Genomic DNA, 69,736 nt, shown 5'->3' with positions numbered 1-69,736 from the left:
GTATATAGCCCTCTAGACTTCTTGAGACAAGAATTGTCTCTGCGTGCTCTGCCCAACTTGCATAGGTTTCAGACCCATCTAACTTCACCAGGGGCATCTGCAATGGATGAACCTCCTCCTTGACCTCTGCTTCTGGTTTTGAACTCCCTCCTTGCTTGCTCATAGCCTCGAACAACAATCTGTATTTCTCATCCATGGCTTGCAACACCGCTGCAAGCTCCCCTGCCGTGACTCCCGATGGAGCGGCATCCTTGTCACCCATCGTTGCAAACCTCTCCTTGATGTGCTACTCTGACCTGGTCTTCAGCAGCCCAGAAATCCTCTTGCTTCAGGACCAAGCACACTTGTGACCTTTGGTGCTTCTTTCTCTGTTGCAACACAACAGCAGCTCCTGCCTCCTTCTGGACACAAATCTTGCCCAGCAACACCACGCAACCACCTCCAGGGAACACTCTCCTACACCTCTGCTTGGCACCTCCAGCCTGCTTCCACACCTACAGTTCTGCTCGCCTCCAAATCAGTGGCTCTCCACCAACTGCTGCCCCAACCGTATACAATCCGTGCGCTGGCTCTCTCTGCCGGCGACACCCTTGCCGAGGCTTCCGATTTCGAGCAGCCTGCACAAGGCTACAAGCAGGAGCACCACTCCCAGGTCGCACAGCCACCAGCTTCAACTCCAACCCGCTGAACCGCCTCACACCCTGGCCGCAGCTCCTTCTTCTATTCGCTCCAGTCCACCACCAGAAGCACTCCTATTCTCTCTTCGACAACATCAAGGAGCGCCACCATTCCCTTGGTCGCCGGCGGCGGCTACAGCACCTGCTCTGACACCATGTTGTTGGATTTTGTGGATTTCTCTTCTCTAGCCAGGAAGCTAAGGGGGGAAGCTAGGGATTTCTGGAAGAACCTTATCTCCCGATTCATTCCTCTTTGTCTCAGTATATACAAACTACATTTACATTTTAACCCTTCTCACTTTACTATTTGCAACTAACTCCTCACAACACAGACACATAGCAATAACCAACCGTTGTCACAGTAAATTTCTTCCCTTTTCTAAATGGTAATTCTGTTATCAGTTCAGGCTCAGTGCCTCTGTTTAAGAGTATATCGGATCTTGCTTCTCCGGTCCCTATGGGAGGAATGGATACACTGTCTGAAAAGAATTATGAACCTTAGCATGGCAAATGCCAATAAAGCTGGTGCGTGTATGTCTTAATTTGACGCAAAATTTTCCATGCCGTGAGTTTTGGTGTATGTCTAACAGTAAAGTAAGTATGGATCTAAACGCTCTTATATTTCTTTACAGAGGGAGTAGAAGCTATCTTCTCATAATTAATCGACCAAGTTTTGGCGTACTGCCACACTTCTCTTTCAGACTTTCACTGACAGACAGTGTACCCACCAATTTGTTAAAATGCGGGGAAGTAAAGCTGAAGTGAAGACCGTTTACAGTTGACAGGAATGCACCGTTCACACAACAATCGAAATGTTCCTTCCTGCCACGAAAACCTGGCCGTTGATTCAGAACACTGCCGGTTCCTGTGATTTCCCACGATTCTCCATCGCTGGGAAAAGCAGAGACGGTGGAGCACTGGATGATTGGTGTGGTCAATCCATCGTCGGCTGCGGCCCGTGCCTGCACGCTCATATCTGCCACTTCTATTCTTGCTGTGGATCTCACAACTGGTTCTACTCAGGATCTAAGACATAAGTTAAGGCATGGTTCTGTTGATGGAGCAAAAACCTGATGAACACACGATTGTGAGCCACGCCACTGATATCTCTGGAGGTATGATAAACAGCTTGAAGAGCGTAGTGTTCTGATTTCTGAATGAAGGTGGCTCTGATTTCTCAGTTTGTGCAGCCAGTAAGCCCTGACAAAAAAATAGGAAGAGAACAAAAGACAAAAAAGGAAAACGTCGACAGCAGGGATCGAACCTGCACTTTCGGAAGTACTTCTCTGTATCTGTTAGTAGTGTTTTCTTCGGAGCTCAGGCGGGCATGAGCTGCTGCACCTTGATCACTCTTGCCGCTCAGAAAAGGCCAGCCGACATATTGCGAAAATTTCGTTCCTTTGTCACATCACAAACCGTGAATAATCCTGTGCACAAAATAGGGAATGTATTGTCCTGGTCTTGTCAGAGACACATCGTCGCAATTCTTGTCCACGGCTCATGTTTGTTTCGGGAGTTCTCGGTCGACACCATGGACCGTCGATATCCGACGGTGAGATATGCGTGGGATTCCGTATTTGTCTAAGCTGTAAGAATAAATACGTACTCCCTTCATTCCACAATGTAGTGTTTTCTCTATCCTCGTGCTTCAATTTTGACCGTAAATTTGACTATCAAGACCGATTGCGGCGGGAGCAAAAGTTATATCAGTGAATTCGTATTTGAAAAAAGTTTTCGATTATACAATTTTTTCTCCCGCCGCAATCGGTCTCGTTGGTTAAATTTATGGTTAAAGTTAAACCTCGAGAAGCACGGGCGCACTATATTTTGGAATAGAGGAAGTACTCTCCCCGTTCATCACAAATGCAAGTTGTTCTAGCTTCTGCGTGAAGTTCTCATTTGCACCAACAGCTTGAAGAGCGTAGTGTTCTGATTTCTGAATGAAGGTGGCTCTGATTTCTCAGTTTGTGCAGCCAGTAAGCCTTGACAAAAAAATAGGAAGAGAACAAAAGACAAAAAAGGAAAACGTCGACAGCAGGGATCGAACCTGCGCGGGCGTAGCCCAACAGATTTCAAGTCTGTCTCCTTAACCACTCGGACATATCGACCTAGCTTGGTGCTAATTTCTTCCTGCAGGTCCCTATACAAACTAGTACCGGTCATTTTCTTTTTGAGAGGAAACAGATGCCTTGTTATTACTTAAGTTCATGGCAATATCCGCCAGTACAACATCTTGAATACAATCTGGAGAAACACTAAACCAAGTTTTGCATAAATTTAAAAGGCAACCCCTCCCTAGCTAAGATGTGAGAGCAGCTTTGTTCGCTGTTCTCCTGGCCCAAACCACTCGGAATTCGTCGACGCCTGGTAGCATCTCTCCTTTATCTCATGGGCAAGAGGAGAAAATCTGGATCGATCAATAACATATGAGTTAATAACCTGCGCCACAAGTTGGTTGCCAGTTTCGAGAACAAGCTTCTTCGCACCAATTTCAATTGCAAGCTGCACTCTTCGACGACAAGCGAGCAACTCCGCGTGTTCAGGAACAGTGACGTTTGCGGAAGAATGACATGGATGCTCCAGCTCTGAAGATCCCATGGTGATCACGCACAAGGCACAACAACCCCGCCACCGCTCCTTGTTTCCAGTTTCTTCAGAGACCCATCGACATTAACTTTGAACCAGTTTTCCATCGGTGGTGTCCAACGATCCTCTCTGTGCACTATCGGGGCCGTCCCCTTCAGTGCACGCACCTCCATCTACTCGTCAATCAGGCGCCAAACCCGATCAAGAACATCGTCACGAGCTCTTCCAAATACTCTTGTATCTCCAGCATTGTTCCGCACCAGCCACATGTGATAAAGACTCATGATTATCATAATAGCTCTTTCCGGCTCCTTGTTTGAATGCATCCAGTCAAGCAACCATCCAGCTAACTTTTTCTGCGTATCAATAAATTCCGGAGGCATGAAATCATCAGCAACACCCCGGTCCTTGCACACGAACTTGCTCCCAGTAGAACTTGGCATAAGGGCATCTCCAAAATCTGTGAAGCACTGATTCTTCTCGACCACACGCCAAACAAGAAATCCCAGGTTTTATACAACGACGATGGAGCTCAGCGCCACTGCCAAGCCATTCTTCAGCAACCTCCACATGTGAATTTTTGCCTTCCCATGAACCTCTGTGCTCCATAGTTCGTTCCAGCCAGCGTGCATAGCAACCAAAGAAGAACTCTCAAGCGAACCTGCTTGCGTGTACTTGATCTTCATTCCAAATGATAGGCCGATTGTACTGTTAGCTTTTTTTAATATTGATTCACATGTATCTGCATATTAGTTTGCTTGTTCATGCATATAGGTAGTTGTAGCAGGTAGAGCCTCGGAGAATATGCAGGAGGTGAGATGCGAGGCGCCGTGGGATGTGGCGCATGGCGAGATGCCGAACGGTGGCGAGAGGCTGCCGTGCCGTGTATGCATGTCCGAGGTTGTTTGCTGCTGCTGCATGAGTGGCCGGGTACGTGTGGTTCCTAGAGTGATTCTAGGAGTAGATCAGGTCATTAGTCAATCCAACACTTAGTGGGCGAGTGTGTGGCCCGGCTGCGTGGGCGTGAGTCGACTTAAGCACTTGTACACATGTTTGCTTCGAAGGGAGAATATAGAGAAGGAAAAGAGCTCGGCTATGTGAAACAGCAGCTCACCAAACTCCTGTGTCTTCCTGTTCTTGCGTGAGCTGTGAGAGGCAGCCGTCCAGGAGAGAAGAAGAGCGGCGCTGCGAGGAGGCGGTGTTAGATAATCCAAACAAAACCTAGTTTAGTTTTGATGGTTTTACTAGGAAGTGGTCACGTATGTGGTGCTAGTTGTGTTCGAGTCAGTTTAGGATTAGTAAAAGATGATCAACGTTGCCGTGTAATTAGGATTAGGTAAGTCCAAGTTTGGTGCTAGTCCTATACGTGTGCCTGAGTAGTAGTACGTCTATAGGTCTTCGTGTTGTGTTCGGCTGCGAGTTGCCTTGCAAACCGAGTTAGGTTTGTAATTGGAGTCTGGGTCGGTGGCGTGAGTCATGTCCTGCACCTATATATACAGGGACAAAGCGTGTGAGTTTTGTACCAGAGAGAAAATCAGAAAATCAATAAAGAGAAAAGAGGACACGACAAGAGCCCTTGGCTATCAGATTTCTTGTATGCGCGTGTTCGTGATTTGATATGATCGATCCTGTGGACGAATTTCCAACAATTGGTATCAGAGCAAGGTTCGAGTGAAGTTGCGCTTGCCCCGGGGTGGCGGCCCGACTAGCGCCTCGGGGCGGGCCATATAGTCGTTGGGTGGTACAACGACGAGGAGGAGCGAGCGATATAGTCGCTGGGTGGTGCAGCGACGTGGGTGGTCGAGCGGTTGTCGTTCAGCGGAGAGGCGACGAGAAGGCGGTGAGGTTCTGTCGCGAGCGTGGCAACGGGTGGAACGACCTGCAGGAGGGCGACAGGTTGTCATCGACAAGGCGGTGGAAGGAGATCGTTGACGGGAGCGGTTGTGCCGAGGTGCGGTGCTTGAAGATCTCGTCAAGATCGTCGTTCGGGGGAGCGAGGAAGAGGCGGCAAAGTTGCGAGCTGTCGTCAAGGTGTTCGCATGAGTTCTTGTAAGGTGCGTCCAAGAGATCAGGTGTGTGAATCTTCTGCTGCAGTTGAGATGCGTCACTGGCGGAGGAGAATTGTAAGCGAGAGCGGGTGGAAAAAGGAATGTGTGCCTTGCGTTTCCGTTCGTGGTCGCGGAGTTCCGGTGAGTTCATATACGGTGGAGATGAGTTGCACGTATATGGCGAGTTGTGTTGCCGCTGGACAGGAGGTGTCGTTTGATAAGATGTGGCATCGGTGACACTGAGAAGATGCGAAGATTTGACGGGTGAAGAGATGTGTTGTAACACCCCAGATGTAACTTTCCCTATTTGTACTCCAACTCTTGCCGTTTCTGGCGTTAAGTTATATTTATTTCCTCGGGTTCGGGTTTTTGTCTCCGTGTGTTGTTATCGTTGTCACGCATCTCATATCATATCATCATGTGCATTGCATCTGCATACGTGTTCGTCTCATGCATTCGAACACTTTCCCCGTTGTCCGTTTTGCATTCCGGCGCTTCGTTCTCCTCCGGTGGTCATTTCTAGCTTTCTTTCGTGTGTGGGATTAAACATTTCCGGATTGGACCGAGACTTGCCAAGCGGCCTTGGTTTACTACCGGTAGACCGCCTGTCAAGTTTCGTACCATTTGGACTTCGTTTGATACTCCAACGGTTAACCGAGGTACCGAAAATGCCTCGTGTGTGTTGCAGCCCAACACCCCTCCAATTTGGCACAAAACCCACCAAACTCTGCTCCATCATCTAGAGTGTTCGATCACGAACGCGTGGCCGAAAATCGCACCTCATTTGGACTCTCCTAGCTCCCTCTATGCCTATAAATAGATCCTCCTCGAAAATCCCGGATCCCCTCCTCCTCAAACCCTAGATCCAACCCACCGCGCTGCGCCGGACAAAACAGCGCCGACGGACACGTCCGGATCCTCCCGCCGCGCCACGTGGCGCGCTGCCATTCGCCGCGCCGCCCGCCCCACTTCGCCACCGCCGCCGGCCCGGGAGGCCCAGGAGGGGCCCCCGAGGCCCAGTCCTCCGCCGCCGCCGCCCGGGGCATCGCCTCCGCCCCGCCGCCTTGCTCCTTCTCGCCGGCGAGCCGGAGCCCGCGCCGGCCACCGCCTCCTCGCCGTGGGTAACGCGCCGCCGTCGTTGCTCCGCCTCGCCGCCCCACCGCTCGACGCCGGCCGCCGCCGCCTTCCCCTCACCGCGGCAAGCTCCGGCCGGCCTCTCCTTCAACTCCGGCGAGCTCTCTCCCCCGCCGGTGAACAGTACCTCGCCGGCCGTCCTCGATCCGCGTGCAGATCTCAGATCTGGAATTTTCGGTTGACTTTTTCCCTCCAAACCCTAGCTCAAGTGCTCATGTTCTCGGCTCCGTAACTTTGCATCCGTAGCTCCGATTCATGCATATAGCATATCAAAATGTTCATCTCGGAGAGTACATCATTTCATTCCATTGCATCATTTTCATTTGAGTTCATCTTGATGCCCGAAATGCTGTTAGAAGAGGGCTACTTGAGTTAATTGTCAGATCTGCTACTCCGTTTAGCATTTTTGTCATTTTTGCCATGATTAATGTGTGCATGATATGCCCGTGAGTTCTACATGTGTTTTGTCAAGGGTTTTGTCATCTCTCCAGAGGTGAAACCCATGTATTTTTAGGATGTGTGTAGTGACTTGTGCAAGCTTGCAAAGTGGTGCACTTGCTAAGTCTGTTTTCAGGGACTTAGTAATTTCACCAAGTCCTGGAGCTGTTTATCTCATGATGCCATATGTTCTTGTTGTTTCCTAGTGATCCGTGCCTCTTTTGAGGATGATCAGTAAGGGAGTTTTGTTAATCTTGTAGTGCTCTATCCATCCATGTCTTTGTTTGCAATTATGGAGCACCCTAGCTTGAGTCAATCGAGCTCTACTTTTGCTACTTTGTGAATCTGGGCAGATTGTCAACTTGTTTGCAATTTTGCCGGTGATGTTGTAGTTGATCCGTGCATGCTATGCTATTGTTATTACCATGTCTAGCTTGCATTTTGTGCCTTCTAGATGGATGTATGCTTGTCTTGCCATGACTTGCACTGTAGTGAGTGCATCGAGCTCGTAAACATGCCTACTTGAGTTATATTTCAGCATGTGTCAGTTTTCACTAAGTATGAAAACTGATTATGTTTTTTTGCTATGTTCACATGCTTGCAATTGTATTTTCTGATCCATTTTGGCTCAAGGTCACTAAGGGACTTTTGTTAACCTCTTTGAGTAGCTCCATGCCATGCTTTACTTTGCCATGTTCAGGTCCTGTAGCATGTAGTTTTGGTGCTCCGAAGAGGGCTACCTGATCTGAAATTCCAGACAAGTGTTAATTTCACTAAGTGTGAGATCTGTTTGTCATATGCATTTTTGTCATGCTTGTTTGAACCTGTTAATGGATGAATTGGCCGTAGCTCAGTGCTAGACTTTTGTTAAGCATCTTGTGTGCATCCCTGCCATATATTTTGTTGTCATGTTTAAGTGTTGTAGCATGTTCATTTCATTGCATTTAGAGGCCTACTTGCTGTAAATCGCAGACCGGTGTCATTTTTGAATCGCTTGCCATTTCCAAACCGTAACTCCGATTCCGGCGTTCTTTATATCGTTTTCAAGCGATTTCATCTCATCTTTCCAGTGGCACACTTGGTTTTCCAAGGTGAGGCCAGGTTCATGCATTTCCTGTCATATCTTGCATTTTGCATCCCGCATCGCATCCCGCATAGCATATCATCGTTGCATCATCTTGTTTGATCCTTGCACGTGGTTGATAGTATCCTTGTTGCTTGTTTTTCTTGTTTGGGTAGAGCCGGGAGACGAGTTCGCTAACGAGGAGCCCGTTGAGTTTGCTCTTGAGGATCCAGTCAACTCTGACAACTATGCAGGCAAGATGATCATACCCTCGAAATCACTACTATCTTTGCTATGCTAGTTTGCTCGCTCTTTTTCTATGCCATTGCTACGATGCCTGCCACTTGCTTGCAAGCCTCCAAAATTGCCATGTCAAACCTCTAACCCACCATTGTCCTAGCAAACCGTTGATTGGCTATGTTACCACTTTGCTCTGCCCCTCTTATAGCGTTGCTAGTTGCAGGTGAAGACTGGAGGCCGTTACTTGTTGGAACATCTTTTATTCATTTATTGGGATATCATTATCTTGCTATGTTATCTTAAAGCATCTATATACTTGGTAAAGGGTGGAAGGCTCGGCCTCTCGCCTAGTGTTTTGTTCCACTCTTGCCGTCCTAGTTTCCGTCATATCGGTGTTATGTTCCCGGATTTTGCGTTCCTTACGTGGTTGGGTTATAATGGGAACCCCTTGACAGTCCGCCTTGAATAAAACTCCTCCAGCAATGCCCAACCTTGGTTTTACCATTTGCCACCTAGCCTTTTCCCTTGGGTTTCGCGGACTCAAGGGTCATCTTATTTTAACCCCCCCGGGCCAGTGCTCCTCTGAGTGTTGGTCCAACCTAGAGCACCGTGCGGGGCCGTCCCTTGGCAACTTGGGTTTACGTTGGCTCTCGTACGCTTAGCTTATCCGGTGTGCCCTGAGAACGAGATAAGTGCAGCTCCTATCGGGATTTGTCGGCACAGCGGGCGGTGTTGCTGGACTTGTTTTACCATTGTCGGAGTTGTCTTGAATTACCGAGATACCGAGTCTGATCGGAACGTCTTGGGAGGAGGTCTATTCCTTCGTTGACCGTGAGAGCTTGTCATGGGCTAAGTTGGGACTCCCCTGCAGGGATTGAACTTTCGAAAGCCGTGCCCGCTGTTATGGGCAGATGGGAATTTGTTAATGTCCAGTTGTAGATAACTTGAACCTTAATTAATTAAAATGAATCAACTGAGTGTGTTATCGTGATGGCCTCTTCTCGGCGGAGTCCGGGAAGTGGACACGGTGTTGGAGTAATGTTTGCGCAGGTTGTTCTCTAGTTTCTCGCTCGTGCTTTGCCTCCTCTTCTCGCTCTCTTTTGCGAATAAGTTAGCCACCATATTTGCTAGTCGCTTGCTGCAGCTCCACCTATATTTACCTTGCCTTACCTATAAGCTTAAATAGTCTTGATCGCGAGGGTGCGAGATTGCTGAGTCCCTGTGGCTCACAGATTACTATTACACCAGATGCAGGGCCTGATGATTCCGCTCCAGGAGACGCATATGAGCTCAAGTGGGAGTTCGACGAGGACTCTCAACGTTACTATGTTTCTTTTCCCGATGATCAGTAGTGGTGCCCAGTTGGGGATGAACGGGACCGGTGTCGCATGTTGGGTTCTCTTTTATTTTGGCGCCGTAGTCGGGCCATGAGTGTTTGGATGATTAATGTTATTTATGTACTTGATTGACGTGGCGAGTGTAAGCCAACTATGTTATCTCCCCTTTATTATTTATATTACATGGGATGTTGTGAAGATTGCCTAACTTGCGACATATGCCTTCAATGCGATTATGTCTCTAAGTCGTGCCTCGACACGTGGGAGCTATAGTCGCATTGAGGGTGTTACATGTGTCTCCCCGTGTACAAGCAACCGATAAAAAGATGAAGATCAATGTGTAGATGGACGTGCACCAGTTAAGTTGAGTTCCTACATGAGGCTATGCGTTTAGTCTATATGTAGCAGGCTAAGATGTGGCAGCGTGGCTGGTAGTTCGGATAATCGTTGGTTCAGTCTACAACTCGGCATGAAAAAAAGATGATGAAGTGATGGTCATCGTTGCAAAAAGAGAGAAGTTGCGGTCTGGTAAGTCGCATCATTAGAGACAACTAGCGAGACAACATGAACAGGAGGTAGAATTGATTGTTTGAATTAAGAGGTGATTGTTAGATAATTAAAACAAAACCTAGTTTAGTTTTGATGGTTTTACTATGAAGTGGTCACGTATGTGGTGCTAGTTATGTTCGAGTCAGTTTAGGATTAGTAAAAAATGATCAGTGTTGCCATGTAATTAGGATTAGGTAAGTCCAAGTTTTGTACTAGTCCTATACGTGTGCCTGAGTAGTAGTACGTCTATAGGTCTTCGTGTTGTGTCCGGCTGCGAGTTGTCTTGCAAACCGAGTCAGGTTTGTAATTGGAGTCTGGGTCGGTGGTGCGAGCCAAGTCCTGCACCTATATATACAGGGACATGGCGTGTGAGTTTTGCACCAAAAAGAAAATCAGAAAATCAATAGAGGAAAGAGGGCACGACAAGAGCCCTTGGCTATCAAATTTCTTGTATGCGCGTGTTCGTGATTAGATGTGATCGATCCTGTGGGCAAATTTCCAACAGGTGGCGCCAACATGTACAGTGAATATTTCATTCTTCAATCTTCATAAAATACCATGCCAACATATCATCTCTACCTAGCCCACCAACTATTATCTGATGAATATCTGCAACATCACTCTCGTGGAACACCCTCTGCAAAGTTGGCATATCCCAATCCTTCCCTGAGTAGTCTAGAAGATCATGCACCGTAGCAACATTGTTCATACCCGGTGCCCCAACTGGTTTCATACTTCCATCTCTAGGGATCCAGTTGTCAGACCAAACCTTAATCTTTGAGCCATCATCAACCCTCCAGATTAATCCTTCCTTCAACAAATGACGCCCATGGATAATACTCGTCCATGTGGTAGAAGCAGATTTTGGTGATGTAGCCACCATAAACTCACACTGAGAGAAGTATCTAACCTTTAAAACTTTTGCGCAAATAGAGTCCGGACAGTCAGAATTTGATGTAGGGTAGAACCCTATGGCCCGATCTTTCATGAAAGGAGCGGAATCCCGCGAAGAACACGAAGAACACAAAGGGGAAAATGAGAGAAAACACTCAAACCAACATGAATAGATCACACATGTGCTAGATCCTCGGATACATGGAACGATACACGATACACGATCAACTAGGGACGATACATAGGTAGCCGGTCTTCTCCGTGAGGAGGTCTTGAGGGGGGCCGCCCAAGAGGGGGTCTTGAATCCACGAGGGGATCTTCCCTTAGAAGGGGCCTTGAATCCAAAGGGATCTTCTCCGAAGAGGCCGCGGTCTCTCACGAGGAGTAGATCCGATGTGGATGAGCGAATCTCTATCTCTAAGTATGAGCTAAACCAACGCTACCCTAGAAAGGAGGAGGTGGAGGAGTATATATAGTCTAGTTCCACGAAGGGGTAAGTGAGGGGCGAAAGGGTACATGGGCTTCGGCTCGAGTGTCTGCGCGCAGGCAGGGCCGGAAGGTCCGGGAGCCGGAGGTTCCGGGCGAAGGTCCGGGCAGGGTCCGGGCTATCCAGAGAGTTGGCACACTCTTGGATGGCTTCGGTGCAGCAGGGCCGGAAGCTCCGGGGTGGCCGGAAGTTCTGGGCAGCGGCCGGAAGTTCCAGGCTTTCCAGAAGCTTGTCCAGGCTTCTTCTTCCTTCTCTTCCACGCTTCCCTCACGGATGGTGTAGGTGATCCTTGGCGCTTGCACTCCTCCTCGTCATCCGTGAAGCTCCGACAATACCTATGCATGCACGATGGAGGGTCAAGTAGTATACCATCCTCGAAGGGGTCAAGTGAGCGCGTGTAAAGGAGAGGATTCACCTTTATGTATGTGAAGTAGATGTCGCACGTGTCACTTGCCGAATGAACTCTTGACATGGTGATGTCCATAGGATGCTCCGCATCATCCCCTCCCCCCTGGGAAAGATCCGACCTCGGATCGAAACCCAAATCACCATGGAAAAGAGATGGCGTCGCCGTGTAGTAGTGGTCGATCACCAAGTTCTCGTCATCTTGAATCTTGAAATGGGCACTCTCCAATGTCGCACCGTCTCGTGATTCCTTCAAAAGGAGCAAAGACAACAAACACTTGGAAAAACAAATGTGGTTAGCGTTAGTGCAAAACCAAGCATTCAAGAGGTGATTCACCAAACAAGTGTCATCATCATGCAAAGCATATGGTTTGACAAAGGATTGTGACATGGCATATAAGCACATAAATTGAGCACAAGCAAAGATATCATGGGGACTAGCATGTGAATGTGAGGTAGTGATGCAAATATGTGTGACAAGAGAAGAAGCATCTACCTCAAATTCATAGCAAACATGGGCAAAGCGCTCAATGAAAGGTCTATTCTAGGCATAGGAATCATTCACAACACCAAAAGAAATGCAGTGTCTAAACACATGGGTCAAGTGCAAGACAATCCAAGCATAACGTGCATAGGGTGTAGTGAAGATAGTGTGGCACTCAACAAAATAGAAAGAGAAATTGTTCATCATGTGTGAGGCAATCAAGTCAAGCATGGTAATCAAGTCGTGCAAGCTAGTAGTGCGAAGATGCAACATACTAGAGTAAATCATGGCAATCATGTCATGAGAGCAAATAATAGGCATAGGCAATGCACATGACATATCGCAAGCACGAACACAAAGCAAGATGAAATTATCATCATAGGCATGGGGTACAAAGAAAACATAGCAATAGCAAGCAATATCTCCACCAAGCTTGCAAATACACATACAAGTATGAGAATCAATCATCATGTGTAATGCAAAGCATGGGTCATGAATGTATGGCAAAAGCATAGTAATAAGCATATCATGCAAAGTGAACATGGCAAGATGGGCATAGAGTATGTAGTGGACAATAACCCATAGCCAAGTGAGGGTCATGTAGAAGAATTGCGCGAAGTCTTTGCGCGAAGAGAGCGGTGGGAAAGACAATCATGGGATCCCAAGTCATCGTTGCTCTTTAGAGCTCGTTTGGTCAACTCGTGGGATTGCGAGGTTGACAAGTATTCATTGGTACCTACACAAAAGAAACACAAACGAAAGAGATTGTGTGTGTGGTAAATGTACACATCATCCATCATGATGTGTATGTGCACGTGTGAGTTAGCACAAGATAAGCATCCGTCAAAGAAATTTGATGCATGGTATAAGAACATGTCATCCATCATGAAAGAATAGTTATTGTGTATAACATGATGGGGATGCAAATTGAGCATACAAGTATATGGCACAGCAATAGCATGTTTATTCATGGGAAGCATATTGTGCACATAAGTATTGGGATCATGCAATGGATGGGAGTGATCAAAATCTCCTAAAATGTATGAGGAAACTATGGGGGTCTCCTCATGAGCAATAATGGAAACATCATATGGAGAAAATGGACAATATCCAAAACAATGCATATCCGAAGCTAGGTGGTCATGGCATGGCATATGAGATAAATGATGCAAAGGGAGCATATCAATATCATCACAAGAGAAACAAATGCCAATAACCATGGGCTTGTCATCTATGCCATAAGTGCAAATTGGGTTAATTTGAATGGCATATGCATAGTCACTATGAAGAGATTGCAAATATGACATATGATTGATCTCATGCATAGCATATGACAAGTCAAGCGGATTGGCAACCATGATGTGACCGAGAGAATTAGCACAAGAAATCCTATGTAATATGGCATCACAACTAATAGACTCCACATGGCAATCATCATACTCATCATAAATGGGTAAATCATCGCATGGGGAAATCATACTAGCGTGAAGCATGTCAATAGGGGGATCAACATCATGCAAGCAATCAATGTCATGAATGTCCACTAGTGGGACTAGAGCATCATCTTCACCTATGTTACCTTGTTCATTCCACTCAAGTGGTGTAGGTGAGGTGGGAAAGACCAAATGGTGGTCAAGATCATCATTGTGACGGAACCATGTGGGGGTGCATCATATTCCACCATGGCCATCGTCTTGTCCAAAGGTAGGACGAAGTCGTCGAGAAGCGGCGCATCATCATATATGGGACCTAGCACCAAATGAGAAGACACAATAGAGGGAGAGGTCAAGTCGTTAGTGTTGAAAGTGGCCTCACATGACCTATCAATTATCTCACTCTCTCTATGTGGTGTTTCACTCACTCCCTCATGGTAGGTGCACTCAATGTCACATAAGGTGGAGTCACTCATCTCACTCAAGTGGTGGGGGTTGTGGCTCTCCTCACATGGGAATTGTGGCAACACATCACATATGGGGCTAGTGGTGAAGTCACTCTCACTCTCAATATGGTGGCTAAAGTCACTCAAATCATCACATGTCGCCGTGGTCGAAGGGAAAATCCCATGCTCAACTATCTCGTTGTCGTCGCCGTGGATGAAGGCCGAAGATGGCACGTCATCACTCTCGCCTCCTAAGATGGAAGCATCATCCTTGCTCGCCACCTTGTCGCTCGCCTTCAAAGCTTGGTCCTTGAGAGTCTACGTAGTCGTACTCGTCGCCGCACCGTCTTGAAAAAGAGTCACGGAGGACTCGGCATCGTCAATGCCACAAAGAGGGATGGCGTCGAACTTGGGAGTAGCATCTTGGAGCTCGTCGGGTTTGGACATCGTGGTGGTACTAGCCTCATGCTCGTGCTCATGGAGCTTGGTCGTCGCGAAGTGAGCTTGGGCTAGAGAAACTTTGGCCTTCATGAGTTCTTGTTCCGCCTTGAGAGCACCAATGTAGTTGTCGTCGAGGGACTTGTAGTTCTCGAGGAAGATCGTCTTAGAGATGTCGTTGTGCAATCCCATCATGAAGTGGAACTTCATCAAAATGGGGTCGTCCACGCCGGCTCGTCGCAAGGCAATCTTCATCTCCTTGAAGTACTCGTCGATAGACTTGGATCCTTGGATGGTGTTCTCCAATTGGCGTTGAAGTTGTTCCGTGTAGGTTGGAGGCACAAACTCTCGCCGCAAATCTCTCTTCGTCTTGGGCCAACTCATGTCGTAGCTCTCCGAAGGTGTGTGAAGCCACCATGTGGACGCGTAGTCGTGGAAGTTCCTTGTGGCGCACTTCACTTGATCTTCGGGAGGGACTTGATGTAGCTTGAGGTAGTCGTCCATCAAACGCTCCCACTCGAGATACTCCTCGGGTTCTTGAGTCCCATAGAAAGGAATCGTGTGGTCGATGTCGAGGTCGTAGTAGCTCATGGAAGTCGCGGACTTGAGCTTGGGGAGCTTATCTTGAGCGTAGTCTTGAGGTGCTTGTTGGCGAAGATGCCATATATCCGAAGGCGAAGATGCCTTGATAGCACTTGGCGAAGATGCCAAAGAGGTGGGTGTAGCCGTAGCTCCGTCTTGGTGGTGCTTGTCTTGCGGTCTTCTCTTGTGGTCATGAAGTTTGGACTTGGCGTGAAGTAGGGCTTGTTGCGACTTGTAGGTAGGCGCATCTCGAGCATCTTCATGATGATGTTGTCGTTGTCGTGCTTTAGCTCGATGTAGATGTCGTTCGTCGTTGTCGTGCACATGTTGCTTGGAGGTGACTTGCCCTTCATGGCGAGGTGGATCACAACCGTGATGGTGGTCGCCATGGAGATGTGGACGAGGACGACTTGCGCTTGCATCATTTTTGCGCTCCGAAGACTTGTGACTTGAACGTCGCCGCCTTGAGGATGATGAAGGGGAAGAACGGGTTGATCAACAAGGTCCGAATCTCCTCCATCCTTGCATCTTGCTCCTCCTTTTGTGCGGAAAGCTTGTTGTTGATGTAGTTGTACACGCCGTCGTTGTTGTGGAAGACCGGAGATGAAATGCCTTGCATATCCATCACAAGATTCGAGCCAATATGAGTGGAGAAAGAGAAGAACGACTACCAAATGTACCTTGACCGAAGTTGAAAGTGGATCAATGATCACTCCAATGTGGACAAGGAAATAGCACAATTGGTATCAATTCTTGTCGGTTTCTCACACCTACACAAATAAGGCTTATGGTGGAGCTCGGTGAGGATAGTGGCACAAAAATTTTTATGCAAAATGTTAGCAAGAGCCAATAATGTTGAAAGAGATTCACAAATTCGCAAGTGAAACAAGTAGACCAATAGAATTATGTGGCACACGGAAACACACACACAGATAGATAAATGGGGTCGTGCAACCAAGGAATGAGCTCAAAATGTGGAATCCACGGAAAATGCTCTTGTTGCACAACTCTAGAGAGACGCTAGCACGATTGCTCAATAGGCGGATACGACACTTGTGCACAACCTATAGGAGACAAAAATGCAACAACTTCTATCCCAAGTATGCTATGTATATATGGTTCCCGGTGTTATGATCCAAGATGATCTTATATGACACTGTGGTATGATGCTATGGCACTTGCTTACAAGCTCTTTGTTCACTCTTTTTCTTTGCTTAAAAGCTTTATTCTCTTTTTTTTGTATGGCCACTTTTGCACAATGCACAAACCAAGATAGCTATTGTGTATATGTGGGAACAAACTTGAGGCACACGAGATGATATGATAACAAGATGATACCTATGGTATGGTATGTATGCAATGGGAGGTGTAGCTCGATGATAACTAATGTGCACAAGTAACGTTGCCGGCAATACTCAAATGGCTAGTCTCGATAGGCAAGTGACGCAAAATGGGCTAGGGGTTATCAATGCAATGGCAAGGGAATATACAATGGAGGGATATCACGGTACCAAGATGATATGGAGGTTACCGTCCTTGTTGATGATGAGTGGCGGTGATCTTGATGGAGATACCAAGATGATGGAGACTCGTCCCTAAGTAGCCGAAACACCTTAGGAAACGGAAAAACCGCGAACTCAAAATCTCAAATGTCAAAATGGTGGTAGCGGGATGCGGTGGTGGTGTTGGGGAAGCTCAATGGGATTGCGGCAATGCAATGATGGGTTATGCGAGTAGGCAATGCGGAAATGGATGGTAAGGTGGTGGACTATACACGGTGTCGGAGTTGGAAGCACTGTCCCAAGTAGCCGAAACACCTTAGGAGACACAACTCACAACACAAACAAAATTGGGTTAAGTTGGGGTGGCGGAACTGTATGGTGGGTAAGCCTATGCGAAAGTGGTGGTGGTGGTTGATGAGGAAGCAACCGTCCCTAAGTAGCCGAAACACCTTAGGAGACTCAAAGTCACAACTTAAACAACCGATAATGCTATGGGGAACAAAATTGGTTACGTTGCGGAAGTCGGTGGTGGTGTAGCGGATGATGTGGTGGAAGCCCTAGGCAAAGATGCCAAAATTCGCAAAATTTGATGGTGTCAAAAGGTGGTGAAACCAAGGTGAGGTCCTCGGGCACATCGATAACTTCAAAACGAGCCAAAGAACACTCAAATCGGAGTTCGGAGTGAAAAGTTGTGATGAAAATGGTGAAGAAGGCTGATGCTGAAATTCTATGTAATGTTTCGGGTTAGGCCCGAAGTTCCGGGCCTAGGGCCGGAAGTTCCAGGCTCCGGAAGTTCCGGGGGGTGGCCGGAAGTTTCGGGGGTCGCGGAAAAACTGCGGGGAGTCTGGGGATTTTTGGGGTAAACTTTCTGCTTAGCCCGGAAGTTCCGGGGCTAGGACGGAAGTTCCGGGGGCCGGAAGCTCCGGGGGAGTCCGGAAGTTCCGAGGGTCGTGGAATTTCTTCCGGGACGAACCCTAAATTCCAGATCTAAGAACGGGGGCGGAAAAACTTTATTTCCAAGGTCAAAATTGGGACGGTTTCATGGATGGAAAGTGGGGAAACTTGGGGAGATGCAAGATCCATTTGAAACCAAGCAAATCCATGGATCAAAATCAACAAAACATCGTCAAACCAACAAATCACAAAAAAAAATAGGGGCTATTTTTGGCGGGGATTTTCAAAATTAGAGAAGAACGCAACAAAATTAGGCTAGAAAACGAAGAGGGGAGGCTCCGAAATCGTGATCAACGTGGCTCTAGATACCAAGATGATGTAGGATAGAACCCTATGGCCCGATCTTTCACGAAAGGAGCGGAATCCCGCGAAGAACACGAAGAACACAAAGGGGAAAACGAGAGAAACCACTCAAACCAACATGAATAGATCACACATGTGCTAGATCCTCGGATACATGGAACGATACACGGTACACGATCAACTAGGGACGATACATAGGTAGCCGGTCTTCTTCGTGAGGAGGTCTTGAGGGGGGGGCGCCCAAGAGGGGGTCTTGAATCCACGAGGGGATCTTCCCTTAGAAGGGGCCTTGAATCCAAAGGGATCTTCTCCGAAGAGGCCGCGGTCTCTCACGAGGAGTAAATCCGATGTGGATGAGCGAAGCTCTATCTCTAAGTATGAGCTAAACCAACGCTACCCTAGAAAGGAGGAGGTGGAGGAGTATATATAGTCTAGGTCCACGGAGGGGTGAGTTAGGGGCGAAAGGGTACATGGGCTTCGGCCCGAGTGTCTGCGCGCAGGCAGGGCCGGAAGTTTCAGGGACGGCCGGAAGGTCCGGGCGCCGGAGGTTCCGGGCGAAGGTCCGGGCAGGGTCCGGGCTATCCAGAGAGTTGGCACACTCTTGGACGGCTTCGGTGCAGCAAGGCCGGAAGCTCCGGGATGGCCGGAAGTTCCGGGCAACGGCCGGAAGTTCCGGGCTTTCCAGAAGCTTGTCCAGACTTCTTCTTCCTTCTCTTCCATGCTTCCCTAGCGGATGGTGTAGGTGATCCTTGGCGCTTGCACTTCTTCTCGTCATCCGTGAAGCTCTGAAAATACCTATGCATGCACGATGGAGGGTCAAGTAGTATACCATCCTCGAAAGGGTCAAGTGAGCACGTGTAAAGGAGAGGATTCACCTTTATGTATGTGAAGTGGATGTCGCACGTGTCACTTGCCGAATAAACTCTTGACATGGTGATGTCCATAGGATGCTCTACATCAGAATTCGTCAGGCTTGTTTTGCGATGAGTGCTTTATTAAATGCTTCATAGTCCCTGAATCCTAGACCTCCCACACTATTGCCTCTACCCATCTTATCCCACGCAACCCAATACACTTTGCGTTTGCCATTTTCTGCTCCCCACCAAAAATTTGAAGAGATGGATTTTAGACTCCCGCATAATTTCTTGGTGAATTGGAAGCAACGCATGGCATATGTCGGTGTGGCTTGGAGTACATATTTAACATAAACTTCTCTTCCCTTCCTAGACATACCTTGTCCCTTATAGCCCGACATTTTGCACTAGATCTCTCTCTAATACCGGTCGGTGACCAGATTTCTGTGGATCAGTTTTCAACTTGTCATGGAAGGAGTACGTGTCGTTCATCTAAAGTCATCAGTTTTATTTACTAGTCATGATCCCGTGCGTTCACATGGGCTAGAAAATGTTGCATGTCTCTTGACCTAAGCCATTTGCTTTCTTCACATAATTACATTAAGAATACAAAAATATTCTGTGTAGTGTTCGGAAAAAGAATGTGCATAGCAACATATGCTAATATGCTCTTTCCTCCCAGGAGATCCCAAGAATGCATTCCTCCAAGCAAATAGTCATGGTAGTCCCTTTACTGTTCGTAGCGTGATGGTAAAATTGACCTACTTACGTGCAAGTGAATACATTATTAATGTTTCCTAAAATGAGAGAATATATTAATGTTGCAGCAACAAATCCTTAGCTCATTGCAACAGAGGGTGCGTAAATACGAATGTTTAACGTCAACATATATTTGTTCCATCACTTCATTAGAAGAACTGGGTAGGCAGTTTTATATGATTTCTAGCTCCAAAATGCAGTTCATATGATTTCTCGGGCTGATGAGCTACCGAGGACTCTTCCAAGAACCGGTATATATACCAAGTAAAAGTTGAGAAATTATATAACTTGACTAAATGTAGTTTAGCCATGATATATAATTTGTGGAATATACATTTACAAAAGGTGCGCATGAAGATTCATTCCCCTAATTAAATAGCTCCATTATTCACTGGATGATCCAACGGCAGAAGCACTGGCATTGAAGCATGGGCTGGAGATGGCCGGACGTTTTTGGCTGCTCACTGGCCTGGGCATTTGGTTACCGAACTGAAGAACCGAACCGGAACCGAATAAACGGTTAATATCATTAGTGGTTAACGGTACGGTCGCTGCGTGTGCAAATGTACTGTCGCTGCATGACAGCCGTACTGGGCGTACTGCCTACTTGTTTTTTTTTTCATATACACGAGGAAGATGACATACTCACTTACAAACATTTTTCCAACTAAACACACTACAGTCTACACGTCACATAATTAAAAACACAGCGTAACCTGTGTTGGTTCAGCTATTGCTAACTTGCTATGCTACTGTCTAACTTGATGTAAATTACAAAAAAAAAATATGTGTTGACTTGCCATGTGGCGTGTAGTTGTCTGGTCAATTCAAAAACTCGCGTCAACTTTGGTTTGTGTGGTATTTAATGAAACCGTACCAAAATATTATAGTAAATACCAAAACTGAACCGTATAATTTCATACCATATTTACCAAATAACCATACTTATCAAACCATATTAACCGAACGCCCAGGGCTACTCACAGGTGATACTGGAGTCCTGACTGCCTAGAGATTGTTCAAACATGTAGGACGTGTTTGATTGCCTACATTATGCCCAACCAGACCCGTGCGGGGAAAAACTGGGCTGTTTGGTTCTCTGTGTTCATCTTTGGATCTGTCTCGCTGGAAACGTTCAGATCAACAGTTTTCAATGAGCTAGGCTGAGCTGAGCCACAGCAAGCGCACATGTGTGGGCCCGTTGCACGAGAGGAGGCTGAGGGATGCAAGTAGTATACAGTCTGTACCTCCACTAAAGCTCCTTTCTTCCTTATCCCTTCTAATCTACACAACGGTACTTCGATTCGAGATAAGCTCTACACATAAAAGATGCACATCAATGTTATGGTTTCATTTTTGCGATTGGTTCGTAGTTTCGTCGACCGTAAATGCTCAATTTTCTGTTCACGTTTGGAGCTTTTTTGGACGAATTTTATCAAATTCGTCACGTGCGATCAACCGTTGCAAATTTTCTTTGACCAGCAGCCTAATCTCGTAGTTTCACACGACATTCGTGTTGCAAATTTTCTGTTCGACGATCGTAAACGAAATGATCTACATCTTCCTCCTGATTCTACATATGCATATGTATGGTGTGATAAGACACTGCTTAAGCATTCCTTGGGGCCGGCTTGGTTTCTCTCGATCTCCTCTCTCGCTTCTTGATGCAGTGGCGTCATCGTTCATCTTGGCCTTCTCTCCATGATCCTACTTCACTGACGCCGCCATGGCGCGCACATTGTATTTCTTCTACTCTGTCCTCTGTCTCAGAGCCCTCCTATTCGTCCCTATCGACATTGGCGCCGTTTCTCTTGACTTCCTTTCTCACGTTCTACTACATTTGAGTCGTTTACGGCGTCGGTCTTTTCGGTCTCCTCGCTCTCGTCCTACTGCACTGACGCTGCCATGGCGGGAGCACTGCAATTATCCTCCTATGTCCTCTGTCTCCGTGCGGACATTCTCTGCAGCGATGAGGCTAGCAACTAGTTCGCCATGCCACCGAAGGGGTCACTCGTGCATGACTCCATGCTTGTCTCATGTTGGACACGAAGCCACGGTCACCGTCCACCGCAGTCGTCATAGTCCGACACGCACTACATTTCTCCTCCCCTGTCCTCTTCCTCAGCGCTCCTTCACACGGACTTTCTCTGCGGCGACGGCACTAGCAACTAGTTCACCATGGCGCCGCGGTCACCGTCCACCGTAGTCGCGAGTCACAGTGTGTGTTAAGTGTAAGTGTTAGTTCTTAATCATATCCCGTGTATACAACCAAACACCGTAGAGTTGCATGATCTGAGCCAATGCAGGCAATCAAACACTATGCCAAAATTGTTTCCCTAATGCAAGAGGACTAGATACGAGCAATCAAGCAATATGCAGATGTTAGTTTTTCGCCTGTATTTCCTCAACCAGCCTCCGTCGAGCCAGACCGAGCTAGCTAGGTTGCAGCGAGAAAGCAACCAAACACGCCCGTAATGGTGGTACGGAGATCTGGAACCCATATTCAGTGATCCTCGCTGATTGCTGAAAGGCCCAAGGCAACCAGGGGCAGGACCATTGTTAACTGTAGACGTAGTAACGCTATTCATCACTGGTAAACACTGTAACACCACAGTTGGCCCGGGGCAGGACCATTGGCTGGCTACGCAGCTGCATTCAGCTAGCTGCCGGATTTGCATCAGTATCCTTCTCACGTTGTCGAAGGTAAGTAAGTGGTGTGCCACACGCGCCTTTGCTAGAAGTTCTTGTGATTCTAAATAAATCGTGCAGCTGCATGGCCATGGAGAAAAATAGAGGATACACGAGAGAATGTTTTGACGTGATGACATGGCCATGCATACGCGCACGCGACACTACACCGAGCAATCCCTCATCAGCTGGAAGGGTCACACGCGCGCGGGAAGGGTCACGGCGTCCATGAACTCGTGGTCGGCGACCAGCCTCTCGAGCGCGGCCGGCGCCAGGCACACCTCCAGCGACATGCTCCCTCCCCGCTCCGGCCCCTCGAACACCGTCGCCTTCCCGTCCGTCTTGTCGCCGAGGCCGCTCCGCACGCCCACCGGCCTTCCCCACCCGAAGTCGTTCCCGAACACGTCGAACCGCGGCGAGCTCCCGGTCTCCAGCCCCGCGCCCCCCGCCGCCGCCGCCGACAGGTCCCCGGTGAACGCGAACGTCGGCTCCCGGACCCAGCGCTCCAGGAACGCCCTCAGCGCCGCCTCGTCGAACGACGCCACGGCGCGGTTCAGCTGCCACGCCGTCCACCCCAGCCCCTTCTCCTGGACCTCCCCGGCCGCGCACACCGCCCTGCCGGGCACCACCGCGTTGCCCACGTACCCCGGCGGGATGCCGCGCACGCGCCCCCGGCACCCGATGATGACGGCGTAGAACGTCTCCTGCCCCGCTGCGAGGCGCCGCGCTCGGCACACTGCCCGCCAGAGGTGCGCGAGCAGGGCCTGCAGCGACGAGATGGGCGCGGTGGCGACGCCCGCCATCTCGCCGTTCGCCCTCGCCTTGAGCTTCTTCACGCTCGCGGCGGAGAAGGTGAAGAAGCCTTCGCGCACTGGCGGGAGCTCGAACCGCCGGAGGACGTGCTGCAGCTTGCTGAACGGCAATGGGATCGGCACCGGGCTCGTCTCGACGAACCACCTCGCAAGCACCGGCGCCGGCGTCGAGACCATCTTCATCTTGTTTAGGCCGTTGACATTGACGTCGGCTCGGTGTCGGTGGATCTCCGACCATGCGTTGAAGAACTCCCAGAAGGAGGTGCCGTCGCCGACGGAGTGGTTCATGGACACGGCAACGAACACGCCGTCGGCGAGCTCAGTCACCTGCGCAGACAGCACGGGGAGAGACTCGATGGCCGCGTCCGCGTCAAGCACACCGTTCAGCGAGAACAAGTCCCAGACCACCGGCGACGGGGTGTACATCGAGCCCACGAGGTCCGCGACGGCCAGGCCGGGCGCCGACGCGTGGACGAGCTCGGCGCCTTCCCCTGTGCAGCGCAGAGCGACGGTGACAGTCCCGTCGCCGAGCTCCTCGACGGCGAGACGGCCGGCAAAGTGGCAGTACCGGTCCAGGGCGCGCTCCAAGGAGGACGCGAGGGCGCCGACGAGGCGCTTGCCGCCGACGGGGGGCTTGGGCAGGAGGATGCCCTTCTGGATGTGGTCTATGGTGAGGAGGCGGAGGTCCCAGGGCGTTAGGTGGATGACCTCCGACGGCGGCGTGCCGCCTCCGCTGGACGGCCGGACCATGCGCCGGCATACGATCCGTACAGTGCCGGCAGCTTCCATGTGCTCGATGCTGCCCATTGGCTCACTCGCGATCAAGATTTCTTGGGACTCGTATGAGGCTAAGAGCTGTTGCTTGCATATATAGTAGCATCCATCCTACCACGATGGTGTTCAATCCTTGTCACACACTAGCATTAGATTTAGACCTGGGCATGGAAAGCCCGGCCCAAAAAACCTGGGTCAGGCTTGGGCCTTGTTTTGCAGCCAAGAAGGTAGTTTGGGCCGGGCTTGGGCTTCTCATTTTCTGTATTTTGGGCCAGGCTTCCGGGCTTCAGGTCAGGCTCGAATGTGTATACACTAGAAAACAATGTTTGAATCGGCCTTTCGGGCTTCCGGCTTGATTTTGAGCCGGGCTCGGGCTTGAAAACAGAATGTATTTTGGGCTTCGGGCCGGGCTCGGGCTTGAGAAAGGAAGGTAAGGCTTTTACAAGCCCGTCCTGAAACCTGGCCGGACCCAGCGTTTGCATGGGTTTAACTAGCACCTTTCCACTTCTGGATTTTTTCTATTTTCTAACTTTCAGAAATTGTATTTAGGCTTTCAAAAAAGGATGTGAATACTATGTGATTGTACGCGCCATAGGAATCTAGTGCGATGGACTGCTGCCTTGGAGAGTCCGAGTGACGACATCCATGAGTGGTGCCGAGTCGCCAGTTTCTCGTAGAAACACAAGTCTAGCGCGCTAGCTTGGGGCGGACATGCTCAAAAACATGTTGTAGCTGAGGTTGCAGTCGAACGAGGCGCTGCCTCTTCTGTTGAACAGGATCTGCGTGGAACAAATCTGAGCCAAGATCATCTTAGCCTCCGGGCAGCCAATCAATGAACCTCCGATTGAAGAGGTCATACCCTCAAAGCATATGCCTACAAAATTTGAGGCGACTTCGAGGGATCTACCTGACCGCTCTAAGGGTTCTCCGCTTCGCACCTGAGGGTTCTACCTCGCTGCTCTGAGGCTTCTGCATCCCATCCGAGGGCTCTACATGGTCGATGGGTATTGGTTTTAAGATTGTCCACTTCGGATGTCCTCAGAGTTCGATTTAAAATAAGTGGTGATTCTTTTTTTGATATGGTCCATTCTCTACACTTTGGCTCAAATGATTTGTTGTCCCAGTCCAAAGTAATTTGCGAAGTTGTGAGAGTAATTTTCCTGGGGCTCTTTTCCGATCTTTGCTTTGCAGGAAAACACTATTGTTGACCCACTTTTTAAACTAATATTAAGAGCTGCTATATAATCTTTCAAGCACTCCCAGAAAAATTTCAACCGCAAAACTTTGAAGTGTGGAGTTTGATGGTAATCCCATGGTGGTGGTAGTACCTTATGTGGCAAGCTATGCCACCAGTTTGTCAAAGATGATGTTGTAGTGGCGCTACCAACACTTGGTTTCTAGGAGAACTAGAAGAACGCCCGTGCGTTGCAACGGGTAACATTTCCGTAACTTTAAGAGTTTAATATTAATCATGTTAATATTACATTTAATATTCTCATACATATCAAGTGACATTGGCGACCTTTTTTACCATCAAATCCTCACACACACACTCTTTCCGTCCCTCTTCTTCACTGTCTCTCCCCCTCTCCCCCTCTCTCTCTCTAACACACGCACATATCCATCTTATTGGATATGAGACTATAATCCATCTATCTCACACACACGCGCTAGTGCACAACAATATGGATTAGGTGTATTATATTTGCCACCACAACTAAGGGAATTAATTTCATGTAAATTGGCCAGTCACAGCTCCGTGACAAACAATGCATCTAAATTCTCAACGTTATTTTTATGTAATATGCTCTCTCTCTCTCTCTGATATTATAGGACCAAAAACTTTTACCAATTACCATACTGTAGAACACCACACTCCTCACTGCATCAATGGGTGGTGGGTGGTGTCTCTCCTCTACCGCCATGGACCTGTGCTGGCTTGAGTCCATGTCCGCCGTTGGTCGCTGCTCGCATTCGTCCCACCCATCGCCCAAGCCGGCGTTAGGAGCAAACTCAATAGCCTTGCTCACCGTCATGGCTCCATTCCACGAGATCGAATCAAGCATCATAGAGTTCGGGGAGGAGTAGCATTTCCACCGTCAGCTCCTCGCTGATGTATCAGCGTAGAGTGCGGGGAGGACACGGAACGTAAATACCTGGGGTTTAGCGCTGGTGGCGGGAACGACCGACACGGCCTCCTTGCGCCGCTCCTTGCTGCCCGCCCTGCTTTGGGGATCCTAGCGCCCTGCCCTAGGGTTCCGCGCTGGCGGCGGCGGTGGCGGCGTTTCCCTCAAGAAAAAAAGCACGTCTCATGTCCGGCTTGTGCAGGAATCCATCACCAAGTAGGATCAGTAGTTCCGTCCCGAATTGGTTATGTTGCAAGTCCTAGCTATAGCTATATATACGTATTACCCTGCACCCCTATAAACAGTACACCCAGAGACCAATAGAAAGATCAGCGGGCACGAGGCATGCCCGTGTGTATCAATTGCTTGCGCGTACCCGTGTTGCTTCTAGTAGATCGATACTACATCAACCGTGGTTAGCCAGCTACGTCCAATCTATTCGAGTGTTTTCGTCTGCGTACGTGTTTTTCTGGTATATACTTCAGAATTCAGTCAGGGGGGGGGGGGGGGCGGGATGTCTAAGCAAAGAAGGCAGGGCGAGGAGGATGAGCCCAACTACTACCACGACCGCAGCGGCAACAAGGAGAAGAGCCTCTATCTGGTTCTAGACGACTGGCACAAGGGCTTCACCATCCGCAAGATCGATGCCGACAGTCCCGACCTCAGCGCCCCCCCTGTCCTCCGGCTAGTGTCACCTGAGCGTGGTCGTGCCATGTAGTTCGCAGCCCTGGGCAGCAACATCATCGCCACGAGCAACATACACGCCGGAACCCTCTTCTACGACACTGACACCGCCGGACTGCCCGTCGGCCCTCCCATTCGAGATGCACTGCTTTGTGGCTCCAACACCTTCCTAACCTCCAGCGCCGGCGACGCGCTGTACGCGTTCGCCTTCCACTTCATGGAGCGGCATGTGTCCTTTGAGGCGATGGCGAAGCCACCAACGACGGAAGACGACGACCTGCTGCCCACCTATTGGTCCTGGAAAAGCATGCCGACGCCCTTCACCAAGGACGAGATGATCTTCTCCTACGCGCTGCACCCGGACGGGCGCACCATATTCGTGTCCTCGTGGAGCAGGGCGGTCTGCGGCACGTACTCCGTCGACACCAGGAGCTGCAAGTGGAGGCGCCATGGGGAGTGGATGCTGCCTTTCAGAGGCCGAGGCTACTTCGCCGCCGAGCTAGACGCATGGGTCGGGCTGCACGAGGACGGCTACGTCTGCCCCTGCCAGGTTGCCTCCCGCAGCGGCGGCACCACGCAGCAGCCGGAGTGGAAGATGGCCGACGAGCGTAGGATGTGGATCCCGTGGCATCGGCTGGAGTTTCGCCTGCGTCGGATGTGATGGCGCGGGTGGAGTACCGAGGAGTGGCCGGCGTCGGCCAGGGCCTGGGGCACAGAGGAGTCCTCCTAGTCAAGAAGATCGGAGAGAAGAAGATGATGGCGGCGAGAGGACACATGAGGGTAGACGTCGAGAGGATCGGCCGTCCAGGCTCGTGAGGAGGGCAGCGGTGGGAGGATCGAGTTAATGGTACCGTGTAAAAAAATCCCATCAAAACAAGTAAAATATACCAGCAATGCTTGATTGATTCTGATTTAATTTTTATAGGCATTTTCGGATTTGTAGGGCATGTGCCCACGATACTCGCATGCTGTACCTTTTTTTGACGTGTATGATTCATGATAAGAAATGAAAATCACATCAATGTAAGGAAATATCCCATCAATGCTTGATTGATTGTGATTAATTCTTTTATATGGTAACTAATCCAATGGGTTTATGTGGGCGGTGAAGCGAAAAGGTATGTGGGAGGGAAGACGAAAAATAACCGGTCAGAAAAAATGAATTAATTGTTGCCTTGTATGTTTGGTTTTGATATTTGAAGATTGATTACCATCCGTTAGTTGGGTTACCAAAGAAGAAATCAATCACCATATGTGAATTCATTGTGTTACCAAATAAATGTTGGGTTTGTCCGGCCAATGGGAGGGGGGCGAATAAAAAACCGACAAAATTGGGAGGTGGGAGCAGGTACCAAATAAAACCATGGTAGGTGGGACGAAAATAAACCGTACGAGGCTACCAACTACTTCATTAGGAGTAGAGATTGGTTGGTTCGATTTTTTTTTTGCGTGGAGGGAACTACCCGGAAGGTGGGAGGGAGTATGAAAATAAACCGTCTCGGCTGAGCGGGAGGTGGGAGCAAGTACCAAAGAAGTACCAAAAAAGACCGGGTGAGGTGGGACGAAAATAAAATCCGGAACGCGACCTACCAACTGAGACATTAGGAGTAGAGATTCTATGTTTTTCACTAGCTTTATATGTACAATGGATGGGTATCTTGGTTTCCTCTCCTTTTTGGTCTTAATCAAAGCACGTCTCAGGGTAGTATCAGCCAACATTTAATGTGAGATTATCTAGGGGTCTTCTTGGATGACTCACTCTAAACATCTAGATTGTGATGAAGTTGCTTTGGTTTATGAACACATATGTATTGCATTTTAATGTGTCGAAGGACTAGAGAGAGAAGAAAAAGGTTAGATGCAAATCTTCGAAAATACTCTAAAAAGGCTAAGTTTTTTCCCCTGTTTTGTTGGGTGTCGGTCGAACGATGACGTCAGTTGTCTCAGGGAGTGCTACATACTATCATAAACTTGTATTGTGTTTGTATGGGACGGACACGGTGTTTTGGCTCTCGTGTGCATCTCACCAGAAATGAACAGAAAATTCATTTAAAATAGTAAAAGATTGCAAAAAAACGAATTGTTTTGCGATGCTAGATGTTCATATGTGTGAAGTCCGTGCCAAATTCCATGATGTTTGGACATTTCAGTAGCTCTCAGCAAAAAAAACAAATGTTGAGGTTGTAAGAAAATTTAATGTTCACGTACTGTTTTGATCGATTTTGTCTTTTTTGCCATGAGCTCCTTAGATATTTGAACAAGCTAAAATTTGACATGAACACCCCGCATTGGAACTTGCAAAAAAAATAGATTTTTTTTTAGTTTTTAGTATCTTTTTTGAATTTAGTGTTCACCAGATGGTAGATGAGCCTGGACAACGAATTGAATATCTGAGACTTCCTTTAGTTTTTATATACCGTATACTAGTAGAATAATTAATTACATGAAGTAGGACTTTGAATCGTTTCCTTTTATTTTGGTACCCATTTGAAGGGACACGAGAACTGATGACCTGATCGTACAAAAGTATCTGTGATTGTATAGTACTTCGTCTGTCCTAAAATAAGTATATCAATTTTAGTATAATTTTGTATTATACTCCCTTCTTTTTTGTTTATAAGGCTTATCTTAAAATTTTAGATTTCTCACTTTATGAGTGTCAATTTGATGGTTTCTTACCACACGTTCAGATTTTAAGGTGCCTTAAATCACTGTATGCAAGGATTAATTAAAAGAAAATTAACCAATGCATATATTTTATGCATGCATGCATTGCAATTAATGCATTGTAAACATAATTTTTTGAGGAAAATGAGTGTATCAATTGAGTGCTTTTGCAAACTACAAAAATTATTCCACCACTCATCTATCTTGGTTGATGAGATTTTTGAATTGAGCCTATAAGTCTATCCATAGTGGGAGTAACATATGTGATAGCATCACACATCTCTAGGCAAAACAGATGATGATACGAGTAATTAATGAGAAAAAAGAGACATGTGGTAACGTAGCTAGTTACTGTAACATCACACATAACAAGACAAGATGAGTTTACAACCTAATAAATAAAGTATTTCATGACACCACACATATATTACTCCCCACTGTATAGATAGTAACATAGACTAATGTTCTTTGTACTACCTTGAAAATTGATGAATAAACCGAAAGTTTTCTAAAGAAAAAACAAAGACTAAAAACATATACATGTTATTAGTCTAAGTTACAATCCATTATGACTAGTCTAAATCAGAAAGAAGATAGTAGTTTTTTTTTAAGCATCAGTACAGACACAAGCGCTCATATACATGCGTATACACTCATCCCTATGAACGCACACACGCACATCCTATCCCTATGAGCACCTCCGAGAGACTGAGCCGGCATATCATCTTGAGATTTACGAAGTCACCGTAGGCGCCTCGTCGTCGACGGGAACATCTCATCCCACTGAAAGCGCATCGCCGGAAATCCTGAAATAAATCCAGGAATAATGCGAGCACCAGGATTTGAACCCTGGTGGGTTGAGGATACCACTGTCTACCTAACCAGCTCAACCACAGATTGATTCGCAAAAAAGATAGTAGTTAGTATGAAGCCGAGACGCTTATTTTAGGAGAGACAAGTGCATGGTAGGCCAGGCTTCCTTACACTGATCTGCACGTGGTGTGCCAAATTTTAGCTATGGTTCCTTACTACTTCCTTCGTCTCAAAAATTTTATCTTAGATTTGTCTAGATACGAATATATCTAACACTAAAACATAATTAAATATATTCGTATTTAGATAAATCTAAAACAAGAATTTTGGTACGGAGGGAGTACTACCTAGCTACTAGTCGATGGAGACGTGAATCGCGTGGCATGCTGCCGTTTCGTGTAGCAGTCGTACGTGTTATCCATCATGAAATCATGTCCCGCCTATCAGTATGTTTCCTCGTGTATCACGCGCCCCAGCATACATGCATGTGCCCCTGCGTACGTTCATGTGCCGATGTTCATGAGCAGAAGAAACGTTCTCGTTCATCGCAAACAAAAAAAAAACGTTCTCGTGGATTCCCTGTGCATGGACAAATCATTTTTTTTTGTGCGGGGGGGTGCGTGGACAAACCTGACCACTTAAAAGTCTGTGTTGAAGACTGGACGCGTCCACCGACAGCAGGCACACGGCCATCCAGAGGCACGCCTAAGTTGAGTTACCCGGGTGCACAGGATATCGGATGCAAGATGTTTTTTTTAGAATATGCAAGATGTTTTCTTTGTAAGTTTTATGCAAAATATAGTGTGACACCTCATTTTTAGATAAAAATATGATGATCATATGTTAGGACATTGGGTCTTTTTTTTCCTCTAGGTCCGTCTCTGCTTCCTTCCATCAACGCGGCCGCAGACACCCCTCAAACTAGAACTCATAAATCTAAAAAGAAACGGCCACGGCCCATCTGCCCGACTACAACTGCCTAGCCCAAAAGCATAACCTTCCGCACTGCTGGCCGGCCTCTTTTGTTCTTCCTTTTTTTTTTCTATTATTGTTTTATTTTTTCTTTCATTTTTTCATTCCTCTTTTTTGTCAAATATATTTTAAAATATTTTTATAACCTTTTCTAATAAATAAAGTTCGAACATATCCAAATTGCATTCAAGCATAATGAAATTTAATTAAACATAAATATTTTAAAAAAACTGTGAAATTTAAATCCTAATATGTTTGTCTTCATTGGAGACAGTGAGGTCGATGATCTCGACCGCACCGCCGTCGCCTGCACCACCGCCGTTGTCGTCGCTGCTTCGGCAGGCGGCGGCCCAGTTGACGTTCTCGTTGTCCTTCTCCATCACATCAAATGCCGCCACCTCATCTGCTTGCAATGCCGCCGCCACCTTCGCGGCCTCCATCTCCTCTGCTGCCGCCGTCGCCTGCGACACCCAAAGGGCGACGAGGTATCCGACGGTGTCGTCGGGGTCGCCGTCTTCACGGAGCACGATCTGCTCCGGCGAGAGTTCCATGATGGGAAGGGCAGGGGGAGCGGAGGGCGCGAGTGCCGGAGCATGGCGCACAATGCGGGGGCGACGAAGAACCTATTGCCGGCCAGCCAGAGCTCGCCGATGACCTCCCAATAGCTCTTATCGTCCCAAAAGCGATGACGGACGGTGTTGTTCCACTGGCCATCGATGTGGCGGCGGCACTCCTCCGGCGTCGCGCAGGGACCCCTCGTCTGGTACCCGTCGGCGGTGATCTTCCACTCCTTCGTAAGACGGCACCCCGGCGGCACCAAGGGGCCGAAATCGAGGCTCCTCCGTCTCCGACGTGCCCAGGCTCGACGGCCAGGCGCTGCCCAAATGGAGGGCCGCTATTGCTGGAGCTGCTGGCTACTGCCAGCGCCACTTGACTGTTGGGGAACGTAGTAATTTCAAAAAAAAATTCTACGCACACGCAAGATCATGGTGATGCATAGCAACGAGGGGGAGAGTGTGATCTACGTACCCTTGTAGATCGACAACGGAAGTGTTAGGTTGATGTAGTCGTACGTCTTCACGGCCCCCGACCGATCAAGCACCGAAACTACGGCACCTCCGAGTTCTAGCACACGTTCAGCTCGAAGACGATCCCCGGACTTCGATCCAGCAAAGCGTCGGGGAAGAGTTCCGTCAGCACGACGGCGTGGTGACGATCTTGATGTACTAATGTCGCAGGGCTTCGCCTAAGCACTGCTATAAAATTATCAAGGACTATGCTGGAAGGGGGCACCGCACACGGCTAAGAATATGATCATGTGGATCAACTTGTGTCTCTAGGGGGTGCCCCTGCCTCTGTATATAAAGGCTCAAAGGGGGGGGGGTGCGGCCGGCCAGGAGAGGCGCGCCAGGAGGAGTCCTACTCCCTCTGGGAGTAGGACTCCCCCCCCCCCTTTCCTAGTTGGAATAGGATTCGCGGAGGGGGGGGGAGAGGAAGGGGGGCCGGCCCCCTCTCCTTGTCCTATTCGGACCAAGGGAGGGGAGGGGCGCGCGGCCCATCTCTGGCTACCTCTCCTCTCTTCCACTAAGGCCCATATATCTCCCGGGGGGTTCCGGTAACCTTCCCGGTACTCCGATAAAATCCCGATTTCATCCGGAACACTTCTGATATCCAAATATAGGCTTCGAATATATCATTCTTTATGTCTCGACCATTTCGAGACTCCTCGTCATGTCCGTGATCACATCCGAGACTCCGAACAACCTTCGGTACATCAAAACGCATAAACTCATAATATAACTATCATCGAAACCTTAAGCGTGCGGACCCTACGGGTTCGAGAATAATGTAGACATGACCGATACATGTCTCCGGTCAATAACCAATAGCGGGACCTGGATGCCCATATTGGCTCCTACATATTCTACGAAGATCTTTTATCGGTCAGACCGCATAACAACATACGTTGTTCCCTTTGTCATCGGTATGTTACTTGCCCGAGATTCGATCGTCGGTATCCAATACCTAGTTCAATCTCGTTACCGGCAAGTCTATTTACTCGTTCCGTAATACATCATCTCGCAACTAACTCATTAGTTGCAATGCTTGCAAGGCTTAAGTGATGTGCATTACCGAGAGGGCCCAGAGATACCTCTCCGACGATCGGAGTGACAAATCCTAATCTCGAAATACGTCAACCCAACATGTACCTTTGGAGACACCTGTAGAGCACCTTTATAATCACCCAGTTACGTTGTGACGTTTGGTAGCACACAAAGTGTTCCTCCGGCACACGGGAGTTACATAATCTCATAGTCATAGGAACATGTATAAGTCATGAAGAAAGCAATAGCAACATACTAAACGATCGGGTGCTAAGCTAATGGAATGGGTCATGTCAATCAGATCATTCAACTAATGATGTGATCCCGTTTAATCAAATGACATCTCTTTGTCCATGGTTAGGAAACATAACCATCTTTGATTAACGAGCTAGTCAAGTAGAGGCATACTAGTGACACTTTGTTTGTCTATGTATTCACACATGGATTATGTTTCCGGTTAATACAATTCTAGCATGAATAATAAACTTTTATCATGATACAAGGAAATAAATAATAACTTTATTATTGCCTCTAGGGCATATTTCCTTCATTGACGCCATAGTCGCCAGCGGGAAGAGAGAAGAGAGTGCCGGTGGGGGGAGGGGGAGAGAGAGGGGCAGAAGGCATCGGTGAGCAGAGGGCCTGCGGGGACGGGTTTTATAGGCACAGGTCGGGCGGCAGGTTGGTGGAAGGGCGACGCCGGAGTGATGCCAGCATTAATGGCGGCCTCGGGAGACGGCAGGCGGTCAGGGGAACAGTTGCCTTACCGATGCCACGTGGGCCATGCAACGTGTTTTGACCACAGCTTGACCAACGCCAGCTATCGTATGTACGTACACGTCGGGCGTACCAGGTACGTCGCGCACCTGGTGAGACCCACGTTGCATGCGGACCGCCTTTTTTGTGACAGGACAATCATGCCCTGATTTATGAAAGGGTACAGGACGATATCAGTTGTTCTGTATTTAGGGGGTTGTACTGAAGAAGTGATTTTGTTATCAATTCAGGTTTAGTGCATCTGTTTAAAGAGTATATGGGATCTTGCTTTTCCGGTAGGATAAACTGCCTGAAAAGAACTCTGAACCTTAGCATGGCAAGTGCCAATAAAGCTGGTGCGTGAATGTCTTCGACACAAAATTTTCCATGCCGTGAGTTTTGGTGTATGTCTGACACTAAGTAGAATCCATCTTCTCGTAGTCAATCAGCTAAGTTTTGGCGTTCAGAGACACTTCTCTATGGGTTCTTTGCTGCAAACCAGAGCCGGGCATTCTGAAGATGAGAACGCTATCCTGCCCTTCGTCAGCAAGGACGGTGATGTTGGTTCGGAATTGTAATGCTTACTTAGGCGCCCGAAAAATCACAATTGTATATGGGTCACCTGTGTTGGCGATGACTGCGAGATGAACACAGACTTCCAAAGCTACACGCACGGGTTGCTTCTTTGTATTCTTCGTCTTCTTCTTCAGGCTTCCAAGTTGTACGAATTAACAGGACTTTTGTCAATGTTTCTTCAGAAAAAATAGAATTTTTTGAATTTTTTCATAAAAAATTGAAATTTTACTGTTCACCGAGCTCAAATGAGCTGGGGAGCAGAAAGGCACTTTCAGAAGTACTTCTCTGTATCTGTTAGTAGTGTTTTCTTCGGAGCTCAGGCGGGCATGAGCTGCTGCACCTTGATCACTCTTGCCGCTCAGAAAAGGCCAGCCGACATATTGCGAAAATTTCGTTCCTTTGTCACATCACAAACCGTGAATAATCCTGTGCACAAAATAGGGAATGTATTGTCCTGGTCTTGTCAGAGACACATCGTCGCAATTCTTGTCCACGGCTCATGTTTGTTTCGGGAGTTCTCGGTCGACACCATGGACCGTCGATATCCGACGGTGAGATATGCGTGGGATTCCGTATTTGTCTAAGCTGTAAGAATAAATACGTACTCCCTTCATTCCACAATGTAGTGTTTTCTCTATCCTCGTGCTTCAATTTTGACCGTAAATTTGACTATCAAGACCGATTGCGGCGGGAGCAAAAGTTATATCAGTGAATTCGTATTTGAAAAAAGTTTTCGATTATACAATTTTTTCTCCCGCCGCAATCGGTCTCGTTGGTTAAATTTATGGTTAAAGTTAAACCTCGAGAAGCACGGGCGCACTATATTTTGGAATAGAGGAAGTACTCTCCCCGTTCATCACAAATGCAAGTTGTTCTAGCTTTTGCGTGAAGTTCTCATTTGCACCAACAGCTTGAAGAGCGTAGTGTTCTGATTTCTGAATGAAGGTGGCTCTGATTTCTCAGTTTGTGCAGCCAGTAAGCCTTGACAAAAAAATAGGAAGAGAACAAAAGACCAAAAAGGAAAACGTCGACAGCAGGGATCGAACCTGCGCGGGCGTAGCCCAACAGATTTCAAGTCTGTCTCCTTAACCACTCGGACATATCGACCTTGGTTGTGTCAACTTCCATCGTGCATTATTAGAAACTAAGTCTGCAGGTCAGTGACCAGATATTAGTACATGTCGTTCGTCTAGAATCATCAGGTCTCTTCTGTTTATTATTTATATCAGGCGCGGGGATGTTTTGGTGCACTCTGCTGCAAGATTTCCTGTAGATCATCTACGTGTTTTCTTCTGGAGAGCAGTTTTTTTTAGGCCGAGCTAGCTTCACGGTACCCTCTATCGTGTTCATTCAAACATGACTTGGGTACATCGAGATATGTGCATTGTTTTGACAGCTGCAGCTGCATGTCAGGTGGATCAATGCAAATACACCGCTGCGGAGTGATATGCCTCCTAGGCTACTGTTCACATAGGCATGTCAAGTCCTGTAGTCCTGCTAAAAGGGGTGGGCACGTGAATCTCTTCCATTCTCTCGGCTTTCTCACAACCGCTCTCTCTCCTCCCCAAGACTTAAACACTGCTCTCTCTCTCTCATGGAATACACCATTATTTACTCTCTCTTCTCTCCCAGCCTCTTTTACAACGAGATGAATATGTTCTCTCTCATGCTGCCATTTGCCCTCTCTCTCACACGCATGGGATTAGAAAAAAAGTAGTCCCTATCCTCTCTCTCCATTCTTCACATGGGAGGTAGAAACATTTCGCGACCGCAGAAAAGGTGTGCTATCTCAATCAATGAACAGTGGCTCGTGGTACTGTTGATGACATGATATGTCATGTGTCCTGGCTCATTAGACGCAGGACAGCTCTTCCTGGCCCGTGAAGTGAACGGATGCATGTCTCATGACGCTCTGAGCTGCACATATCCCAAAACAAACCAACCGTCTAGATAGAAGGGACCGTGAAGCTCGAGCTAGGTTTCTCCTGTCTACACTTCATAGATGTTGATGCTGATGAATAGTTATCTATCCAAAAATCAAAGCAATTAGTAATTGGTAGTATTAACTTGGTGCTCCAAAATCAAATCCTAAAATAAACCAGCACTTAATGGCACCTCCCCAATATAAACGTACCTTGTCTTTCGCAACAGCAGCAGCAATCTGCAACCATCTCAAAAAAAGAGAAGAAAAGGAAACAATCTGCATCCGGGGGGATTATTAGCATGAAGACCACGCAGGCCCTGCTCCTGGTCTCCCTCGCCCTCATGGTGATATCATCAGGTGGTACACGCATGGCGTCTGCGGCAGAAGGTGGCGGAGTCGTGGTGCCGGCGGCGGACTGCTCGGGGACGGTGATCGGGCGGGGCGAGGCATGCGAGCCCCGGAACTGCGAGGCGGAGTGTCGGAGGCAGTACGACGGGCTGGGCGCGTGCACCGCCTTGGGGTGCAGCTGCGCCTTCTGCGTCAAGTACCCTCCCTCCTCCACCGCACAAGGAAACTGATACCGATAAAGTCTGGGAATAGTTTGGACCGAAACCTTAGTTTCGGTTTGATTTTCTTGTTAGATTGTGTTTGGTTGGTTTAAATGGGCTGAGAATGTAAAGCAATTTGGTGTGGTTTGGATTTTATAAAATACTGGATTGGATTAGTTTGGTCTGGACACAAACGAGTTGGTCTCACACTGTTTCAACCTATAGACAAAATCCAGTTTCTCGACCAGATCGTACCGTACGAGACGGCCAGCTTCCAGTTCGCTGCACTCCAGCGTACGCACCTAGCTCAATCCATTCCATTCATCAATGGCATGCGTGGAGGCTCTACCGCTCTGGGAATGTGCGGCCTGTCCACGGTCCCCATGGAGTACGCGCGGCCTGTCCAAATTCTGGGCGACCCCTATGACCAGGTGGCGGCAAGCTGGTCCCCGGGCTCTCCGTAGACGCCGGTCGTCGATGTGGCCGGTTTCGACGCCTCCGGCCCAGAATTACCAGCATCGGGTGCTTGTCCGACGCGCGCCTCGCCGCTGCCCACACGTATGGGCGACGAACCTCGTCAACGCAGTGCACTAGGCCGACGCGAACGACGCGCACTGGCCAGCGCACTCGCCCGTGTACGTTCATGTCCCCAAAAGCTTCCAGGCGCACGTCAGTGTGCTCCCGCCCAGCTCCTCGACATCCTCTCCCTCGGACTCGGCGTCCTGGTGCCTACGCTAGAGCGCTGCATTCGGCTCACCGGCGCTACTACCCATCCAGGACGACCTGCTACCTGAAGCTGAAGATCAACTACTATCCGCGGTGCCCGCAGCCGGAGCTGCCGGTGGGCGTGGAGGCGTACGCAGACGCCAGTGCGCTCTTCTCCATTCTCACTGGCGTGGGTTGGCGATCACGCCAGCTTCTTATTGTGTCCACGGCTTCAAACTACAGTTTCAGTCCAAAAACGAAAAATGGTTTGGATGGGGCTGGGTAGAAAACGTGGGTAGTTTGGTTTGGTCTGGATTATGGTGGTTAAATTTTGGATTGGATTAGTCTGGATGAAAGAGGCAGAGTCATATGGTTTGGGCTGGCTTCAATCTGGTTTTGAAACTATTCACAGGTACTCCCTCTGTAAACTAATATAAAAGCATTTAAGTCACTATTTTAGTATTCTACTAGCAAACATGCCCGTGCGTTGCAACGAGATAAAAAACATCATGCGCCTCTAAAAATGACTCAAGACCCTCTCTCTCGCACAAGCCCTCTATTTCAACAGGTCACCGACCTATGTCTTGCTTTAGATAAGAGCTAAACGGTAATTAAAAACCTATTCTCAGTATTACTATAATATGCAGAAGTTGAAAGGCTTACGAAAACAAATAAATAATTGACTGGTTGCAAATTATAGTTAACTAAAAAACAAGAAATAAAGTACGAATAATCATGTTTATCTCTAAAAATAATTAGGTAAAGAAATGGTGCTGGTATCTAACAAAATGTTTAAGAAAAATAAGCATTAAGTTCTTCTGAAAATTCAAAAGAGAAATGTCTGAGACGCACATGCTTTGGTACATTGATTTGCTACAAAATTATGAGCTCCAACCACTATAGAAGACGTACATGATTGAGGAACTTTTGGCATAACACACCCAGGTAAGATCACACGCACAACCAACTATTGCTAAAGAAATATCTTGGTTTTCAAGGAAGCAAAAGAAGTAAACGTATGTTATATAGTATGTAACAGAAGCATAGAGAGTCCAACAACGCACCCATGCTATGCATAGAACTTGTATCGTATCAAATCAAGTGGGCATAGTAAGTGAGGGTTTGGTCGGTTTACAGCGACCCAATCTGCATAGTGCTATATCAATAATCAGGTCGATTAGCACTTAAGTAATCACAACAATTGATGTATAAACATCTACTTTGGATGATCATGTGCATGCATACCTGTAGACGTGAACTCATGCGCCAGGTTGCTGGCTTGAAAGCCTTCCTGCAATCACCAAATAGGATTAACCAGTAACCAAGATAGTCTGTTATGTTAATAGGTATATGAGTTTTCCATCTGGCGAGTATCCATGCATCGCTATCTAACCTCCAAAGGAATCAACCCAGCAGCTTGCCATGTTTCTGCCGTATAATATCATGTCCTTGTAAAACCAGACATTCGGAAGTAATCAGAAGAGCCTTTTTTTTGACATGGAACGGCAAGAGGTCTTTTGTATTGAAGTTTAGAAATATACAGGGAAGTGATACAGATCCAAGAAAAGGGATGGGAGCAAAAAAAAAAGAGCAATCACCAGCAGGCGATGCCTGTACAGGGGCGAGACACTACGGTGCTAAATTCATCAGTAAAGCCCTTGCAATGGATGAACGATAAGAAAACTCATAATATTTATAATCCCACAATAAAACAATTCGAATTCATCAAATTGAATGAATCAGCCATCAATTTTACAAATAAAATAATATTTATTAAGAATAACACATGCAAGGAAGAGAAGAACAGATGCACTGACGGCTAATTAGTCACCCCAAGGGAAAATATTACAGATTGACGTGGTTCACCATAGCATGCGATAAGGCAACAGCAGCATCGGCCACTGCATCCTCACAAGCTTCGCTCCATGCTACTTCAAGTTATGTGCCGACACTTGCCGCCGCAGCTCTCCGCAACCTGCGCACCATCTTGTTGCAATGGGCGCTCCTCCTGGTTTAGATTGAGGGACTCCATTGATCCACTCAGATCCGATTCCTTCTCACGTACGACAATAGGAGGTGGAAGAGGTCAAGGGTGGCGGCCCAGCTTCACGGCGACCACCTGCGCAGCCAGACGCAGACGACAGAGCGCTTTGGGGTCGGGCAGGTGGGGGACGATGCAATTGGGGTAGGTCTATTTTTTGTTTTGTTTGGCCAAACATTGGATATGATACGGGTGTGGAGTCTGATACAATCACCCCTTTCTTTTTTATCGTCTTGTGTGACACGCGGAAAAAAGAAATTAGCCCTTGTCCGATCAATCTAGACATATGAAAGCCCAAGTGCCAGGCAGCCCGGTCGGGCGATGGGAGGGCCCACATGGGCGACGTGAACAACGATGTGATTCGAACGTATGACAATCGATGCAGACGGCTTCTTTTTAAATCTCAGCCGTCAAAAGTCTATGGTTAACACAAAATGAACGGATATAAAGAGTTGATATATAGAGAACTATGAAAGCTTCCGTCTTTTAATATTAGGTATAGATATAGATATAGAAACGCTCTTATATTAATTTACGGAGGGAGTACCACACTAGGGCTATGCTATACTCGGGGGGGGGGGGGGGGGGGGGGGGGGGGGCTACACGGTCCGCTGGTTACGCCACACTCGGATGATGCGCTCGCTCGATCCGATTGCAGTTCACTTAGTTTTAACATAACTCAAAAAGCTGCGGGTGTGTCCTCTTTGGCTACAAGCCTACACCCAGTGGGTGCAAATCTCTTGTTTGTTCTTCAGTCTTTCTTGCCAAACAAAGTTCGTGTAAGCTGATTGGATATACAGGGCGAACTTTGTATCTCCAACTTAGTCGTAGCCCATCTACTCGGTTGGCTAAAAGAAATTCACCACAGAAATCCAATCGTCCCAGGAACCGATTGTGTAAGAACCAAAGAGAACAAAGTCAAATTAACAACTTAAAACTTGATCCGATTGCAAGTACTTAAGCAAAACAATTAAAAGGTTCATGAGGCTCGTTGCTCAGTCGAACTTAAAGTTTTGACACTTTCACTCGGCATTCCGAAGCAAATCTAATACTTAAAATTTCTCACTTGTTTTTCTCTTCTTCTTGTACGAGCTCCTCCTCCGAGTTGTCTAGCACTCTAGCCGGCTCAACAGACAGGTCCAGGCCAATGAGGGAAGCAATCTGATTGGCGGTTCGGATGAAAGTTTGCATGTGGTCTTCAAAGTTATCGCCCTCCGGATTCCCCACGCCAATGTTCTGCAACTTCGCTTCATTTATCTCGGGGAAGTGAACCCGGGTGAGAGCTAGAGCTACATTAGCTCCACAGCGAGCAGCGGATTTCTTACACCTCGATACTCGGCCAGGCACCTGCTCAAGTTGTTGTAAACAAATGGGCAGAGCTTCATCGACCTCTTCTCCAGGATGGAGAGTCGCATTGATGCTCTTCATGGATTTTCTCACTTGGGCAATGACGCCTTTTGCTGCTTCTGCTCGTTCTTCTAGTCGGATTACAGCCTCAGCAACCTGAGTGGATGCCCAAGGAGTTTCTTTGATGTCGACACCATATGCTTCGAGCTCCTTCTGCACTTTATGAGCCTCCATGCTCAGATCGGAACAAAACACTGCATAACAGAGAAACAAAATAGTCAGAAAAGGAAAGATTAGTCCATGGATTTAGTATTGCGAATTCCACTCGAGAAGAGAGTAGATGCTTACCCTCAAGCCTCTGCTTAACCTCATCTAGCTGGCCCACCAAGAAGGTTTCGGTGTCGGACATTCCTTGCTTGAGCTCGCCAAGATCCTTTTCATACTTCATTTTGGTCATTTCTGCAAGATCAGACCTTTCCACATATTTGGTATGCCATTCAGACTCAGATGCTTTTAGAGCTTCGATTTGCTTCTTCATGTCCTCCGCCGCCTTCAGGTAGTGATCTTTCATCTCTCTGGCCTCTTGGAGCTCCTCCAACCTATCGTTGGCTTTCTTAGTCATAGCATCAGCTTCCTCTTTGGCTTTGGCAAGAGCGGTGTCTTTCTCTTCTAGGATTTTCTTCACGGATTCTGCAAAAACAGTTCCACAATCGGTTCATCGGTAGGATATTTTGAGCGTATGCATCTGATTAGGATCAACTTTGTTTCAAATTAGTTAATTAGGCAAAGCTCAAGATCATTCAAATGGTAAGGTTACCTTCCATAGCAGTTTTCTCCTTTTCAAGCCGAATGGTCTTGGCTTGTTCTTCATCAAGCTCTTGGCGTACCTTCTCCAGCTCCTTCTTTAAACCTAAGTATTTGGTTCCACTTTCACAAGTTTTCTGCATAAGATTAGACATATACAAGGTTTAACTTAGTTGTTTTCATAAGGTAACAATTAATCCACTTGGTTCGTCCCCAAGCTGAGTGTAGTCATGGATCTAAGGTACAATCTAGGTCTATGAAGTGAAGAGTTATTGATCCTTGAGATTCCAACCGATGGTTATCAATCGATTAGAGTCTCCGAGGCTACACCCACTGGGTGCACTAATCGTGCCCAACTAGAAGAATATCAAAGTTAATCCACTCGGTTCGTCCCACGAGTCGAGTGAAGCATGAAGTTAAGAGTTATTGTTTCTAGAGAGTCCAACCGGTTGCAAACAATCGATTAGAGTCTCCGGGGCTTGGCCCAGTTGATGCGCTGATCATACCCGACTGGAAGAAATTCAAAATCAATCGACTCGGACCGTCTACGAATTGAGTGAAGTCATGGATCTACTATATTATCTTATTATATGAAGTTATGAGTGATATATACTTCACACTCCAACTGATTGCTAGCAATCAATTGAAGTCTCGGGGGCTACAACTAGTGTGTGCAGTGATCACGCCCCCATTGGTAGAAAATTTCTCAAAATTCCATTAGATTCGAAAATCTAACTAAAGAGAGGTTATCCTAACAGAAACAAATGATACTTTCTCGATTACTTACTCGGATGTTGGTCTTCAGGGTTTCGTTTGATATGAGCAACTCCTTCAACCGAGTCTCCATCTGCTCGGCATGTAGCATGGCTTCCTTGCCTGCGCCCACTTCGTCCTCTAGGGACCGTGCCAGCGAGAAAGATGTAGATGAAATGGATGGAGTTTCATTCCGACGAGGAGATTTCACTGCCATTGTAGTCGGGCTTATTGGCTCCGGTGCAGTCGGTGTCTGAATCGACCCACCCGACTGAATCTCTGGTGGACTTGGAGATTTATCAGGAGCAGTATCCATGGGGATTGAGCTTTGACTTGGGCTTGGAGGGATTTCCTCTGAATTGTGAGCTTGCTCGTGGCCCGAGTTAAGCTCTATAGTAGGGTTCACTTCTTTAGCGACTAAAAACTTACACTCGTTAACATAAGGTGGTTCGCTTGTTTGCTCGGATGATATTGAAAAAGTGTTATACCTTTTGAAGACACAACACCAGCATCAAGCGTCCCCTTGGATCTATTTTTAGTATTTTCAGTTGCTTGGCTGGTGAAGCTTGCAGAAGGGACAACCCTGCAAACATAAATAGAAGATAAAGATTTTTTTTCAATGCTTAGATTAAGGATTATATTTCGCATACTTACTTTGCAACATCAGGCATTGGTTTCCATGTCCTTGGTAGAGCGGCAGCCTTTCGAGGTTTTCGACTTATGACTTTAAATGATCCTTTTCGTTTGGTTGGAGGAGGAGATGCTTGTTGCTCTGCTTCCACTCGGTCACGCTTGGTCGCCCGAGTAGTTGGTGAGACTCCAGTCGGATCCTGGTTCCTCTTGGTCCTCTTGGTCCGACCCTCCTGATTGGCATCCGGGGAGGGAAAATACTCCACTTCATCGCCGCTTTCGTCCTCGTCATCTTCATAAGTTTCATCCTCTGATTCTTCATCTTCTCCAACAGTGCACCGACTTGGGATGGAGGTTGTCGGCAGCCGGCAACCTCCATCCCTATTTTGATCTGACGTCCGCACTGTATCTTCGGTCGCCATGGACGGCGACCGGCCACTGTGGATCCAGGCGGGCGGAGGCGTGAACGATGGTGAACCCCTCCTCATCTTCTTCATCTTCTTCAACTCTAATTGGCGAGTCTTTTCCCCGACCATGGCGGCGGCGGAGGATGAGAAGTGCAGTTACGGGTGGAGATGGGTGCGGCGGCGGTTTTGGTGAGGAGATTTGGGAATGGAATGAGAATTTTCCGATTCACCCATTCTTCCTTTTATTTATAGTAGGGAGGCCACAAGCAACGCGAGATCCCGTCCGTTCATCATTCATATCAACGGCGCTCATGCAGGAGTAGTTTTAGCAAGTGAAGTTAGTGGGAACCCTAATCGAGGCGCCATCAGCACCCTTCATTACGCCCGCTACAGTGCGCACAATTTGAGGATGGGAATCAAAAAGTCTTCTTCATAATTGTCCCGTCAAATCCTGATTAGACTGCATGAATTCGTTTGGGTAAATGCAAAGAATTTCCTCTAATGCACTCAGAGACGGCATCAGAAAAGGTAATCCAAAGGGATAGAAATCTCGTTCTGATGCGGAGCATCTTATGACATATTTATCACATAAAAATGCAAGAAAAAACACGAGATCACTCACACCATACAAAATCAACGATAGCCGCACACCAAGCGTGAGAATTGCTCCACTTGGGAACATTTGTTAAAGGGTGAATTCGATGGCTCCGTTCGGGCCTTTTACTGAAGAAAATATGCCCTAGAGGCAATAATAAAGTTGTTATTTATATTTCTTTATATCATGATAAATGTTTATTATTCATGCTAGAATTGTATTAACCGGGAACTTAGTACATGTCTGAATACATAGACAAAAACAAAGTGTCCCTAGTATGCCTCTACTTGACTAGCTCGTTAATCAAAGATGGTTAAATTTCCTAACCATAGACATGTGTTGTCATTTGATGAAGGGATCACATCATTAGAGAATGATGTGATGGACAAGACCCATCTGTTAGCTTAGCATAATGATCGTTAAGTTTTATTGCTATTGCTTTCTTCATGACTTATACATATTCCTCTGACTATGAAATTATGCAACTCCCGAATATCGGAGGAATACCTTGTGTGCTATCAAACGTCACAATGTAACTGGATGATTATAAATATGATCTACAGGTGTCTCCGAAGGTGTTTGTTGGGTTGGCATAGATCGAGATTAGGATTTGTCATTCCGAGTATCGGAGAGGAGTGTCTGGGCCCTCTCGGTAATGCACATCACTATAAGCCTTGCAAGCAATGTGACTAATGAGTTAGTTACGGGATGATGCATTACGGAATGAGTAAAGAGACTTACCGGTAACGAGATTGAATTAGGTATGATGATACCGACGATCGAATCTCGGACAAGTAACATACCGATGACAAAGGGAATAGTGTATGTTGTTATTGCGGCTTGACCGATAAAGATCTTCAGAGAATATGTAGGAACCAATATGAGCATCCAGGTTCCGCTCTTGGTTATTGACCGGAGATGTGTCTCGGTCATGTCTACATAGTTCTCGAACCCGTAGGGTCCGCACGCTTAACGTTCGATGACGATTTGTATTATGAGTTATGTGTTTTGGTGACCGAAGTTTGTTCGGAGTCCCTGATGAGATCACGGACATGGCGAGGAGTCTCGAAATGGTCGAGAGGTAAAGATTCATATATTGAAAGGTAGTATTCGGACATCGGAATGGTTTCGAGTGGTTCGGGTATTTTACCGGAGTGCCGAGGGGTTACCAGAACCCCCCGGGAAAGTATTGGGCCTACATGGGCCTTAGTGGAGAGAGAGGAGGGCCGCAAGGGGTGCCCCCCCCATGGTAGTCCGAATTGGACTAGGGGAGGGGGCGGCGCCCCCCTTTCCCCTCTCCCTCTCCATCTCCTTCCTTTTCCCCTCTAGTAAGAAAGGAAAAAGGGGGGCAAATCCTACTAGGAGTGGAGTCCTAGTAGGACTCCCCCCATGGCGCGCCCCCTTGTGGTCGGCCTCCTCCTCTCCTCCTTTATATACGGGGGCATGGGGCACCCCATGGCACATCAATTGTTCTCTTAGCCGTGTGCAGTGCCCCCTCCATAATTTACTCCTTCGGTCATAGCGTTATAGTGCTTAGGCGAAGCCCTGCGTGGATCACATCACCATCACCGTCACCACGCCGTCGTGCTGACGGAACTCTCCCTCGACCCTTTGCTGGATCAAGAGTTCGAGGGACGTCATCGAGCTGAACGTGTGCTGAACTCGGAGGTGCCGTACGTTTGGTACTAAGATCGGTTGGATCGTGAAGATGTTCGACTACATCAACCGCGTTAACCTAACGCTTCCGCTTTCGGTCTACGAGGGTACATGGACACACTCTCCCCCTCTCGTTGATATGCATCTCCTAGATAGATCTTGTGTGATCGTAGGAAAGTTTTTGAAATTGCATGCTACGTTCCCCAACATTTACTAGGTTCCAAAGCATCGAATCACGGGTTTGGATCTGGAGTTGATAAAAGTTGGTGTTCTCCCAAGATAATGATTGGCATTTCCTGAGAAAATCGGTCCAAACGTCAAGTTTGTCACTCGGATTTCATGATAGATCCTTGACGGGATCACTAGTCACCCTCTTCCAATAGAAGATTTTGAGTGTCACTAAACTTTTCCTGACAAGATTGTACTAAAAGATCCGGGACACGAAAAGTTGGATCCAAGAATCCGCCAGGATCTTTCTCTGTACACTTTCGTGGAACAATCAAAAGGCACTCGGGATACCATTCCTCGTGAGGAACCTCACTCAGATTCAACAGATTACGGGATCTAATTCCCGCAGGATCCTAGCGAATTTGGTGGCTAATGACGTGGTCATCTCCCACCGGGTAGGGCCACGAGGATCTAAACCTAGCTAAGATGGTTAGAGATGCTCTCACATTAGAAATGTTATGTTTTTTCTTTCACTCTGTTTTGCAAGGAATTTTCATCCATTCAATAAATATGTTACATTCATAAAAATAACTCGGTTACATTTTTCCTTATGAAAAATGCATGTAGAGATCTCATGCTTATATGAGAGCATCATTGAATTTCCCAGCAGATATCTCATGCACAATTCATGGTACAAGATCGTGGCAAAAAAAAAGTAAGAATAATCTTGGTACAAGAAATCAGGATGTTTCTTTCTCGATAAGTAACGAGCATGCATTTTCCTTTTCATCAGGGATGTCTTGGTACAATAACTGTGATGCGAAACTTTTTATCCAGGATAATTTGCACAACGTTGATCCACTTTTGATCTCTTTAATTTGCGTACCTTGATTTCTCCAAAATTCATGTGAAATTACCGGAGTAATCGACGAAGAGATGCATAGTAGATAGATGGAGACATGAGACCCATATGTTTCACTTTAGTTCTTGAGAGATGGCTCCTACTCTACAGGATGTGTCCTACTTGTTGGGACTCCCTTTGTCGGGTGCTGCTGTAGGTCCTTCATAGGCATCAGCTGTCCGGCGAGCAGAGATGCACAGACGTTTCATAGTTGCTTTTCCGGCTGCTACGGACTTGGACGAGGATCCTCACGGGCCTCTTTTCTCATGGTTGGGCAAGTTTTAGGTAATCATCTCGCTACACTCCACATGTCATGTTTACTTCGTTTGCATTACTAGCTAGTTGATACAATTATTTGGTTTCTATGCATATTGTCCACTTAGGATGGCCGGCTGTTCAGTTCTCAGAGCCACAGATTGATCGGTGCCTAAAGGCATATATTCACTAGTTGTTCGGCAAGACGATGTTCACGGAGAACCATGTGACCACTGTCCATATCGGTATTGCGTGAGAGATAGCAGATGCTCGTTGCCCTGGGGACATCGTGCAGAGGAGTTTCGGTTCTCCCTTGTTAGCAGCTACGTACAAAGGCTTGTGACATCGTGCAGAGGAGTTACGGTTCTCCCTTGTTAGCGGCTATGTACAAAGGCTTGTGCAACGCTTGCACTCGAAAGGCAAAAGAAAATCAGCTTTGCTTGGATGTCCACTGTTGCTGCAACTATGGTCATACGAGAGATTTCCTATTCGATGACCATGCGTCTCCATGGAGATACCTTATGGGCATGCGGACACGGAGTCTTGATCTTGCATCTCTTGAGTTGTAGAATTATTGTGGACTGAGCTAGATCTGTAGCAGTAGTATCTTTTGCACATTGACATTTGTCCACTATATATTTTAAAATTCTAATCAGTACTAGACACGGACAGATGAAAGTGGTCACAAACTTCTCCAATTCACAATACTATACGCTTTGCCAACGCCAACGCCAAAGCAATCCTCACTGCAATGTGCATCTCTGGATCGTATTCAGTTCAAATACCAGTGGAAAAACAGGTGTACTGGTGTGCTGTGTGCATTGCAAGTCTGCAAGTGCAGCCAACATCCCCAGCCGTGTGACATCCATCCATCATCGAGCAGAATTCCATTCCCCCCCTCGCTGTCTCTCTCTGTACACACTAACAGCCTAAAGAACCAATAGCACTCCTCCCATGGCGGCTAGAAAGCTTGCCGGCAAGAGCAAGTGCTACCTTTCGGGTATGGAGTCCGGCACGGAGAGCCTGTCGGAGCCGTCGTACTTGCTCTGCACGGGCGTGGTCCTCCTTGACTGCCGCTTGGTCGCCACGATCACCTCCTCCGCGCCGGGGTCCTCGGCGACGTAGAACTTGTCGACATGGTCGCTCTTGAACACCGGGTGCAGGTACGAGTCCGCCAGGTACGACTTGAGGTCGAAGTTGGGCTCCCTCGCGTGCTCCAGCGTGTCCTTCCTCATCGCCTCCTGCGCAAACCACAAACACATCTTCAGACTCTCGGCACCGAAGAGGACAAGGAGGAATCAATCCAACGGCGAAGAAAGATTAGGTGTAAACGTTACCTGCAGCGGGTTCCTCACAAACGCGGGCTTGTACCGGTGTGTGCAGTACTTGTGGAACCAAAAGGTTAATATGGGAAGAACGAGGAGAACTGGCGTCGCCTCCTCCAAACCTTTTGTGCTTAGGAGCCCAAGGAGAAGCAGCTGCGATGCGATCAAGGCTACGATTATGCGCAGATGCACGTTGGGCCAGAACTGCGCCCCACTCTCGTACCGTTGATGGTAGACATTTATGATCTGAAACAATGTAGGATCAAGCAAGGAAACCAAGCATTCAGAGAGTTCATTCAGAGGTTCATCATATTCGACCATCATCGAAACACCAAAAATCTCAGAAGTAGTAGCAAGAGCTCTTTAATTACCTGGTGGCGGTAGACAACGTATCCCAGCGCAAAGAATACCAGTATAAAAGGTAGCAAGAGCGGTGTCACTGCAGCATACACAAGACCAAGCAAGAAATATAACTGTATTCGAGGCTCAGACCAGTAAAAACAGATGCTGCCCGGATCCATTGCCTCTTCTCTGTCCTTCTCCGTCTTGACCAAGAAAAAGTTTTTCAGGTGGTATAGCACAAATGCCCTTATTCTCAATATTTCAAGAGATACACCAGCCCAACCATCAACCATTACGTATGTTATGAAAAATGTTGCCTTCATTGGTATGGCTACACCAATGATCCTTGGTATGCTGCAAAAAAAAGCAATTTAGACTCACTGGAGATAGTGATCACCATTCAATTTAAGAATGTAAATAACAGATTTTCAGATGCATGGATCAGTGCGCAATAACAAACACAAACAAAAAATTACCAACGGTAACCGGTCTGTTAAGTAAAAAAGGATCAGCAGCACCTAGCACAGGTCATTACATACAGCGATGTTCCAGCCAAGTCCATGACATAATTTCTTTGCCAATTTCAAGAAACTATATGTGTTGGGTCTAATTTAGAGAAAGTTAATGAGAATTCTAATATGTATCATGCATTAAGCGTAATTGATGTTTGTTTCTAAAACATGAGCTCTCCATAAGTCAAAGAAGATAGGCCAGCCAGGGTTAACAAACTGTAACTAAATGCAAAACCATGTTTTTTTCCCCAAAGGTGGACATTTTTCTTCCAAGAATAACATATCATGATGCAGAGCCCACAAAGTTATCACCGACACTGCTAAATCTGTTCAGGAGTCCTCCCATATTAAGGTGAAGTAAAAATATCATCACAAGAAAATGGAACACCATGCTTAGGAAAAATACGATAAAAATGCAATGGACCAACCACATATGAGCTACATGTTGCAGCAAACTTATAGGTGATGTGCTATTTATACACCTCTTACTCTAAATGCATAATTGGTAAATGTGTCTGCAAGGGACATACTCATTAGCTGACGCATGAAGGTAGGTATCAAGCTGCTCCAAAGCAGATCCTGTAACGATGCTCCCCAAAAATACATTGAAGAACAAGAATATAAAATACTTGGATGCAGTTCTTCGTTCTAGTGATGACTGTGATATTAATCCTTCAAACTGTGACATGTACATCAGTATAGTTGGAAGCACTATGAGGAAGATCTTCAGAGCAAGTCCAGGAAGAAACCCTTGGATGAATGATTTAATGGGAGGTCTGGAAAATAGTTGGCAAGCAGAAATCAGGAGGACATCAATATATATGACATCTCAACAATAAACTTCCACACTGATTCTACAGCAATGACGGAAAATCTATGGAGACGCCACGAAACTGGGGAGTAATAAACATTGTGAAACTAGACTTACGATTCAATTAAAGGTTTTAGAAATGGTAGTGCCTTCTCTATGCCTTCAAGATTTGCAAGAGTCTGTACGAATGCTATTGGAATGACATAGAAGAAGTTGAGGAAGAAAAAGGCCACGCCAATTATCAACCTCCTGACTGTGAGGGAAACAAAGGGAATAGATAGATTACTCCAGTAGACATCACGAGGTTCTGGAGCCCATTCAGTCAGCCAAAGGGTTGGGTTGCTGGTTTGTTGTGTCTGTGCACAAACAGCTGCACCCCACCGTGAACGAAAAGAAACAAAGGCTGCTGGCATAATTGACTTGGGATCCTTCATGACCTTTTTACGCTCTTCAGCTTCCTGTGTATTGTCATGTATTAGACTATGTATTCTGACAGTTAGCTGTAAACAATAGATAACCTAATAACACTTAAAAGAACAAAGGAAGATTAGAAATCTAGTCAAAACGGCAACATGCATAGACGAATAGTACAAAGGTTACATGAATACATATTTTGTAACTTACTTCCTTCCCTATCTTCTCAATCTCTGATTTGCAGTGATCAATCGCATCCACTTCAGAACCAAAACATCCAAGAAAGCCAGTCTGTAATTTAGGTCCAAAGATAGGCAAAGGAATTACAAAAACAGACCCCGAATACAATAAAAAAGCAATGAATGGGTAACTATATTTGCAGACCAACCTTAGTTGTTGGCCTTTTGGATTTTCGCTCAAGCTTGTTTTGGTAGTAATCAAGCCAATTCCGCATTTTCTTCTTCTTTTCAACCAGATCAGCAAGTTTATTTGCATTGTAAACTGTCTATTGAGCAACAAGACATAAAAGATTAGTCCCCTACAAAAATCATCTGAAGAGGTATTCAGCAAGAAAGAAATGCAATATAAGGCTTAAGCACAATAATTAGTTTAAGGAAAATCATAGTTATTATTTTTAAGTAAGTAGCTAAACAAATATCATCATATGATTCATGTCGTGCTATAGCATATCAGTACCCTGATAATTGCTTTGCGCTGCACACTTCCTTACATTTGGATTTGCAGATGATTCTTCAAATGGGAGATGTTCCAAAATTTAGTGATTACCTGATGTTTCAGATAATGATCAGGATGATTGACAAGGAAGAAATGTTCCACAAGCTCGCTCACTGATTCATCGGGATCTGGTGGTATGTTCCGTACAAGAACCTACAATAAAAATACATTGATGACTCAGAATCAAAAGAATAATCAGAGAACCATTAATCTAGATAAGATCATTCTACTGAGATCATTGCTGTATGCAGCATTCTTTTTTCTAGAAAAGGGTTCTAAACTGAGCTCATGTATAAGTTGCAGTCAGAAAGGTGCTTTTATGACAACAATTTGCCAGAAAAATCTGCTCCAGAATTTGCTTTCGAATTTTAAAATAATAGGAATATTTAAATAGTTATCAAGTTGTACAATTCCAATTTTGAAATAATAGGAATATTTAAATGTTTATCAAGTTACACAATAACAAAAAAGAAAAATCCAGTGTGTAATCCTTATAGTCCCACAACTTGCTAGTCTGCCAGCGCCTTTTGAGTTATCCAAACTTACATACAACATCCTAAACATCCCAATATACTAAATAGGAAGATTATAGGTAAATGGGTATACATACAGTGAACTGATCCGGTCGGCGTTTCTCTGAAGCAAGAAAGCGCAACCTCATAGTTGCGACTCTTTCGTACTCATTCTTAAGTACATAGCAGGTCCAAAACGTAAATACATAGGCCATAACCAAGTGAGCTATAAACCTGCACAAAAAATGGAAGCATGAGCATAATCATGAACATACAAGAATGAACGAACCTCTTAACAATTATGGGTGGAAGATTTATGTTGCGTGGCTGATATGCAACAACATGCTTTTGAGCAGAACAACTTCCTATGACTGGAATTTTTTTATATTTTTTTGACGGGCAGTTGCTAAATGCTAAGCCTGTACAGAGTGCTTGCACCTTACTAAAATGACACAAGAATGGTGCATTGCTCACCCAAATAAACACTAAGAATCCTGCAACCATAAGAAACTCATGTGCCTACGGCGCAAGCAGTATGCATATATAGATATTACTTGTGGCAAGCCAGCGCCACTATTGAATATCTACAGCTTCTATGAAACGAATCAGCAAAGCATTTTATAATCAACATAAATAAACTATTTCTGCTACATATCCCGTTGCTCACCTCTTTGATCCATGAGGTATGTTGGATATTGAAAGGTTGTCAATATCACTGTGGACTACCTTCAAATCATCTAGCGTATCATTGGTCCAGTTCACAGGGACCAGAACAGCAAAAGCAAGAATCGTAATCGGGACAAATATCTTCAGTCTGCAGTGATTAGTTAAAAGTTCGTCAGCATATAGGCATCGAAAGATTGGGCACTTGACATGAAGGATGTTATGCGCAAAATGGATAATAAATAATATAATGTACATATGCCCATCTGATGTTCCAAATACAGTGCTAAACCATATGTGATTAAAAATAATAATAATAAGGAAAAACGTTTTTGCATAACAGAAATGGGCCAGCTTATTAAAACCCACATGATATGTGTGACCCCATTAATAGACTTGAAGTACAAGTAACAACACAGGCAGAGCAGTAAAATTTGGCAACCTGTAGACATCATTCCCATGCAACATGCACGTAAAAAACACTAAATTTGGTAGTTATGCTCCAGGTTTATGCCTTAAGAGACTGAGAATGATTAAAAAGAAAGTTCTGCTGGCACCAAAAAGAATCACATCATAACCAAGTAAGAATAAACAACAAAGACAAGCGGTTGCAAAGAGCCAGCAAGAGCGCAAAGCTGCAGCAACGTACCCCGTGAGGTATATCCGTAGATAGACAACGGAATCGAGGCCGGCATGCTCGATCAACTCCTCCTCGGGCATCTTGAGAGCAGCCGGCATCCAGCTCAAGAACTTCAAGTACGACCGCACGTTCAGGTTGACATACTTGGTCACGGCGGCGCCAGCGGAGGAGGGGCTGTCCCGCATTCCCTTGAGGTACCATTTCGGGAAGAAGATCCTGTCGTTGATGGGCTGTAGCCGCAGGAAAGCGAATATCAGCAGGAAGATGGTGGCGGTCACTATGTTGAACGCCGCCCCGACGCCAATGTCTTTGATCGTAGCCATGGCTGTCCTTCAGATGACTTAATAACTTGACAGAGAACACGGCCTGCACATGCGGACCGTATGATGTTAGAATGACTGAAAGCAACCACACGATGAGCGATAATGTCACACAAACGTGATGCCACTTGTGAATGAAAAGATAAAACAAAACTGCGCCACAAATGTATGAAACCGATTGTGCACTGATTTAGTTGTACATCTACATCGCCCTGGCTGCCAGCACAGCATGACTGCGAACGGATTCGGTGCCCGAATGGACGACAAATGCCGGCCACAAATTTGGGCGGATAAACGGGCGGGCGCTCGCTGCCACATGTTGAAGCAGCAAGCAAAAGCACAAGTGACACAGCCAAAGCACCTCCAATGATGATTAGATAGCAAGCTGGTGGCTCTGGTGCATGGAAAGGAACCGGCAACGGAATCGAAAGCTGTGTCGATCAATCAAGTATCTATCTTGTGGGGCGTGTGAATTAAATCAAAGCTGATGGATGGGTTTGCGTATCAGCCGTCCCGCCGGCCACCCGGAATCGTCGGAGCGTGGTGTGTTTGACCCCGGAAAGCGAGAGAGAGGGTTTCGGGTTCAGGGGCCCGTTGCCGACTTGCATGACAGCAACGGCAGCGGAAAAGTTGGGGTATTATTATTTCCCACTATATATGTATATACTATTGGCAGCGTATCACGGGGGAATAAAATACGTGGTGCTGGTGGAGCAACTCCGGGGAAAAAGACCAAGTATTTGTCCTGTTTCTGTCTAGATTTTTGGCGAGAATAATGGAAGATGGTGGTGGCGGCGGTGCGCCCACGGAGGGGAAAATAATTCTGGCCAGCGGCGTTGCTTCGCAGCTAAGATTTCGCGAACAGAAAGATAATAAAAATATTTAAAAAAAACGTATTTATTTTGGCTCCTCTGCTTCCGAGTTCCAACAATGCGGACAGGATGACGAAATTGATGATACGCCGACCTCCAAATTTGCTGCGCGGAAGTCAACCCAGCTAGACGGGAAACGACGGGGGACAGGATCTGCGGCGGCTGGGGAGCGAATACCGGCACGTATCCCTTGTGGGCAATCGGACGAACAGTTGGGCGGCGCCGAAAGCGCTGGAGCCCTACCATCCCATCCAACCAACCGAAAGAGAGCGGAGGGCAGGTGGAAGGAGAAGAGGAAGAAGGAGGAGGAGGAGCAGACCTGGGCTGTCGATCTCCCTCGCGTCCGGGGCCGGCGGCGGCGGCGGGGTGTTCCTTTCCCCCCAAAAGCCACCGGTGTGCTCGGGGGGTAGTAGCTTCGGCTTTGCGCCTAGGGTAGGGTAGGGTAGGGTAGGGATGATCCTCCCCTGGCTCCTCTGCTTCGTTCCTTGCTTCCCCCGCAGCCTTCCTTCCGCTGGCGTGGCGGGGCAGATTGCTTGCCTTTCTCCGGCGGGTGGTCGGTTGCGTCGGCGAGCAGCCACGCCGGATTCGATGCTCTGCTTCGGATTCAAACTCTGCCCCGGTGCTACCACCACTTGTAGTATATCTACCTATCTATCTATCTGGAACTCTGCTTCCGTTCCGTTTAAAAGGGGCGGAGGGAGACGGAGGAGATGGGAAAGTGAAGGGAGACGAGAGAGGAGGGGAGCGGAAGAAGAAGATATCGATCGGAACGGATGGATTGCGGGGCGCAACGGTCACCTGGGCTGAGCCAAGCTGTGTACGCGCGGACACGCGGTTTCGCCACGGCGAGGAGAGGCGGCCAGGCCCACCCACCACCCACCACGTGGAGGGCGGCGCCTACACACGAATGGTACACGTACGATCCACGGGGTCGGGTCGGTCGACTAGCAGGCGTCGCCGTCACGGTGATTCTGGTGGGCCACGTCTCCTGCGACATCGGCTACACTACTATTTACTTTGTGAAATCACGGCAAAATTCCGAATCCTCCGTATTGTCTACTCCCTCCGTCGGGAAACTACTTGTCCAACAAATGGATGCATCCAGACATAGGGGGTGTTTGGTTCAAGACTAGAAAAAGTCACTAAAAAGTCCCTAGGAACCAAGCGGGAGGGACTTTTTCTACAGGAACCAGAAAAAGACTTTACTGGAGAGTTTTTTTTTATTAGTCTCTGGGACTAGAAAAAGTCCTAGGACTTCTAAATCAAGCACCTCCATATTCTATTTTCTAGATGATGTATCCACTCTTACTCATTTCCACAACAAGTAATTTCGTACGAGGAGGGAGCATGAAATATCTTTAAACGGGTGAACGCGCACGCTGCTATCGGGCAGAAAATTAACTGTTCGTTCGTATCAGGAAAAAACTATTTTTTTAGGGTAGACACCTCGTCGTCGACGGGAACGTCTCCTCTCACTGAAAGCGCATCGCCGAAAATCCTGAAATAAATCCAAGAATAATGCGAGCACCAGGATTTGAACCCTGGTGGGTTGGGGATGCCACTGTCCACCTAACCAACTCAACCACAGGTTGACTCACGGAACAAAACTAATTGCATGCTAACATCAGGTGGGATATTAATTGCTCGTTAGTTACATATGTACGCATGGAGAGTCCATATTTGGTATGTTATTAATTGCACGCTGAACATGTTGAGCGCTTGTCATTAGATTTGGCACTGTTTGATGTTTGAGATTTTGTTGGACCTACCTTTTTAGGTCTTTTTATATTGGTACATGTATGTAGGTTATTACAAGAAGGCACACTTCCTTAAGTTGCAAAAATTTTGTTTAGATATTTTTAGCCATCGGATTTTCGTTGGCCATCAAGTGTATACTATGTTTTTCAGTAAACCTTCTTTCTCTTCTCCTAACGAACCACCCACCATTTGGTTGATCCGATTGTCTTCGCCGCCATGGCCAGCTCATGTGCCTCGTTGTGTTGTTGCCACCCCCAACTATCCTTTTAAACCTCTCCGACCATCACATATATTTTTCCTGACGAGCCGGTGCCCACCACATGCACGAGTTAACCCTCCTTCATTTCTCCAACTGCGGCGTCACAACCCATCGTTGCTTGCAACGCCATTCCCAGCTCGGTCGTCGGGGTTAACGCTCCTCGCTCCCGCTCATCATGTCGCCCCCATTCTTCGACCTGGATTATATTATCTCCGAAATAAACTTGCGTTGATTCAAATTCCAGACAGCGTACAAATAACTAGCGCGCAGTTAAAAATATACTTCCGCTTGCTAGCGATGTAGCCCAAACTACCGCTCATCACGTCTATATAACGTCATATATATTTTGCCCAGCCGGTAGCATGCGGTCCTGGCCTCACCATTGCACGCACAGCTTGGCTTGCTGCATGTGTATATACGCCGGCTACGCATGGACCTCATGATCCTCTGCTTTCGCATAAGAGCATCTCCAGCTGTTTGTCTCTCCATGGGGTTTGAAATATCGCCGTTTGGGGACAATCGGCGTTAAAATTGACGTGGGGACGATTGGATTCCCAGCCGCCGCCCCCGGCGCCGATTTCGGCCCAATTTTGATGCAAATTTGCCCACTTTTTAGCCCACTTGCGACGCAAAATTGGCCCGCTATCGGCGCAAATTGACTAATGTCGGCCCATATTTGCCGTGCTTCGGCGCAAATTCAACAGAAGCTATTTTTTATCACATAGTTTATCATATAAAATCAATAGAAATTAAATAGTTTAACAAATAGTTCAATATAAATTATATTGTACAATTGATGGGATCGGGTCCCAACCACGTCGCAGTCACAGTGATTCAGGTGGGGCATCTCCTGCGATATCGGCTTGTGTTTGTTACAAAATCACGGCAAAATCCAAATCCTCGTTTATGATTTCTTTTTCCTTCAAACTAGTAAATGCGTATGTTACCCCTCAGAAAAAAGAAAATGCATACTTGCGATGCACGTTGATATCACATAGAAAACTAATTGTTCGTTCATATATTAGGTAAAAATTAATTGCATACTACTATTACACACATGAAGAGTCCATATTTGGTATATTATTAATTGCGCACTAAACATGTTGGGCGCTCGTCATTGGAGCAATGCATGTCGTTGGATTGACACTGTTTGATGTTTGAGATTTGTTAGATCTATCTTTTTTTTGTCTTTTTATATTGGCACATAGGTATATATAGAGAGAGGGATTAAAAGGAAGCAGACTTGTGGTTCTCAAAAAAAAAAAGGAAGCAAACTTGTATAAGTCCGCGTCTGCAAAAGTCTTGTGTAAGTCAACATTTTTGGCCGTCGGGTCTTCATCGACCATCAAGTGTATATATTGTGTTTTCATTTAACCTATTTTCCTCTCCCGATGAACCACCCATAACCCTTGGCTGATCCGCCTATCTCCATCGTTGTGGCCAGCTCATGTGCCTCGACAATCCATCCTCCCTCACAGTTGTGTTTATTAAAGTTGTGTCGAATATTGTGTACAAGTTAGGTTACAGTTAGACTCTCAGTTGTATTGTGTTTAGATAGGATATGGAGTCGTGTCCTAGTAGGACACTTGTATCCTAAATCTCTCATATATATAGCGGGGCTAGACACACGATGTAAACTATGCCAACATAATAGCATCGAAACGCAGGGAAAGCCGGCGGCGTGTGCCGGCCTCCAGGGCGACCGGGTGCAGTATTATAGCGGTGTCATGGGGAGGAGCGCCCATAGTCAGGCCCCGGGATGTAGCCATATCGGTGAACCTCGTTAACAAATCTTGATGTCATGCTCGTGTGATTGCTTGGTCCTCGAATGATCGACGGTATGCCTCGAATTTATTCTAACAGTGTTGTCGCCACCCCCAACCATCATTTTAAACCTCTTCGGCCATCCCTTTTTTTGACGAGACACTGCACCCTACACATGCATGAGTTAACCCTCTTTCATGTCTCCAACTGCGATGTCACAACTCGTTGTCGCTCGCAACATCGTTCCTGGCTCTTGCATAGTCCTGGCTCGGTCTCGTCGGGGTTAACAATCCTTGTTACGGCTCATCATGTCCTCCCCCCACCCACCCTTATTCGGCCTCTGGATGCGCTTGTATTGTCTCCAAAATAAACTTGCACTAATTCAAACTTCAAAGAACGTACAAATAACTAGGGTAAGTGCATAACGGACGGCTAAATCGTGCTAATAATGTCAAGAGAGGTCGAGGTAGACCGAACTTGATATGGAAGGAGCCCATAAAAAGAGATCTAATGGAGTAGAGTATCATCAGAGAACTAGCCATGGACAAGGGTGCGTGGAAGCTTGCTATCCATGTGCCAGAACCATGAGTTGGTTGCGAGATCTTACGGGTTTCACCTCTAGCTTACTCCAATTTGTTTGGGACTAAAGGTTTTGTTATTGTTGTACAAATAACTAGTGTGAAGTCACAAATGGAAATCTAAGGACATTATGATTTTTGGTCCGCGGAGAAAAGAGCATGTTAAGATGTTTTCTAATACGGCGGATCTCATGAGATTTGGAATGTGTTTGTCTTCAATGGATCCACGTGGATCTGTTCTTCATCTATCTGTGCTCATGTGTATGTAGGTCGAATTTTTTCATCTACGCTTCTCTTCATCGGTGGCGGTTGTTGTCCTGGTGTGCTGGTCCTTTGGCGACTTAGCACGACGACTTCCCAACTGTCCAGTACAATAAGGTTTGTCCGGCTCCGGTGAGGAGGGATGATGATGGCGGCGCGCCTTCGGCTCGTTCCATCGCATGTAGTCGTCGCTAAGTGGTCTACGAACATGGATGTAATTTTCGTTATTTCTTGTGTTTTTTCTACTGTCATGATGTTTGATGAATAGATCAAAGATTTTTCTCAAAAAAAAGAAGAAGAAGAAGAAGTTTTCTAATATGCACATATCACAAAGAAGCCTCTGCACACGGAACTAAAAATAATATACATCATGCTGCATCATTCATGATTTTAATGGACTTATCAAAACAAAAACAAAACTCCCTTCGTTTCATAATTCTGAGAAGTCAAAACTCACAAACTTTGACCAAATTTTTAGAGAAAAACATTTACTTCTTATCATTAGGTTCAAAATAAGAGGTAGTTTCATAATTTGTATATCTGGTATTGTAGATATAAACAGTTTTCTCTATAAATTTAATCAAAATTTGTAAAATGTGACTTTTCAAAAAACATATGCATGCTATAATATAGCACTTGAAATATATATTGTTGGCCCAGCCGGGAGCATGAGGTCCTGACCTCACTTGTCATCACTTGTCATCTACTAGCAGAGAAACGCTTGCTAGGTGCCAGCGAGCTTGCTGCGTGCGTACCGGATTTCCACGCCTGGATCTGATTCTCCCCTGCTCTCGCTTAAGCTCTTCGCCTCGGCCGAGCTAAAGCAGGCTGGCGAAAAGGGACACACGGTTTTGCCACGGCGGTACGTACCTCCGTCGACATACACGTCGCGCGGCTCGACTAGAAGGGGTCCTCGGATGTCACTGTCGCGGGCGGGGGTGCCAATAGTGTTTAAGCCAATTCAACGATTTCAATGCGGCGACCCATTTTGTTCGCGGCCGTCTGTTTGGGTCGGCGCGGACAGAAAAGGCGGCTCAACGTGCTGATCTAAACGGACGCGCGTTCGTTTTTCATCCGCGAGCGATCCATTCTCGGCCCATTTTTTAGCCTGATTTGCGTCGGTGTGGACACGCGACGGACGCGCGCTCGCTCGCCTACTTCTGTCCCCGGGCCTGCTCGTCTGTGGCACATTGGCCTTCCCTCCCTCCCAGCCAACAAGCAACCCTCGCCCCCGTCACCGACGCCGCCGTCCATTTTGCCGCCGCCTCCACATCCGCCCAGCAACGCCGCCCCTGCCCCCAATCGCCCGTCGCCGCCGTTTTGCCGCCCGGGAGCAAGCTGGTTCCCCGTCGCTGTTTCCCCCACCGCCCAGCCGCCCCGCGACCAAGTAGACGCCTCGCCGCCCCAGCCACAGACGACCGCACGCTCGTCGGACGCCGTCACACTCGTCGGACGCCGGCCGGGCAGCTAGCTGGTCTGTGGGCGCCGCGTCTCCCCTCGCCGGCCGTCTCCTTCTTCGACGCCCGCAAACTGTTCGACAGTTTGCCAAGGTACGAAAATGGACTCCGCCGACGAGTTCTTTTTCCACAATTTCCTTTGCGACTCCGACGATTCGTAGTCCGACGACGAGGAGGAGATATTGGCTGCCGTGTTGGTCCATCACCACCTCAACAACCAGCGGCCGTTGTTTCGTGGCTCCATTCCGGGCCACCTTCCGGCGTTGAATCGTAACCAGGAGAGCGGGCATTTCCTTCTCTGAAAGGACTACTTTGATACAACAAACCCGTTGTTCAAACATCACAAATTCCGCCGCCGGTTCCGTATGAGTAGGCATGTTTTCAACCGTATTAGAGAGGGAGTGGTCGGCTATGATGACTACTTCGAGTGCAAAGAGGATGCCGTCGGCAAGATTGGTTTCTCCTCTTATCAGAAATGCACGGTCGCCATCCGAATGCTTGCATACGAAGTGCCCAGTGATCTCATTGACGAGTACGTCTGTATGAGCGAGTCTACATGCCTAGAGTCCCTGTATAAGTTCTGTAAGGCTGTGATTGCTGTGTTTGGCCCTGAGTACTTGAGAGAGCTGACAACTGAAGATACAGCCCGTTTGTTGGCGATGAATGCAAGCAGGGGCTTCCCGGGGATGCTTGGCAGCATAGACTGCATGCACTGGGAGTGGAAGAACTGCCCTTCTGCTTGGCAAGGGCAGTATAAGGGACATGTCAGGGCTTGCACTGTCATACTAGAGGCCGTGGCGTCTCAAGATCTCTGGATCTGGCACTCTTTCTTTGGCATGGCTGGATCACACAATGATATCAACGTGCTTCAGTGCTCGCCGGTGTTTGCTAGGCTTGCCGAGGGCAACAGACCACCGGTGAACTTTACTGTCAACGGCCACACCTACGACAAAGGGCACCTACGACAAAGGGTATTATCTGGGTGACGGTATCTATCCTCGGTGGACCACTATTATCAAAACAATACCCAACCCTGTCGGAGAGAAAAGGAAAAGATTTGCCCAAGAGCAAGAGAGTGCTAGAAAGGATGTCGAGCGTGCCTTTGGTGTTTTGCAATCTTGATGGGGCATCGTTCGGTATCCTGCTAATACTTGGAGCACGCAAAAACTATGGGAGGTGATGACTGCTTGTGTGATCATGCACAATATGATCGTAGAAGACGAGCGCCTGGAACGTCTGTACGATCAAGGCTTTCAGTTTCGCGGTGAGAATGTTGTGCCTGAGCATGGAGTAGCGGCAACATTTGAGCAGTTCACTCAGTTTCATGAAGACATGCGTGATTGGGAAACTCACGTGCAACTGTAAAATGATTTGGTTGAGCATATGTGGACTCATGTTGGCAACCAATAGATGTATTCTTTTTATTCGTTTGCAAAACTATGTGAAACATTTTTATTTTTATTTGGCCTGTAAACTATATTATTTATTTGGGCGGACTATTTTGTTTGTTAAATTTTCATTTCACCATACATTGAATGCAATGCAAAATTAGGCGGCCAGCCGTCGGCGTGTTGAGCGCGCTGTCGACCCATATGAAAAACAGGGCGGACATCGGGCGGGCGACCGACCCAAATGAACAAAAAACGAACGAAATCGTCGTACGTTTGGATCGGCCCGTTGGAGTTGCTCTTCGTAGCCTACATTCAATGATGTACTATCTACAAGAGCTAATACGGCTCGTCCCTTGCCACTGACAGTTTGCAACACACTTGGATTTTCGAATTTTTGGTGACGTTACGGTTACACAATAGATGGATATTTTATTTTATTTTTAAAAAAGAGGATATCCTCGGTCTCTGCATCGGAAAGATGCATGCGGCCACTTTGTTAAATAAAGTTCAGCAAAACAAATAATCTGGTCCGCAAAGTACAGCCAGGCCGTGGTAAGCAATTCAAACAATTTTAAAAAAAATGTCTATAATCCCCCCCTTCCATGTCAGTGTCAGTATTATTATCCTCTCATATATGGTGATCGATGTAAGTGAAATGAGATGAAAAATGCTGCCTAAATTTGACCGTGAAAATTGATTTTGTAATATTACTGCCGTTATTGTTTCATCAGGTGGAATACAGCCAGGCCGCGATCTATCAAGGACTAGGATCTTATTATTATTATTTTTTAGGGTGACTAGGATCTTATTCTGTTGCGTGGAACCCATCCATGTCGGAGTGGGACGGGGGGCATGGACGAGTGGTTGATGCACGGCAACGGTGGACACTCGACAAACAGGTCCACAACAATAACGCTACCACCAACACATCTCCATCGCCAATGCACGTGCCGCTCTATTCTGAACCGAAAAATCTCAGCCCTTGATAATATATATATATTTTTTTTGATAAATAAACAGAAGCGATGATTCTAGATGAACGACACGTGCTGCCTCCATGACGAGCTAAAAGTTGGTCCGTGTAAATTTGGTCACTGAAAACTACCGTTATTCTCTCAAAAAAAAACTACCGTTATTATAAAGGCTGAAGGAAACTGGCGCATGCATGGTCGATATGTCCGAGTGGTTAAGGAGACAGACTTGAAATCTGTTGGGCTACGCCCGCGCAGGTTCGATCCCTGCTGTCGACGTTTTTTAATATATATTTTTTTTCTCCTTTTGTTACCAGTAATTTCCAACGTTTGAGGCACCCCACGGCGGTTCCGAGACGGAGCTTAACCCGAGTCTCGGTTAAGAACGGGGTCACAGCGCTCACGGCTGGGTTGCGATCACCGTGACCTTCTTTCGCTACCACACGGCCATGCCGGTCCTACATGAGCAAGCGAGTCGAAAATTGAGTATACATGCACGACAAGGATGCATGTAGGTTTAACAAATTAATACACGTGGTGGTACTGTACTTTAAAGTCTAAAAAGTAATCCTGGTTGAAGAAAAGAGAAGACATCACCCAACATCTGCTGGTTGACGAGGACTGGTTGGTCTAACAAAAGATTTGATATGTAAGTTGAAAAAAAAATACTTTTCTTTTCCAAGCATTGCTACGATTCACGGGCGGGCAAGTTTTGATCTGAGATAAAGAGGAGGAGGGACCTACCCCAACTAAGAGCAAACGTTACGTAACAGCTTCATACTAGCTGTAGGATTTATTTTTTTTCAGTCTTGCTGATTTTCAATACTGCGTAATATTCGTAAATTCCAGTCGAATAAAATTGCACGTGATAACGGGAAAAGCCAAAACATCCTTGTGTGGTATAGCCAACGCTTCGGTGGACTGCACTGACGCATGAACATGCATCACTAGCAGAAGCCCCAACTTCAGAATCCCGGGCTCCGGTTTGCAGCGAAGAAACCTTTCTTTCTGTAATGCTGAGCGGCTCATTTATGTGCTTTTGATATGGTACCGACAGTGAAACAAAATCATCAACTCAACCGCTCAAGAATCACATTCGTGATATTGCTCTGCTCTTATCGGTGATGAAGAATTGTGCAAAATCACAGGAACCGCCGGTGTTCTGAATCAAGGGCCAGGTTCTCGTAGAAGCAAGGAACATTTCGATTGTTGTGTGAACGATGCATTCCTGTCAACTTTTATGGTCTAGCGACAACTACAAGCAATGAAAGTGTCAAATTCAGATATACACCAAAACTCAAGGCATGAAATTTTTTGTGTCAAAGCCATACCAGCACCAAGTTTGTTGCCATTTGGTACTGCTTACCAGCATGTCATCCTAACATTCATCTTTTTTTTTCCAGATAGTACATCCTCCCGTAGGGAGCAAGGACTGGAAAGTAAGATCCTATACTCTTAAACATAGGCACTGGACTGATAAAATAACTGCAATTAAAAGAAAGAGATTAAACAGAAAATATATTGTGACAATGGTTGGCTGTTGCTATGTGCCTGCTTATCTGAATAGGTTTCCCTCCATTTTGTGACCTCTTGATGACCTAATTAGCATTTGGGAAAGGAAACAAGAAATCCACACGATAAGGTATTCTTTTATCTTCCAAGTCATTAAATATATTGAGACCTAGAGCCAAATGAAATCTTCAGATTTTAAGGTTTTTCTTTTCTTGTGAAGATGAACCGATAGTCATTTTTGTATCTTGGAAGCTTTGTGAAAAGAATGAGCACTGCTGTTGCTTTTAGACTCTATAGTCCTCAATGAGACAACGAAGCACTCATTCGGTCGCATTTCACAGTGCAGCTTTGGGAAAAGAATGGGCACTTCTTTTCCCTTTTCCTAGTTTTATACAGTTATCAGTGAACATTCATTTATGTTTAGCAATGCAGCTTTGTGAAAAGAACGCTCACTTCCTTCCTTTTCCGAGTCTTATAGTTATCGACGTGCATTCAGTTACATTTAGCAATGCAGCTTTGTGAAAAGAACATGCACTTCTTTCCTTTTCCGAGTCTTATAGTTGTCGACGAGCATTCATTGACATCCAGGTATGCAATGCACCTGACATTTCTGTTTGAATGAGGTTGCCCTTTCCAGCACGGATTGTACTGTTGTGAAGTATCTTTGTAGCTTTGTTCTCCATATTAATGTGATTCATACAGTATATGTCACAAAAAATTGGTTGGTTGTACCACTCATGGTTCGAACTTCAACCTTTACCTACTATCACAATTAGTGTTCCAATCCTTCTTTCTCAGTTACAAGAGTTGATGACAGGTTTCTCCAAATTTTGAAGTTCATGTGCGCATTAACATACGTACCTTGACTGGTTTTTTTTTTGGAAATGGAGGTAAAACCCCCGGCCTTTGCATCATGATGATGCATGCGGCCCTTTTATTAAAAATCCAGAAAGTATTCTCAAAAAGTCTTACAGCTCGCAAACGGAGCAAAAGCGAAGCATATAAATCTGAAAAAATAGAAATGGCCTATAAAAAAACACTTCTCATGTTTATGTTCTGAATTTATCCTTAGTGCGTGCTAAGGAAAGTAAGTGATCGAGCAAAGTTCTAAATTGCTCTGAAATTCAGTATGCTAGGAGCCCCAAATTAGTTGATACATGGAAACCGTGCACATCATTTGGTTACCGTGGAGAAAGTAAAAACATTGTAATATAAGCAAAATCGGCAAAGTTGAAATTCACGTGCTAAAATATGGTCGATCAGTCACTAATGCACGCTCTACAATATTTGAAAACTAAATCTCAGCGCTTGGCTGATGATTCTAGACGAATGACACGTACTCCATTTGTGAAGGCTTGAAAAAAAAAGGCTTGAAAATCGAACCATACAAATCTGGTCACTGAAAGATAATGCTTTTATAAATTCCGGGAAGCAAATTAGCAAAACGTGGTCGATATGTCCGAGTGGTTAAGGAGACAGACTTGAAATCTGTTGGGCTTCGCCCGCGCAGGTTCGATCCCTGCTGTCGACGGTTTTTTTTCCTAGTATTTTTGTTTTTTTTTCCTTGCCAGTGCTCCACTTCTGTGATTTTTTTTCCTTTTACAATTTGCATGAGGAAATAAAATGTTAACGATGCATTTTTCGCATTGCTATTATATCCCTCTGTCCGGAATTACTTATCGCGGAAATGGATGTGTTTTTGTTTTAGATACAGCCTTTTTATCCTTGTCAGTCCAGTAATCTTTTTTTTCCTTTTTATGATTCGCATGAGGAAATAAAATGTTAAGGATGCATTTTTCTCATTGCTATTATATATACTCCCTCCGTCCCAAATTACTTTATCCATTTCTGCAACAAGTAATTTGAGATGGAGGGAGTATTTTTATAAAGGTGAATGCACGTACAATTTACTACATTAGAAGTTATGTAGTGTGCATGGTTGCTTACCTACACTGGGCGCGGGTTCGATCCCTGATGTCGGTGTTTTCCTACTTTTTTATCCGTGTGGTGAGTGTGTCCATTCAATAACTTGAAGCTACGTCCCACTGTTATATAAATCCATGTTGTCATTGTACTAATGTTCTGGTACTTTACGAAACACCGTCGATATTTGGCACCGGTCATGGGGACCTTCACGATATCGGATTGGATCAAGAAAACAACATCGACGTCAATGTTGATGTCATTTTCATCAACACCATCAACTCCTTTGGTGAGAGGAATGAGTTTGCTGGATCTAAATCAACACTTCCATCCCTGCCAGGTTTTTAAAAAACACTTCCATCCCTGCCAACATCTTTATGGGAGAAGATGATTAGGTCGGGGCACTACCAACGGTATGCGGTATAACCCCAACTATCTAGTGACCTATTCTGACTACATTACCTCGATGGAGGCAGCATACTACCAAGCAGGGGCCATGGGGCTGCATCACATGTTGTCTTCATCAACACCATCACACCTGAGAACAATGGTTGTGTCAAATTTGTCGTCGCCAAATAAGTCCACCCTAATGCTTCCAATCTTATGTATGAACATACACCGACAAGTGGTGGGTACCATGAGCTCAGACAGTAGACACCATCGACTCAACCGCCCCTCTCACAAGGTGTACTTGCATTAAAAGCACATCAAGCCGCATCCCGACCACATCACCCAGACGAAGCGAAAAGTTGTAAGAGCATCTCCAACAGACGATGAAAAACTCCACTGTGATAAAAGAGATTGCAATTTACGTCACTTTGGGTCAAAAATGATGCTCCGACATATGCCCTATATGCAAATAGTGATGTAAAAAAATTGGGCGTCCCAAAGTGTTGCATATTGCAACACCCATGCGGGAGCCGTAAAAACCCAAATTGTTCGGCGCACTCCCAACTGCCTCGTGGAAGTTTCCCGTTGTCCCACCGCCCCCAGCCGATCCAACAGTAGGCCACCAATTCACCATGGAACGCCACCCCGATATCCCCGCCGGACTCAATGCCGGACCCACAGTAGTCCTTGCCATGGTTCCCAGCCGCAGTGGCAGCAAGCTGAAGCCAGTCCACCACCGTGGCTGGTGGGGATGCGTACTATCACACAGTTGCCACCAAGGTTCCCCCAAAGCCACGCACGTCCACGGCCACTTCTAGGAAGAGGCTGGTGCGGGATCCGTCAGTAGTGACTGTCTAGCTGCAACAAGAAGAAGAAGGTTGCCCCCTGCCGCCACCAAAACCTTCCACGGCGATAGTAGCAACTCCTGAATAGCCAGGGGCCTCTTCCCCTGACTTCCCACCACCGCATATGGTGGAGCCATTGTCATTGGCTGCCATAGCCTCTTGCTTCCCCCAACATCTTTGACGAAATGACTGAAACGTAAAACGATAAAAATGGACTCCAATTTTTTTTCATTCCTTGTCATAGATTGTATATGTATGCAATTGAGATGTGATGCCCGTGTATATAATGTGGATGATCAAACATTTTGGGAATACACAAATGTTGCATCTCAAGAGTTTGTCTCTCAAGAATATGAAACGCAAGATGAAGCCCATCTTGACATGGAAGAGGAGGGTTTTCTTGAAACAACTCCAAAGGGGAGAAATGAAAACTACACTACCCAAGAACACAAATTTTTATGTGAATCTTGGAAGAAGAAAATTGGTATTGAACCGATCACCAGTATTCTGAGAAACCAATGTCTGCATATATGATCGTATTAGTGTGTACTTCCTTGCTCGCAAGCAACTAGATGCCCGTTATAGTAGAGGGATGATTGTCACCCGTAATTGATATGTATCGCTTTGTTGGGGAACGTTGCAGAAAACAAAAAATTTCCTACGGTTTCACCAAGATCCATCTATGAGTTCATCTAGCAACGAGTGATTAGATGCATCTACGTACCTTGTAGATCGCGAGCGGAAGCGTTCAAAGAACGGGGATGATGTAGTCGAACACGACGTGATTCAAATCACCGATGATCTTAGCACCGAACGGACGATGCCTCCGCGTTCAACACACGTACGGAACGGATGACGTCTCCTCCTTTCTTGATCCAGCAAGGGGGGGAAGAGAGGTTGATGAAGATCCAGCAGCACGACGGCGTGGTGGTGGATGCAGGGCGTCACAGTAGCAGGGCTTCGCCTATACTACGAGAGAGAGACGTAACGGGGAGAGAGGAAGCACCAAAGGCTGAGGTATGAAATCCCTCCTCTCCCCCACTATATATAGGAGGGCCAAGGGGGGGTGGTGCGCAGCCTAGGAGATCCAATCTCCTAGGTGCGGCGGCCAGGGGAGGGTTTCCCTGCCCCCCAAGGCACCTCGGGGTGCCTTCCACCACTTGGACTCCTCCTTGGTGGAAACCCTAGGCGCATGGGCCTAGTAGGGCTGGTGCCCTTGGCCCATGTAGGCCAAGGCGCACCCCCTACAGCCCATGTGGCCCCCCGGGACAGGTGGCCCCACCCGATGGGCCCACGGGACCCCTCCGGTGGTCCCGGTACAATACCGATAACCCCGAAACTTGTCCCGATGGCCGAAATAGCACTTCCTATATATAATTCTTTACCTCCGGACCATTCCGGAACTCCTCGTGACGTCTGGGATCTCATCCGGGACTCCGAACAATATTCGGGTTTCTGCATATACATATCTTCATAACCCTAGCGTCACCGAACCTTAAGTGTGTAGACCCTACGGGTTCGGGAGACAAGCAGACATGACCGAGACGACTCTCCGGTCAATAACCAACAGCGGGATCTGGATACCCATGATGGCTCCCACATGCTCCACGATGATCTCATCGGATGAACCACGATGTCGAGGATTAATCAACCCCGTATACAATTCCCTTTGTCAATCGGTATGTTACTTGTCCGAGAGTCGATCGTCGGTATCCCAATACCTTGTTCAATCTCGTTACCGGCAAGTCACTTTACTCGTACCGTAATGCATGATCCCGTGATCAACCACTTGGTCACCTTGAGCTCATAATGATGATGCATTACCGAGTGGGCCCAGTGATACCTCTCCGTTATCCGGAGTGACAAATCCCAGTCTCGATCCGTGTCAACCCAACAGACACTTTCGGAGATACCTGTAATGCACCTTTATAGTCACCCAGTTACGTTGTGACGTTTGATACACCCAAAGCACTCCTACGGTATCCGGGAGTTACACGATCTCATGGTCAAAGGAAAAGATACTTGACATTGGAAAAGCTCTAGCAAACGAACTACACGATCTTTGTGCTATGCTTAGGATTGGGTCTTGTCCATCACATCATTCTCCTAATGATGTGATCCCGTTATCAATGACATCCAATGTCCATAGCCAGGAAACCAT

The 69,736-nt window shown here is 46.7% G+C and overlaps 3 protein-coding genes, 4 non-coding genes and 1 pseudogene across 8 annotated transcripts; 3 read left to right on the top strand and 5 right to left on the bottom strand.

Moving 5' to 3' along the window:
- Positions 1-2,703: 2,703 nt before the first annotated feature.
- On the bottom strand, positions 2,704-2,785 carry TRNAS-UGA (transfer RNA serine (anticodon UGA)). The gene has a single exon. It is a non-coding gene; the product is annotated as a tRNA-Ser (tRNA).
- A 19,417-nt stretch (positions 2,786-22,202) lies between these two features.
- LOC125541415 (putative acetyltransferase At3g50280) lies at positions 22,203-24,055 on the bottom strand. The gene has a single exon (XM_048704864.2). The coding sequence runs from the start codon at positions 23,918-23,920 to the stop codon at positions 22,499-22,501; it is 1,422 nt and encodes a 473-aa protein (XP_048560821.2). The 5' UTR covers positions 23,921-24,055; the 3' UTR covers positions 22,203-22,498.
- A 2,471-nt stretch (positions 24,056-26,526) lies between these two features.
- On the top strand, positions 26,527-27,358 carry LOC147988572 (uncharacterized; annotated as a pseudogene).
- Positions 27,359-35,611: 8,253 nt separating this feature from the next.
- TRNAS-UGA (transfer RNA serine (anticodon UGA)) lies at positions 35,612-35,693 on the bottom strand. The gene has a single exon. It is a non-coding gene; the product is annotated as a tRNA-Ser (tRNA).
- A 5,034-nt stretch (positions 35,694-40,727) lies between these two features.
- Positions 40,728-43,943, bottom strand: LOC147988571 (uncharacterized). Of its 2 annotated transcripts, none has more exons than XM_087543413.1 (6): positions 43,363-43,943; positions 43,197-43,291; positions 42,743-43,125; positions 41,969-42,092; positions 41,500-41,841; positions 40,728-41,405 (listed from the first exon to the last, which is right to left on the bottom strand). In XM_087543413.1, exons 1-6 carry the CDS (start codon positions 43,872-43,874, stop codon positions 40,867-40,869), a joined length of 1,995 nt encoding a protein of 664 aa, XP_087399539.1. In that variant the 5' UTR covers positions 43,875-43,943; the 3' UTR covers positions 40,728-40,866. The 2 variants fall into 2 exon arrangements, with proteins under 2 accessions (XP_087399539.1, XP_087399557.1); XM_087543431.1 differs by having other exon boundaries at positions 42,743-43,098.
- A 4,050-nt stretch (positions 43,944-47,993) lies between these two features.
- On the bottom strand, positions 47,994-55,245 carry LOC125543377 (hyperosmolality-gated Ca2+ permeable channel 1.5). The gene is made up of 12 exons (XM_048706705.2): positions 54,786-55,245; positions 53,284-53,640; positions 52,639-52,785; positions 52,070-52,205; positions 51,511-51,612; positions 51,113-51,229; positions 50,935-51,015; positions 50,428-50,768; positions 50,030-50,275; positions 49,017-49,341; positions 48,658-48,891; positions 47,994-48,561 (listed from the first exon to the last, which is right to left on the bottom strand). The coding sequence occupies exons 2-12, from the start codon at positions 53,595-53,597 to the stop codon at positions 48,310-48,312; spliced, it is 2,295 nt and encodes a 764-aa protein (XP_048562662.1). The 5' UTR covers positions 53,598-53,640; positions 54,786-55,245; the 3' UTR covers positions 47,994-48,309.
- Positions 55,246-63,102: 7,857 nt separating this feature from the next.
- On the top strand, positions 63,103-63,184 carry TRNAS-UGA (transfer RNA serine (anticodon UGA)). Its single transcript has one exon. It is a non-coding gene; the product is annotated as a tRNA-Ser (tRNA).
- A 2,682-nt stretch (positions 63,185-65,866) lies between these two features.
- On the top strand, positions 65,867-65,948 carry TRNAS-UGA (transfer RNA serine (anticodon UGA)). The gene has a single exon. It is a non-coding gene; the product is annotated as a tRNA-Ser (tRNA).
- Positions 65,949-69,736: the final 3,788 nt, after the last annotated feature.

This window comes from Triticum urartu, chromosome 1A, assembly GCF_056163025.1.
Source record: "Triticum urartu cultivar PI428250 chromosome 1A, HENAU_Tu73, whole genome shotgun sequence".
In the NCBI taxonomy this organism is placed as follows: domain Eukaryota; kingdom Viridiplantae; phylum Streptophyta; class Magnoliopsida; order Poales; family Poaceae; genus Triticum; species Triticum urartu.
Note: the sequence above shows the minus strand (reverse complement) of the source record. Positions and strands in the feature narration are given on the sequence as shown.

Excerpts from the sequence above, each read along its gene's own strand:
- LOC125541415 (XM_048704864.2), bottom strand. The coding sequence starts at position 23,920 with ATGGGCAGCATCGAGCACATGGAAGCTGCCGGCACTGTACGGATCGTA.
- LOC147988571 (XM_087543413.1), bottom strand. The coding sequence starts at position 43,874 with ATGGTCGGGGAAAAGACTCGCCAATTAGAGTTGAAGAAGATGAAGAAG. Across the intron at positions 43,126-43,196 it reads TGGTGTTGTGTCTTCAAAAG|TCGCTAAAGAAGTGAACCCT; the intron begins GTATAACACTTT and ends GTAAGTTTTTAG. Across the intron at positions 41,842-41,968 it reads GGAGAAAACTGCTATGGAAG|AATCCGTGAAGAAAATCCTA; the intron begins GTAACCTTACCA and ends CTGTTTTTGCAG.
- LOC125543377 (XM_048706705.2), bottom strand. The coding sequence starts at position 53,597 with ATGGCTACGATCAAAGACATTGGCGTCGGGGCGGCGTTCAACATAGTG. Across the intron at positions 52,786-53,283 it reads CTACGGATATACCTCACGGG|ACTGAAGATATTTGTCCCGA; the intron begins GTACGTTGCTGC and ends TAATCACTGCAG. Across the intron at positions 48,562-48,657 it reads TTGTGAGGAACCCGCTGCAG|GAGGCGATGAGGAAGGACAC; the intron begins GTAACGTTTACA and ends TGGTTTGCGCAG.